At 34.9% G+C, this 57238-nt stretch overlaps 1 protein-coding gene across 1 annotated transcript; it reads left to right on the forward strand.

Moving 5' to 3' along the window:
- The first annotated feature begins 20368 nt into the window (after positions 1-20368).
- On the forward strand, positions 20369-46118 carry LOC105033073 (uncharacterized). The gene is made up of 3 exons (XM_010907727.3): positions 20369-20839; positions 45381-45488; positions 45579-46118. The coding sequence occupies exons 1-3, from the start codon at positions 20519-20521 to the stop codon at positions 45894-45896; spliced, it is 747 nt and encodes a 248-aa protein (XP_010906029.1). The 5' UTR covers positions 20369-20518; the 3' UTR covers positions 45897-46118.
- Positions 46119-57238: the final 11120 nt, after the last annotated feature.

Consider the following 57238-nt stretch of genomic DNA (forward strand, 5'->3'; position numbering starts at 1 on the left):
TCAGAATTTCATATCGATGGTCTCTGATGCCTGATTGCCTATCGGATTTGGACTCAATATTTATGAAAGATTTAATTAGTGATTTGATCACTAATTAACTCAATTTGATTGAGTAATTATTTTTGGATCAAGTCCAATTGAATTGGATTCAGTTTGGATTGATCCGATTAGGTTAAATGTTGACCTAATCGCTAAGGTGGTTTAGTCCCTGATTTGATCAGGGGTTAGATTTAGTTAATTTCTGATTTGATTAAGATTTTATTAAGCTTAATTAAGTCTAATTAAGTTGGATTTAATTTATTCTAATTGTGCTTAACCTATTTAGATTAGGTTGGCTCAATTAGGTTCAAACCACCTTGACTTTTCTCCCTGCGCCACCTCACTTCTTCTGTGCATATTTAAATTCACGAGAAGCAACTTCTCGTAAATTTTCTCTACACAGAAGCCATCCCACACCCACCCTTGTGTGCCAAATATCTAGATAAAAATAAGTTGGTTGGCCATTCAAATTCAAAAGAAAGTTTGAATTTGAATGAGCAACCAACTAATCCATGCGCCATGGTCTTATCTTGTGCGCCCCATATTTTACACGAGAAAATATTTCTCGCTTAAACTCTCCATGCACAAATCAACTCACGCCCCTTCTCTTCTCATGCACAAGTGGATAGGGATGAGTTGGTTTTGCATTTAAATTCAAATTTGATTTGAATTCAAATGTGCAACCACTTATCTTTATCCTCTCATGCGGATAAGACACGTTCGATATTGTTTTAAAAAGAGGAGAAAGGTGGGATGTGCGTAAAAATTTTAGGAGAGAAACTTTGGGGCATGAGGAAAGTTTGTGCATAAGGTGAAGGTTCAAAACCTTCCAAGAGAAAAAGAAAGAAAAGAAAGAAAATTGAGCGCAGGGTTTCTAGTGTGTACCCTAGGGTTTCTACCTAGGGTTTGGGAAGTGAGATTGGTGTGCCACGAGTGTCGTGAGTCTACCAAATTTTAGAAAGAGATCCATCAGCCTCTCAAGCAATCGTGCAAATGATCCAGAGCATCCGAGAAGTCGGCACACATTGATCGAAGGAGTTCGATCAACATCTACCATCAAAAGAGTGAAATCACGAACTAGCATTCGTGAGGAGCTGATCAGATGGGAGCTTCGTGTGGATGATCCACAGAGACCAGATATTTGTGTGACTACGATATGATGATCAGAGCCCTCCGATGATAATCAGATTGCGGTGATCGACTACCCGCAAAAGGTGATGTGTTCTGAACACAGTACTGTAAAAGGTTTACTGATTTAAATTTGAATTTTAAATTTAAATGCATGCTGTTGTATCATATTTAGATTCTAGTGTAGGGTTAATTAGTATTAATTAATGAGATTAATTAATAATTCTACTGTAAAATAATAATTTTAAAAAAGTTTTAAAATTATCATTTTGCCCCTGCACTAAATTTTTGCTACACATAAGAAGTCACATGGATGTCTGCTCACTCGTTAGTAACTTTCTCGATACTGCAGTTGTATGACTGGTCCTTTGATCTGAGATAACACTACTGTTCACAGTGAGACTGCTGGAGTTTGACTGACACATCAACATGTGTCTCAAAGAGTCCTTATAGTGAATATTGACAACAGTTGATCTACTATAGGAGTGGGGTGTGCATCAAGATAGGATCTATCGATTCTAACAGAAAGGAGTAGTCTTATGAGATTTAAGAGGCTGAATCCTTAAGTCTATGGCCATAGCAGTGTGATTGATGAAAAAGAGTTTTCATAGAATCACATATGGACTTAAGCAGATTGAATCTATCATATGATCGATGTTGAGGTTTGACGATTTATCCATGATCTGCCATCTAATCGGGACTCACGATTGAAGGACTAAATCACATGTTAACTACATCTAGAGGTTCATTCTAGTTCTACTGGATTGCCACTATATACTACTAGGTGTCGCTAGTAGATTGTGAGAACTCACTAGGATTGTTCTAGATCGACAATTCTTATTCAGTTAGAGTGAAATTATTCCGATCCATTGAAAAGAGTTTCAATGATACGATGATAGAGATCATTGTATATCTTACTACTATATAAAATTAAACCTATTAGATCACACAATAAAAAGATTAGGCCTGGAATAAGTAATTGAGCTTATGAAGTATCAATTGGGTTTAGAGAAATCCATTGGGTTCATCGTAACCTTGCTAGCACATGGTTGAACCCAATTTCTTTTTTTGTTGAGATTACTTATTTGATAAGTTAATTCTAACTTAATTACCAACTAATAACCTACATGAATAAAATTCATGAGACTTCAATTATTGGGTGTCTAAGGTTATGGATCACATAAATTAAAGGTGCAAGTCCTTTATGAATCTCCTTGATAGTTGTTATGGGGCACCACCTTGATTTGATCAATTTGGGTGTGTCCATTGATTAGAGGGCCTTTTATTTTCATATGAAGAATCTCTTGAGTGTGTTTTGGGGTGTCTAATTATGGGTGCAAGGGCTCCAATTGTTGGTGCCTAATGGGCTTCCTAATGTAAGTTGGATAACTTAAGTTAATAAGAATCTTAATGCAAGTGAGACTTGTATTATGAGATTGAATAGGATTCAATTCTTATGCCAATTTAAAAGGACCTCCCTTAAGATCCTTAGAGCATCCAAACCAACAGCCCTTCACACCCAAAGGCTCTCCCCATACCCTCTTTTTCTCTCTTTTTCTCTTCTCTTGGGCGTTCTACACGCCCTTCCCTTGGGACACGGGTCCTAAGGTGTTCCATGCCCAAAAGAGTTTGGATGCCTTTTTCTTACTAATTTTTAATATCTGATAGTAGCACATAGTAAGAAGAAACTCTAGAGAAGAGGAGAAGAAGAAGATCAAGGAGAAAGATCAAGTGTTGATCGCGATCCAGACTTTATTCAGATTCAGCAGGCTGAATTTTGGAGAACCAAAATTCAGATTAAAGAGGACTGTTCCAGGCTGATCCTGAATGGATACTCATAGAGATCGGCCACTTGTGTGGCTAAGAGAGAGTCTCTTCTCTTTTAGATCCAATTTTGAAGAAAGGGATTGCGAAACAGGTATGTGATTTAATCACAATCCAAATTTCAGCATATATCAATTTTAGTATATGAAATAGATCCATGTGGTTTTATATTTTTATATATATAAAATTTAGATTAAAATTATTTTAATCTTATTCTCCACTGTGGTGTTTAGAAAATTAAATTTTGAAACATATATGCATGCTTCAAACCCCAAATTCCAACAGTGGTATCAGAGCCATGGGTTTTCATATGCTGAATTTTAATATATATATTTTTGAAAAAATTTTAAAATCAATTTTTTCTTGATACATGAGATGTATGGATGGATCTTCAAATCTAAAATTTAATTTTAAATTTAATTCTAAAATATATAGTTGATATATTGATGCATGCATAGATTTGAAAATTGATCTAGAAAGAGTTCTAGTTTATGTGAAATAGATACATGCATGAAACCTGAATTTTTTTGTGATCTGAATTTTGATTCATATGTATGATATATGATTACATATTTAGATCATAAATTTGATTTTAATCTGATCTATGATTAGTATATGAGATATATGATATCATGTTTAGATCTAAAATTTTGTTTAAGATCCGATTTTGCATATATATGTGTGATATATGTTTATATGTTAGAACTTGAAAATTATTTTTATATTTTAATACTTACTTTCATGTAAAGTATTTAGATCTAAAATATAATTTTAGAATCTAAAATTTGTGTTTGTGTATGAGAGTTTTGATCATGAAAAAATCAAAAATTAGGTCATATAATAGGATTACATCTAAAGTTTTTGATTTGGGATATATGGATCTAATTTGATTAAGTAATTGGTTAAACCGAGTCAAGTATTGAATTGAGTTAGATCAATTAAGTTAATGATTATACAATTATTGTTGATCAAATCGATTGAGTCCCATATGTAGAATCGATTAATCTAAAGACCTAATTTGACTTGTTGATTTGAGCCCAATTCACTTGAGCTAACCAATTCTAATCAATTATCTAATTGGTGTCTAAGATAAGTAATTGAAAGGTGGCTATTTAATTAGTTCTATTCGCTTATCTGGCTAATTTATTGGTGTCTAAAAAAAGTAATGGGAGGACCCCCACCAATCTCTATTTACCTAACCAATTTGAAAGATTGAGTCACAAATATGATTGCTTGATGGTTTGATTTAGCCCATATCAATTACATCAGTCATATGATGACTGATTGATAAGACCTAAACTCAAATCTCTCTACAAAATATTAAGTCCAAGGTCTTCCACCATTGTAGATGTACGGGTATGCTACCGACGTTGATTGTTCTCGGTTGGTCACAGTGATTCAGTTACATCGGAAACACGCAACCACACTATTAGTAAAGAGTTGCTGTGGGGTAAAAATGAGGTTGGACCCAATAACTATTAGATTAGGGACCCAATGACGGTTTTACATCTGCTTGTGAATGGTGGGTCTGACTTAACTAAGAAGTACGGACAATAACTATTAAGTGAGCCCACATGACTTAGAGACCAAGTGGCTACAATATACTTAAAGAAACATCTGGATAAAGAGTTGTCCACGCATCGATGTTTATTCATGTTACCAATAACTGTTAGGTGAGGTGCACGGCATCGGTGGGACCGCAGCACCCACTAGAAACTCAATTATCGCATTAGGATTTTCATATCTCCACCCAGAGAGTGTGGGAGTTCTGATAAAATAGTGAGAGTCTCTTTTTGCATCTAAAAATTTTTAGAATAAAATTATAAAATAAATACAAACATCTAATTGAAATCTTTACTCTCTGCTGTTCATTGTGTCAGCTTCCAACCCTCTAGTTTGAATCCTAGATATCAACCGATTAACTAAAATCGAGTACATAGACTGACTTACAAACTTAAGAATTGTTCTTAATTTTAAAAAATTAAGCTATATTCTCTATCATGTTATTCTAATGTTAACAATCCATCCAACTCATAGTCAACGAGTTATACATGATGAGTGGATGGACAATGATAATAAAGATAGGTACTATGCATGAGTACATCTACACTGCCAACGACATGATGATTCATCCACAAGTATTGTGAGGTGATCAGAGTCACACAGCGCATGTGATGCATGATGGCCAGTCAGTTTATGATCATTATTTGATAATGATCGAGGACATTAAAGAGCTTAAAAAGCTCGACATGACCATGCATAAGGAATTGCTTATGAATTTGATCTTGCGATCTCTGATTAGTTTATATGGATAGTTTATGGTAAACTACCATATAAAAGACCATCATGGCACTTTATCTGAATTAGTCAAAGTGTTGATAACAAAAAAATCTTGAAAGAGTTTAGAGGTAAATATCTGAAGAGCCTAAAGAAATAAAGACACACTTAGAGTAGGTATGTCGAAATTGCTAAATACTGTCCTTACGATTTTTTCTTCTTCTAGTTAAGCTACAGACTCTAGTGTAGAGTCGATGGAAAGGTAGAGGGCTGAGGAAGTAACCCTTGAATTGGCTATAGAGCAATAGTTGCTGCTGCGGCTATGGGTATCTGTCTTTTGCAATCATCATTTAGATTTAGTTCTTAGAGACAGTCTCTATCATTTGTATGTTGATGTATATGTGAACTTAATTAAGCAATCAGTGAATGTCATTGGATCTGAGAGATCTAAAATTGAGATAAAATTTAAAGTATATGTGGAACCATAGCTAAGTCATATTGGAGAAAAAATGATTAATAAACTGAAAAATATGGGTTTGGACTCATTGACTGTTGAATCAAATCTAGTTTGTGTATCATTTCTTTGAGAAAATATGACCAAGCTACTCTTGTGGGACAAGAAAAAAAGAACCACTGCGATACTTATTCTTGTACACATTTGATGTGTGTAGCCCATGTGATATGCTAACCAAGAAATTATCTCTACTTTGTATATGAGATACAAATCTAAAATTTTTGAAATGTTCAAAAAATTTAGATGTAAGTAAAGAAACAAATCAAAAAAACTTTTGAAGATATTTTGATCGGATCGAAGATGCAATACTATTGAAAGAAATTTCTCAATTATCTCATAAAATGGTATTGTTTCATATTGGATTTCTCTTAGTAAATCTCAGCTCAATGAGATAAGAAGAGTCATGGGCCTATATGAGATATGATCTTGTCTATAATGAAATTCACTGATTTATTTATATTTCTTTAGAGACATGCTTTATTTCTATGAAATAGGGTTCTCTCTAAATCTGTTCCTACCACACCATATAAAATATGATATTGTGAGAACTGAATCTTGATTATTTTGAGATTCAAGGATGTCTAGCCTGTGTCTAGGATAACAGGTGGATATGTTAGAGGATAGGTCTATAAAGTATTTCTTAAAAGAGTTTGGAATATTACTTTTTGATGGGATTACAATGTGATTGTGACTCAATGCTATCTTCTTGGAAAACTGTTTAACCAAGATGAAGTAGTGGGAGGAAAGTTAAGCTCTAAGAGAGTGTCTCTGAAGAGCAGGGAGCCTTGAGACTTTAAGAACATATTAATCATAAGCTAGTAGACGTGTATTTCTCCTCCACCTCGTACACATAGTAGGATCTCCAATCTTCTCGAAAAGTACTTGAGTATGCTTAATAGAGGATGTAGAGAAAATCATTTCTTATGGGAGATAAGGAACATAGAGATGATCCCAGAACCTACAACGAGGTGATGTGAGATATCAACTCCAAGAAAGGATATGAAATAGCTTTTCTAAGTAGAAATTTTTTGAAGATTTCTATATGGAATAGCCTATGGATTTCACTTCTTATGATAGGTGATCACAAAGACCACAATATTCTAGAAATTGAAACATTCATTTTAATGATATGATCAAATTATTTGATTAGATATGAGAAATTATGGATTTTAAAAGGATCAGTGGGAGTATCCAATACTAACATCGATTAAAATATGGTTGAATATAGATTTCTCCATGAAAAATATAAAGTGATCATCCTAAAGATCTATAGAGATAGATGTAATTGGATGCTGTGTTTTCACAGATAAAGTACAGAGATCGGATGCTGAAAGCGTTCCGCATAAAAATCTTGGAGAGGGGTCTGCTATCCTCTCGGGCAAGTCGTATGTGATAAAGTACTTGAACTGATTATACCATGATTGTCACAAGTAGATATCAGTTGTATCTAGACTGTGAACGCTGGATTGTTATGAAAACATCCTTAAGCTCTTAAGAAGAACTGAGGACATATTCAGAGAAGGATCAAAGTTAGGAGTGAGAGGATACACCAATTCAAACTTTATGTCTGATATTGATGGTAGAATGTCTACATCATGGATATGTTCCTATGTCGATATCTTAGAAGAATTCCAAATAATCGATTAATGGAAGCTGAGTATATAGTAGATGTGTAGGATGCATTCTGATTGTAATGTTAGTTGCAGAATTAGTTATCATACCATCAAATGCCGTGACACTATACTGCAAAGACAATGACACCATAGCCCTTCCTAAGAAGCCTAGGTCTCACCAGATATCCAAGCACATAGAACGACAGAACACATGACAATCTCGAGTAGAAATATATAGAGGTATAGAGAGCAAACTCCACATGTGATGTAGATGATCCACTGGTAAGTCACTTGGCTAGCCTAAGACTATAGCCTGTCTTATGAAGATAGGGCTTGGTACATGACAGAACGACTTTAGTACAAGTGAGAGATTGTTGGATGTATGTCCTAGAAGCTAATCTTGACTGATACATTTCATATTTTTAGGATATGATTTTATACTTATTGGACAGTTATATTATCATTCATGTCTATGTGTCCATGAATTAACAAGATGATGACACATATTCTCAAAGAGTTGAGAATTTGAGGCATATGTCATTAATGGTTGATTTCTAAATTGCTCCTGGTCATAAGATCATCATGGAGATGGTGATTGATCTAGATAGATCAGTGCATAGATCACTTTCTTCAGATAGATGGGTCTCAAGTCTGCAGTGTAGAGATACTGGAGCGAGAGTGCAGGTGGTTGTTAGAGAACAACCAGCACTAAGCATGACCAACATGAGAAGTCGCATGGATGTCTGCTCACTCGTTAGTAATTTTCTCGATGCTGCAGTTGTATGACTGATCTTTTGACCTGAGATGACACTACTGCTCACAGTGAGACTACTAGAATTTGACTGACACATCAACATGGGTCTCAAAGAGCTCTTGTAGTAGATGTTGGTGATAGTTGATCCACTGTAGGAGTGGGGTGTGCATCAAGATGGGATCTATCGACTCTAGCAAAAAGGAATAGTCTTATGGGATTTAAGAGGCTGAGTCCTTAAGTTTATAGCCATAGTAGTGTGATTGATGGAAAAGAGTTTTCATAGAATTACATATGGACTTAAGCTGATTGAATCTATCATATGACCGGTGTTGAGGTTTGATGATTTATCCATGACCTGCCATCTAGTCGGAACTCATGATAGAGGGACTGAATCATACATTAACTACATCTAGAGGTTCATTTCAATTCTACTGGGTTACCACTACATACTGCTAGGTGTCACTAATGGATTGTAAGAACTCACTAGGATTATTCTGGATCAACAATTCTTGTTCAGTTAGAGTAGAATTATTCTGATCCATTGAAAAGAGTTTCAATGATACAATGATAGAGATCATTGTATATCTCACTATCAGATAGAATTGAACCTATGAAGTCATACAATAAAGAGATTAGGCCTAGAATAAGTAATTAAGCTTATGAAGTGTCAATTGGGTTTAGAAAAATCCATTGGGTTCATGGTAACCTTGCTAGCACATAGTTGGGCCTAATTTCTCTTTCCATTGGGATTACTTATTTGATAAGTTAATTCTAACTTAATTATCAGCTAATAATCTACATGAATAAGATTCATGAGGCTTTAATTATTGAGTATCTAAGGTTATGGATCACATAAATTAAGGGTGCAAGTCCTTTATGAATCTCCTTGATAGTTATTATGGGGCGCCATCTTGATTTGATCAATTTGGGCATATCCATTAATTAGAGGACCTTTTGTTTTCATATGGAGCATCTCTTGGATGTATTTTAGAGTGTCTAATTATGGATGCAAGAGCTCCAATTGTTGGCGCCTAATGGACTTTCTAATGTAAGTTGGATAACTTAAGTTAATAGGAATCCTAATGCAAGTTGGACTTGTATTATGAGATTAAATAGGATTCAATCTTTATGTCTATTTAAAGGGATCTCTCCTAAGATCCCTAGAGCATCCAAACCAGCAGCCCCTCACACCCAAAGGCTCTCCCCACGCCCTCTCTTCCTCCCTTTTTCTTTTCTCTTGGACGTTCTACACTCCCTTCCCTTGGAATGCGGGTCCCAAGGTGTTCTATGCCCAAAGAAGTTTGGGTGCCTCTTTCTTGCTAGTTTCTAACATCTGACAGCAACACATAGCAAGAAGAAATTCTAGAGAAGAGGAGAAGAAGAAGATCAAAGAGAAAGATCAAGTGTTGATCGTAATCCAAGTTTCATTCAGATTCAGCAGGCTAAATTTTAGAGAACTAAAATTCAGATTAAAAAGGACTGTTCTAGACTTATCTCGAGTGGATACTCATAGAGGTCGGACACTTATGCAGCTAAGGGAGAGCCTCTTCTCTTTCAGATCCAATTTTTAAGAAAAAGATTGCGAAATAGGTATGTGATTTGATCACAATCTAAATTTCAGCATATATCAAATTTAGCATATAAAATAGATCCATGTGGATTTATATTTTTATGCATGCAAAATTCAGATTAAAATTATTTTAATCTTATTCTCTACTGCAGTATTTAGAAAATTAAGTTTTGAAACACATATGCATGCTTCAAACCCTGAATTCCAATACTCATCAGCCACTAATGCAGGGGTCGGCGCAGGAGGGGACTATAGAGCAGCAATTGGAGCAGGTGAGGAAGGGCCAGCAGCGGGTGCAGGGGATGGTGCTCAAGCAAAATCAGAGGGGGAAGATCACTCAGAAGACTCTGAATCTTTGGGCTGTTCTCCTTCTGCTTCAGACTGAACTCCCTCAACTTGCCTGACCCACTCATTTTTCACTTTCTCAAATTTCATACAATGGAGAGTTTGGACAGTATAATAGTCAGCGTGCTTGAGTGATTGATAATCTTCTCCATCCAAATCTCTATCAGCCTCTCTGAAAATCAAGGTGAACACCATCCCATATGGCAGACAGGCCTTAGTTTTTGATTTTCCTACTGCTGTCTTAATATGTTCAATCATGAAGAATGGTAGGTTGATTGCAGTACCTTCAACCATATGAGACATAAAGCCCAAATTTCTAAAGAAAACTCAGTCGAACCTCCTAATTCTTGAAAAAAAGATTTTGCCGACTATGCTTTGGAGGAGCTTTAGTTCAGCGGGCATAAGGTTGACGTTGTTAATGATAAATTTCCTCGAAAGTTTTCTACCCATAAGCTTCTCCATTGCCTCAAAGTCATTCAACATTTCAATATTTTGGAGACCAGAATGGGACATTTCCAGGAGGTGCCCCAAACTACATTGATCCAAAATAATCTATGTGCCTTTTACTGCTGATTCAATCGACTCGGTGCCCCACTTCAAATTCTCGAAAAATTCATGAACAAGGTGGGGATAAGTTGGTACCTCGAGTGAACATATCATTTTCTATCCTTGCTGATGAATCCACAATCCAATCCTAAATCCTTGCTGATCCAAAAATTCAAAATCAATTTTTCTGCCAGTTGTAACGGCTTGAGATGCCATAGAAATTCGAGCTAGAGCAGAGGTTGATGAGGATGGGGTGGATTGAGTAGAACCTCTACGTGGCCTCTTCGACGAATGAATTTTACTTGGTCCAGCTGTCAGTCATTTCTTTGCCTCAGTCGTACAAGATTTCGGAGCCATGGCTCAGAAATCCTAGTGGATGAGGATTGAACGAAGAGGGAAGAAGGGATTTTTGAAGAAAATGGGCTAAGAGCCGAGAAATGGAGGAATAGGGCAAGCTCGAGTGAACAAGGAACAGGATTTTTTGAAAAAGTTGGAAGTTCTTAAAGCTGGATCCTGATACGTCGAGTTAGCTCGAGCATGCATTCGAGACAGCTTGACAGTCGAGTCGGCTCGGTTGCACAGTCGAGCCGGCTTGACCCACCATTTTAGAAAATTTGAAATATTTTTAATTAATTCAATAAAATTTTAAAAAATAAGAATCAAGCCAAGAATTACAAGAGCAACAAATATACTGAAGTAAATTTATTGAAAAAGATCACAAATTCTTAATTCACCTCGAATCTCATTAAATCTATCTTCATTTAAAAGTTTAGTGAAAATATCGGCTCATTATTTTTCAATTGAAATAAATTTAAGTATAATATTATTATTTTGAGCATGATCTCTGATAAAATGATGTCTAATTTTAATATTTCTAGTTTCAGAGTATTGAATAAAATTTTTAGTTAGATTGATGGTACTAGTGTTATCATATCTTATAGATATTTTATTTTACTTAATTTCAAAATCTTCGAGTTGCTGCTTAATCTATAGTATTTGAGTACAGCAACATGTTCGACCTCAGTCATTGATAAAGCTATGGAGTTTTGCTTTTTGCTATACCATGAAATTAAGTTCAATCCTAAAAATTAGCATGTGCCACTAGTACTCTTTCTATCTATTTTATATTCTCCATAATCTGCATCTGAGTATCCTATTAAATCAATTGAAGATAGTTTTGAATACCATAATCTCAAGTTTGATATGTTAACAAGATATCTAAAAATTTTTTTCACAACTAACATGTGTGATTCTTTAGGATTAGATTGAAATTTTGCATACATGCAAATACTAAAAAGTATGTTAGGTCTACTTGCAGTTAGATAGAGTAGAGAATCAATCATATCTCTATAGAATTTTTTATTTATACTTTTACCATTTTTATCTTTGTCAAGTTTGCATGTGAGACTCATTGGTGTGCCGATCTCCTTTACATTCTTCATACCAAACTTCTTAAGCATCTCTTTTATGTACTTGGTTAGTTGATGAAGATGTCTTCTTTTGATTATTTGATTTGAAGTCCAAAGAAGAAGGTCAACTCCCCCATCATGCTTATCTCAAATTCTCTCTACATTAACTCAGTAAATTTTTGACAAAGATCTTCATTAGTAGTTCCAAATATGATGTCATCTACATATACTTGAACTACAAAAAGATCATCAATTTTTTTTTTAAAAATAATGTTGTGTCTACACTACCTCTAGTGAATTTATTTTTTAATAAGAATCTGCTTAATCTCTTATACCATACTCTAGGTGCTTGTTTTAATCCATATAATACTTTATTTAGTTTAAAAATATGATCAAGAAAAGTATGATTTTCAAATCCAGGAGGTTGTTTTACAAATACTTCTTCAGAGATATAACCATTTAAGAAGATACTTTTTACATCCATTTGAAATAATTTAAAGTTCATGTAGCAAGCAAAATCAAGTAATAGTTTAATAGCTTCTAATTTTGCTACAGGAGCATATGTTTCATCAAAGTCAATCTCTTCTTCTTGATTATATCTCTTTACTACAGTCTGACTTTATTTCTAATTATATTACCATGTTCATCTAATTTATTTTTAAAAATTTATTTTATTCTAATTATGGCATAATCAATAAATCTACTAACTAGGATCTAAACATTATTTCTTTCAAATTGATTAAGTTCTTCTTACATAGCAATCATCCAATTTGAGTCATTTGCAGTCTCTTCTATATTTTTAGGTTCAATTTATGAGATAAAAGTAAGATAATCAAAAGTATCTCTAAATGAAGCTCTAATTTTTATCCCTTGTGAAGGATCACATATGATAAGATCTTTTGGATGATTATGTGCATACTTTCACTCTTTGGATAGATTATTATGGTCCCTAGTTATCTTTTGTTCAGCGTTCTTCTCTTGTTCAACATCCTTTATTGCTTCATCTTCTCTTTGGGTTGATTTTTCTTCCATATTGAGTTCCTTCAATTTAGTTTCTAGGATACCTGTGTCATCATCAAGCAAATCTTTCTTTCTTGAGAAAGAGTTGTTAGTTTCATAAAAAATAATATGAATGGATTCTTCAACAATCAAGGTACTTTTGTTGATGATCCTATATGCTTTGTTGGATGTGAAGTATCCAAAAAAGATATCCTCATCCGACTTAACATTAAATTTACCTAGATTGTCTTTTCCATGATTATGAATAAAGTATTTACAATCAAAAATATGAAAGTAGTTAATATTGAATCTTTTTTCTTTCCAAAGCTCATAGAGAGTTTTCTTTAAAATCTATCAGATTGAAACTGTATTTATGATGTAACATGCTACATTTATGGCTTCAGCCCAAAAGTATTTGGATAAATTTTCTTCATATAATATGGTATGAGCTACATCTACTAGGGTTTTATTTTTTTTTTTCAATTATGCCATTTAGTTATGGGGTCATTGGTGCAGAAAAATTATGTTCAATTCTATTTTATTGTAAAAATTTTTAAAATTTTGATTTTCAAATTTTATTCTATGATCACTATAAATATAAACTATTGTAGTGTTCTTTTTATTTAAAATTTTTCTATAAAATTTAAAAAAAAAAAATATATTTTTATGTGCTAAAAATAAAATCTATGTAAATCTTGAAAAGTCATCTATAATCATAAGTTCATATTTCTTACCACTTAGGCTTGTGGTCTTAGTTGGTCCAAATAAATCCATGCGAATTAATTCAAGTGGCCTAAAAGTTGAAACTATATTTTTAGATTTGAAACTCTTCGTAGTTTATTTTTCTAGTTGACAAGCATTATAAATATGATCATATTCAAAACTTAACTTAGATAGTTCTTTAACTAAGCTATTTGAAGCCAATTTAGATAAAGTATGCATGCTAGCACATCCTAATCTACGATGCCACAACCAACTAGTTTTTTTTATCTTAGCATCCTTAACAACAAAGTATTGGCCACTTTTTATGGTTTTTTTATCGAGATCAACCAAATAAATGTTGCCTCGCCTATGTCCCATAAATTTGATGCTATCATTAAAGGGACTAGTGACTATGCAAGAAGATAGCTTAAATATTACTTCAAATCCTTTATCGCATAATTAACTTATGCTAAGTAAGTTATGTTTTAAATTATCAACTAACAAAACAATATCAATGAAGGTAGTGGGGGTAATCTAAATTTTATCAATACCGATTATTTTACCTTTGCCATTATCATCAAAGGTGACTACTCTCCCTTCTTTCATTTTAAGGGTGAAGAACTGCTCCTTATCACTCATCATATACCTTGAACAGCCGCTATCCAAATATCTTTTTTTTTTTGATCTATTGGCTGCAAGGCATTTTTACAAGAAAATCAAGTAATTTTCTTAGGTATCCAAGTTTTCTTAGATCCTTTAGGATTAACAGTTATGGTTCTTTTTGAAATCCAAATTTTCTTAATTATTTTTTTACTAAACTTTATTATATTACAAATATAAGTCTTATATCCTACACTACCACAGCTAATAGATGGTGATGCAGTGAAGAAATTTTTGCTTATTGTTTGGTTTATAACCTAGATCAACTCTATCGTATACTCTTCTTTGATTATTTAATAGCATTTATAATTTTTCAGGGCTGCATATGAATTTTTCAACCAATGATTTTAGTCTATCTACTTCTTTCTTTAAGGTCTCATTTTCTCCCTTCAATTTATTATAGTTTTCAAGAATTTTTTTCTTCTCTTTAATTAGCATCTCATTCTTAGTTTTCAGATTTTTGTTTTTCATGCTAATCTTCTTAAAGTCTTTTATCAAATCATAGAAGATATTCTGTAGCTCATCGAATGTAAACTCTAGAGAAGATTCTGAATTTACCTCATCCTCTTGTGCCATGAAGCATAAGTTGGTTTTATTTTGGGTCTCTTCATCTAAACTCGACTCTTCGCTGTCGCTTCATGTCACGATCATTGCCTTCTTCTTGCTCCTTTTGAAGATCTTCTTCAATGTTAGACAATCGATTTTGAAGTGGCTGGATCTTTTGCACTCGTAGTACATGAGTGGCTTCTTTTTCTTTTTCTTTTTCTTTTTTTTTTTCTGTTTGACTCACCCTTAGATAGATTTTTCTTTCTAAAACTTTGTCTTCTCCTTCCCATAAATTTCTTAAATTTTCTGATCACTAGGGCTATATCTTCATCATCTTCATCTTTGGTGGACTACCCTTCAACTTCTTCAGTTGCAGTGGACTTCAAAACTATTGTTTTCTTCTTTCGGCTCTCCTCTTCCATGTGCTGTCCCATCATCAACTCGTATGTCATCAGTGATCTAATAAGCTCCTCAAGTGGCAGCTTGTTCAAGTCTTTCGCCTCTTGGATAGCTGTGACTTTTGCCTCCCACATCCTAGATAAAGATCTGATAATTTTTCTTACTAATTCACTATTAGTATAAACTTTTTCTAAGCTCTTAAGTCCATTAATAATGTCAGTAAATCTAGTAAACATGCTAGTAATAAACTCACTAGGATTCAACTTAAATAAACTCATATTAGTGAACAAGCATATTAATCTTAAGTTCTTTCACTTGATTTGTCCCTTCATGCGTAACCTCGAGCCTATTTCAATTTTTCTTTACTGAATTGCATGTAAAAATTTGGTTGAACTCATTTACATCAAGGGCACAGTAGAGGATATTCATTACCTTGGCATTCAATTGAGCATTTTTCTTATCCTTTCATCTCAATCCTTTTCAAGCTTGGATGAAGGAATGCCGTCTATAGTGATTGTCGGTGTGTATGAGCCATTAATGATTATATTCCATATGTTATAATCTCATGCTTATATGAAAATATGCATGCGAGCTTTTCAATAGATATAATTCGATCCATTGAAAAGTGATGACCTATTTGTGGATTACCCCTTGGTAAGTGATCCTCCTAGTTAGGTTACCATAAACTTTAGCTCTTGACGGTTAGATCAACAATTAATATTAGAATACCTGCTCTGATACCAATTGTTGCCCAGCCAAACAACTCAAAAGGAGGGAATGAATTGGATTTTTAAAACTTAAAATAGGTATGTACTGAATTATCTACTTTGCCTTTAATGTAATTATGCGGTGAATGCAATGTATGAATGAAAGTATGAAGAAAGCAAGTACACACACAAAGATAAGAAGATTTTTATAGTGGTTCGGTGCACATCCAGCACTTACATCTACTCTCAAAGTAAGACTCTTGAAAATCTCACTATAATCCCTCAAGATTACAGCTGGATAATTTTAACTGGACTCACTATCCACTAACCCAGTTAGTTTTTTCTTAGGTTTACCAACCACAATCTTTACACACCTTAACTAAGGTCACACAATCCAATTACAGGGGTAGATTAAACATTTTTCCTAGTTTCAACCTCTAGTAAAACTAATTACAGCAGACAAAAAAAAAAAAGTTTACAACAAATATAGCTCCTTGGTTGAGCAAATTTTGTTGTCGATGTAACTCAGTTATTGTCCTCTTGAATACTTGGAGTTAATTCTCTTCAATGCTCTCAAAGAATTAAGAAATATTTGGATGGGAGTAGGTGACTTTTCTTGAATACTTGAAAGTTTAGAAAATCTTCTTTTTTGAATGGAACAATTACTTTTTAAATGCTCCTCTTGCTTTTTTTTTATATATCTTGAGCATTTTCACTAAGTTTAAAGTGATTGGAGCTCAAAACTAGCCATTTCTGATCGTTGGAGGCGAAATATAGCCATTGAGAGCTTTGACAGGCTGAAAAAAATACATCTAGAAACTAGCTGTTAAGGCTGTCAGACATCTTTGAATTGGTTTAGATTGACTTCGAGTCGGCTCAATCAGTAATTTTCAAGAATCAGGCCTTCTGTTCCACTGACAAAGCTAGCTCGAATTGATCTTCGAGCTGACTGGATAGTATCCATCAGAAATTAACTATCTATTTTTCTGACAGAGCTGGCTCGGGTCTATCCTCGGACTGGCTCGGCTTTCAGAATCCAAAAAATAGTCTTTCTGTCACCCTGAGAGAGCTGACTCGAATCCACCTCGAGCTGGCTCGATGATGTGCCAATTCTAATTATTGAACCCATGCCGTGCCAGAGTTAGCTTGATTGCTGACAGAGCTAGCTCGACTTGCCCAACCTAATTTTTTTTGAGCCAAATCTCATCGTACCATATCAGAGTCGGCTCAACTTGTTCAAACTGATTTTTCTTGAGCCAAATCTCTTCAAACTTGATTTCTTTTTCATTTTGTTCAAATAGCTCTCTTTCTTCCAATCTTTACAACACTTAAAAAAATATTAATAATTATGTGTTCCAATATTTTGTCATTATCAAAATTACTTGGGGGTCAACATATATTAATATTTATTTTATTTATTTTAATTTAATAAATAATTATATAAATTAATTATATATGAATAAATTTATTTATATATTAATTATATAAATTAATTAATTCTATATAAATAGTTAGCTAAAAAATAGTGAATATAAATAAAACAGAGAACATAATTCTAGTTATTTACTTACAATTATGGAAATCATGCATTAAAGTTAAATAATTAATAATAAAATTTAATAGTATATTGTAAATAGTATAGGTAAAATAAAAAATATATAAATAAAATGAATGAAAAAGTAAAGAAGTTTTAAGATTTTGTCCAAAAATTACTAAGGGATAATTTTGACAACTTAGAAATTACATATTGTATGCCCCATTCATCCTTTCTTATATCTTTTCAATTTGTGAATAAATTAGTGAGATTGGATGAATGGGTAATCTCTTTTTTTCATCTATTATTTATAATATTTTTTAAATTAAATGATGGATGAAGATCATCAATTCTTTCAATCTCATCCATCTTTTTTCTTACGATCCTAACCAAAAATATGTTAGGGATGGTGTATAAAAATAGACCCAATAAACTATTGGGTTGTGTTTGGGCCTCCAAACTAGGCCCGAAGTCTTATTGAGTTGAGTTTTGATCGTCATGATGCTGTATTTAAAATGCTAAAATCCAATGCAATGCATACAAATATGTGAACATATATACAAACATGTATCCGTAAAATAATTTTTCTTTTTTATCAATTAAAATTTAAATATACAGCCGTTGACTGTAACCACTTTCTTTCACTCAATGTCTATATTCATGGCTAGTTTGACTACTTCAAACTAGAGTTGATTAATGAAAAAATAAAAGACTCATGCCTCATATAAATTTTTTTGTCATTTCTCTATTTCATTGTTTTCCAAGTTTCAAGGCTGCGGAGTGGTATCTTGGATGCATCAAATAAATTATAAAATTTTACTATTGTAAACTAATGTATTAAACACCTGCTTGACACATGAAATCTGATGCAATGCGTTAATTCTTTTGGATCTAAAATTGGATATAGATAATTTTAGCCAAGCTTGTCCGTGTTTGGCATCTTAAACATGTTTTCGATCGAAAAATGGTTTAAAGAGGTGATTGGAGCAGTAAATGGATGGGCCATCTGGCCCATCCGTAGCGTTACTCTTTTAGGTTTGGTACTGGATATATCCAAACCACCGAACCTGACCACCTGACACCCTCCATGTAACACCGATTCCGGAGGATGCTTGGTTGAGGAGAGCGGGGTTTAGAATCAAAATTATAATAGATGAGTTCCATTCTAATTATTAGATTGAGAGGAGTTTCATTCCGATTCTAGTTTTGAAGTGGAATAAGAAAGACTCAATCTATATAGAACTCTATCCCTACTCTCTTCTATAGATTCCAATTTCTATTTCAATTCTGATTTTGATTTCGATTCGAATCATGAACCAAACACTTTGAGAAATTTAGTTATTCCGATTTTGATTCCGATTGTGAACCAAGCACCTTCCTAAAGTATTCGATAACAGATCCTTCTAGAAGGTATTTGGTTCGCAATTGAAATCGGAATCAAAATTGGAATGAAAATAGATTGGGATAGAAATCGATATGGCCAAATTATCCGAAATGTTTGGTTTGTGATCGAAATCGAAATTGGAATGGATAATTCCCATTGTTGTTGTTTGGTTCGTACAAAGATAGGAATTGGAGTCAACTTAAATTTTTTTTTTTATTCTTAACTAAAATTTTTAAAAATTAATTATTTTAAAAAATAATATTAAAAAAATTAAACATAATAATAATATCTTTAATTTTTTTTAAAAAAATTATCATTAAAAAAATATAGATAGTAAATATTATTTTATCAAGAAAATATTATTTTATAAAAATTTAAAAAAAAATCCAGTCCCGAACTAACACCCCACACACCCCCCCGCCCCCACGGTCCCTCCCCTCTCCCGGCACCGTGTCTGCCACCCTTCCACTCTTCTTTTCTCTGGTGTCTCTTTCCTCTCCTCTTCCTCCTCCTCCTTTGGTTGTTGAAACCCTTGCTCAATCTATCAATCGATGGAGGCAACGATGCTGTTGTGCAATGGGCTTGTCGGACTGGCGGTGAAGGGCCCAAATCTAGCCCTCAACATCATCGAGAAGGACTTTTTGATCTCCGTCTACAACCGCACTGCCTCCAAGGTCGACGAGACCATCGGCCGCACAACGACGGAGGGCAGCTCCCCCTCTCCGACCACCGCTCCCCCCGCGATTTTGTCCTCTCGATTGCTTGCCCTCACTCCATCATCATCTTCGTCAAGGTTAGCACCCCCGTTGACCAGACCATCGCCACCCTCTCCCAGTTCATGGACCCCGATGACTCCATCATTGACAGCGGCAATGAGTGGCATGAGACCACCGAGCGTCGTCTTCGCAATGTCGCCGTCCGTGCCTCCTCTACCGGCTTGGACATCTCTGGTGGGGAGATCACCGTCCCTACAATACCTTTTGAGAGCAAGAATCTTGAGGAGAAAAAAAATAAATTATTTTTATTTTTTTTTAAAATAAAAATAAAAATAAAATTCCTCTGAACTAAATAATTAAAATAGGGTCATCTATTCCAATTTTTATTCTAAATTTTAATTATTCTAACCAAATCCCCTCTACAATATTCGGGTTTGGTTTCGGCCTGCTAGCAGCCAAGCCGAATTCGATACGGCGCCAATCCAGTCATACCATCTCGGACAGGGGCTGTATCTTTCACGCAAAAGAAGTTCTTCCTTCGCGCGAATCCACCATTGGTCGCGCAATGGCCGCATCCAGATCTGTGCAACAAAGGTATTCGAGATGCTTTGAGAGATGTGCAGATCGAGATCCAACGGTTGAAGTCGCGAAAGAAGGCGCAAACCGAACCCAATCGTTTCAAACCGTGTACTACCTACCACAAAGGAGGGCCTCTTTCGGGGTCCCCATGGTGTGTCCAGAACGCAACGCGAAGAGCCAGGTCTCCTTCTCTCTTCCCGTTTTCTCCGATCTCTCAAGCCAATTAATCCAAGCCGAGGCGGTCGCTCGGGAGAGAGAGACAGCGAGAGCGCGATGAGGGTGGCGATGGAGATGGCCATGGCCGTGGCCATGGCGGTGGTGGTGGCGCTAGGGATGGTGGCGACGCCGGCGGAGGCCGGGGACAATAACCGGGTGTTCCAGCCTTGCGCGGACACCAAGATCCAGAGGGGTGATGGCTTCACCTTCGGCATCGCCTTCTCGACCCGGGATTCCTTCTTCTTTAACCAGACCCAGCTCTCCCCGTGCGACAGCCGCCTCGCCCTCGCCTCCAACGCCAACGCCCAGCTCGCCCTCTTCCGCCCCAAGGTCGATGAGATCTCCCTGCTCACCGTGAACACCACCGTCTACCCGGCTGTAAGATATCTCTCTCTCTCTCTCTCTCTCTCTCTCTATTATCTCCCTCTATCCTTATGTCCATCAGGTTCAAATCTGGCTAGGGTTTCGTCTGTCTAAGCCATTCTAGGTTTCCAATTTGCCTGGTGATTGCTGTTTTATTGTTTGATTGTTAAGTTTTTTCGAATCTCCCTCCTCTTTTTTCTCACAGTAATGGATGGGATTCTTGAACATTTGTTGTTATATTTGGTGATTTAGATGCTTCTTTGTGATGTAATGTTCATTTTAAAAGATAACTAGTTCCAAAACCGACAACAAATTGTTTTCCAAAACTTCGGTTGGAAATGACAATAAAAATTGCAAACGATAAGCTTTTTGTTTGGTACCATCGCTGCCATCTTTTAATGCAGTGTCACATCAGTAACATGCCAGCATATCAATAATAGAGGAGGAATTTTAACGACGAAAAGTGTTAGCAAAAAAAAAAAAAAAAAGATGAAAAATGACAAAACATCAAAGCGGATGTATAAGGAAGCATAAGATACGTGGTATATGATGGTATTGGTGGCATAAGAAAAATGAAAGTAAGAAAAGCTATGTCATGCGGCACAGTTATATCAGATATTTATACTAAATTCTGTTTGATTTTCAAAAATTTCAAAATAAGCTAAAAATTTTCGCTTTGCAGTATGATAATACTATATAATATTAATACTAAAGAATAACATTATATATTGTATGCTACAATAATATAGTGTTACAATATAGTTTATATGATTGTTTTAACATTTTATTTAATTAACATAATATAAGTTATGATTGTTTATATGATTGTTTATAGTTTATATGATTGTTTTATATATACCCAAAAACATGACAAAAATATTAATAACTATTTAATTTTATGTATAAACAAAGATAAGTAAAAAATATTATCTTATGTCATCTGTAAAATGATTTTGATTGTGTAAAAATCTTAATAATCTCTTCCACATTGATGCTTATGCTACCGACAATAAATAAAAATTTTATTTTAGTATCTACATAGACAAAGGAAAAGTAAAAAAAACATCTTTATCTGAATTGTACGGTATGTTTTTTTTAGATCCACAAAGTAATCAAGTATTGAATCTGAGCTCAAAGTTTCAGTAATTTTTTTTTTCTATATAAATAACTAAGTTATCTACAAGAAATTCATCTTTCATTTTATTATGAAGTCTTGTTTTAATGATCTTTATAGCCAAAAATGCTCTTTCACTTCTTGCTGTAGACACTGGAAGAGTTAAAATAAGACGAACTAATCTATTAATAAGATAAAAAGTCTTCAACTTTTTTATTTTTGCTAATCTTTGACATAACTCTGAGAGAGATGATAAATTTTGAAGCTGTGGATGATTTGCTTTATCAAAATTAAAATATTTCAATTGGAATCTCAAACTTATTTTTTCTTGATCTGTAAAATCAAGAGGATAATATTTTTTTGCAAGATTGCAAATATCATTAATATTAAAGAATTTATAACCATCCTTTTGATTCAAAGCAGAACTGAGAGTCAAAAGTTTAATAGTCTGCTCACTAAATCTATCATTCAATTCCTGCAATTGAAAATCACAAGTAGCATTGAATATATTAAAATAATGGTGCTCTACGATGATATGATTTCATTGGCGATGATCTCTACCTTCAATATATTGAGTATCTAAATTAGGAATATCAACATCATACATTTTAGAAAATAATATGACACTATCAAAAAAATTATTCCAACCATCTTCTCTAAGTTTTTGAATGACTTTTGTGCTTGAAACTAAATGCATAGCATTCAAAATATCTTGGGATTTTTGTTGTAAAGCATAACAAAGAATATCAGTAATGCCCATAATTTCTTTCATCATATGTAAAATAAAAATAAATTCAAAAGATGTAATCATTTTAAGAGCTGCATTAGCATCCCCCTGTTGAGCATAAGTAGATCCATATTGTTTTAAAATTTTAAGAACAGAATAAGTTGCACCAAATATATTTAGAAGACTACAAATAGAATAAAAATGAGATCCCCAATGAGTATCGCTAGCTCATTTTAAAGTGCCAATGTGATTAGTACCTCTTTCAATTTTAAGTTCATTAATAGCCAATATATGTGCAATTTCAGCTGCTTGAGAAGCTTGTAATTCATTAGGTCACTTACATGAAGAGCCAGCAACATTGATAATAAAAGTTAAATGTGAAAAGAACTCATGGACAGAAATTACCTCTCTAGATGTTGCAACCAAAGCCAACTGTAGCTTACGAGCAAAACAATGCACATAAGATGCATAAGGACAATCATTAAGAAATAAAGCTTGTAATCCTTTTAATTCACCATGCATGTTACTTGCTTCATCATATCCTTGACCACATATATTTTGAATATCAAGATAATGATGAGAAAGAATAGAAGATATTTTGTTCTTAAGAGTCAATGCAGATATGTCAGTGATATGAGCAATATCATCAAAACATTTTCTTATCAAGTCATCATTTTTAACAAATCTTAAAATTAGAGTCATTTGCTTTTTTTTAGACTCATCGCGTGCCTTATCAATAATAATACAAAATTTAGAATCTCCAATATCCTCATGAATCTTATTTTGCACTTTACTTGCAAGAATATGCAAAATCTCTTTTTGAATTTCATGTGAAGTATCCTTAGCTACAATAGGTGTATTTTCTAAAACAACATTTGCAACTTTATCATTGTATGAAGCTAAAAGACTAATTATCTCAAGAAAGTTTTTTTGATTTTTTGAGCTAATGGACAACCTTGAAATGCAAGCAAACGAACAACATCAATAGAAGTTTTGACTCGCAATCTATTATTTTGAATTTGTTTAAAACACTGAGCATGCATAACTTTATCTATATGTCTAGATTGATTTATTAAATCAGCACAAGATTTTATAGCATTATTATGTGGTGAGCAAGGATCCTCTCCAATGTGATTAAGAAAAGCACATCTTTTTCCATCATTTATTTTTTTCAATTTTTTAAAATTTTTAGCTATAAATACATCCCAACTAGATCGTCCACTAGGTTTTATGTTAAAAAGATAACAAGGAAGATAAAATGCAGCATCTTTACTTGGAGAATATTTAAGCTAAGAGGAAAATTGTGTAAAACAAAAAGCATGAAAACGACGGTGTTGCTTTTTAGATAATGGATAATTGGATAGTCGAGGTCGGTATGGTCGAGCTCTAAGATAAACTCGTCGAATTTCATCACATTGATTTATTGGATATTCCCACATTTGTGGATGTAATTCAGGATCACGTTCTAAACAAGCAATGTCAAATTGTTTAAAAGATTGATCATGACTATGTTCAATTCTAGGAGATTTGGAAGGATGTCCTTCAGGTTCTAAAATTTTAAGAATCTAATAATCTATCATCTTCATTTAACTGAATATCTTTCTTTTTAAAGAAAGAATCAAGACTTTTTTGTTTTCCCATGAAACTTACAATACTTAAAATTAATCTACCAATTAGAAAATTAAAAAAAAATCACAGTGTAGAGAATGTAAGCAATAGTCACCGGTGGCTTCTCCTCTCTTGCTGTGGGTTTTCAAAGCAACAGTCAACCTTTACCACAAAAAAAAAGCAACTGTCACCGGTATCTTGCTGTGGTGTATGGGTTTTCTAAGCAATAGTCAATCTTTACCAAAAAAAGCAACAGTCACCTGTCATCGCCTCACCGGTAGTTTGCTGTGGTCTATGGGTTTTCAAAGCTTTCTTCTGAAGTTGATGGGTTGGACTTTCGGAGGAAGCACGAGGAGGGGCTCGGAGACAGTGCCGGTGTCGGAGATGGAGCAGTGGAGTAGGAGAAGAGGCGACGGAGAGGCCGAGTGGGGCGTTGAAAGGTTTTAGCGAGGGGTTTGGGCGGGGTCCACGCATTCGCAGGGATGAAGCTTCGACTGGCCTTTTCCCAAAGTTTATTGTTTTCCCAAATATAAAATGGTTCTTTTATTTAAAAGTTTATTGTTTTCAATAAAAAATGAATATATAAATTAATTATATGGTTTTTTTTCAAATTGATGGAGTCGTAATGTGTGTAAGACTAAAATATTGGGGGGGCCACCGCATATATAAATATATAGATTATAATTTTTTTTTTTTTTGAGGGGGGCAGTGGCCCCGCCGGTCCCTCTTACCTTCCACCATTTATCATGTTGTTCTTATGTTGTTGCTGAATGAGGTCATCTTTCAAGTACCTAATTGTTGATAAGCTTGAAAGCAAATCATGTTTAGGTATCTCATTATTGGTTTAATAAATGAAAATACATGTTTGTTAATGATTGATTGATTAAAGTTGACACTTTTGGAAAGAGAAACAAGGAATGCAAGATACCATAGGATTTTGGACAAGCATGGTAACAACTTGGTTTTCTAGTAATTCTTATTATTAATGACATTAAATGCCATGTGATTGGATTTTTGTGGTCCCCTTCATTGCCTGTAGAATGATATTTTTGGATGCTGATTATTGTTATCTAGTTTCATGCTTTCTCCCTTTTGTTGGTACTTGGTACCAATGATTAGGGGCGGCAATTTTTGATACGACACGCGAATACGATATGAAATCGACATGAAAAATGCAGGTTCGGGTCGAAAATGGGTCGACACGATTACAATCCATAAAATTCGTGTGGGTTCGTGGTTTGACCCGTGAACCCGAATCCAACCTGCCTAATCCGTTTAATATTTTTATAAAATTTTTAAAAGACAAGGTTATTTTTGAAAAACTTTAAGGTAACATGGTGTTTGATGTGTTTTTGAAGAAATCATATGCAATTTTAATGTTATGTAAGAACTGTTTATGGATTTTTCATGGTTATGTTAGTATGGATGGATGGATTTTTCATGTTATTTTGTTGCCAGTTATATGTATTATTATATTGTTTGCATTGTTATTAAATTTATTGAAATAGAACTTTTTTTTTTATAATTTCACAATCGTGTCATAAATGGATCGTGTTCGTGTCAACCGACATGACTCGTTTAATAATCGCATTTATGCGGACGACCCATTTATTAAGCAGGTTGTGTGCGGGTTGCAAATCTTGACCCGTTTAACAAATGGGTCGTGTTCAGATTTAGCTTATGTGGCTGGTTTGTGTCGAAAATGGGTTGATCCACTTATGACCCGTGAACATGAATTGCCAGCCTTACCAATGATTGAGTGGAGAAGATTTTTTATTGTCTGAAAATAGGAGCCGATCATGGTGGTGGAATATATTTCAAGAGTCCCATTGGTTTGTAGGATAGACAATTCTATTTGGCTGGAGCAAAGGAGCTTATGTGTAGTTCAAGCTTGTCAATGGCCTCCATAGGCACCCAAGGTGTCTTACTATGGCCATTGGGCAACCCCCTTGCCTAGGTGGTTGCTACTTTTATGGGTCTTATTATATGGGTCAGTTGCCCTGGTGCTTAGATTAGCATGTAAGCAAGCATCCAAACAGCTAGGGCTGCCTTATACTTAGGCAAGTAGAACATTGCCTGCTCCTTTTTCTAGGAGATGGAAACATTAAATAAATTTTTTTGGCATGTCCCCACATGGACACGATATGACATGTGTGAAACACATGCCAAATGCCATCCACGTGGCTCTTTTCCTATCTTGTTGGTTAAGGTGTTCATGGAACCCTTATCTCGTGCTGGTTAATGAAGGAAAACAAAAAGCAATAGAAGAGAAAGAGGGACAATGGAGGGGCAAGCAAGGGCGTAACTATTTCTTGTTCACCTTCAAGCCGTCCTTCTAAAGCTATGGTTCCAACATTCTAAACTCTTGTTCCGATCTTGAGGGTGGAGGAAATGAAGAATGGAGCAAATTGGCAACCTATCTTCTTCTTCTTCAAAAATCTAGGTTTTGGGGTAAAATGGGATCTAGAGAGGGCAGAGAAAGAATGAGGTAGTAGGTTTTCCATCTCAATCAGATTGGTGAGCCCAAATAGAGGTATGCCTAAACCTTTTGCTTATGGTGGACCTGCCACCAGGTCATGTTTGATGTGGTTAAGAAGATGGGCTAAGCCAGATGGGCCCGAAAAAAGTTCTCAAGCCATATAAATAATTTGAAAATTAAGATGATTCCAGATAAAGCCCTAGATTATGCATGAAAACATACATAGATATATCTATATGTATATGTCTATGCATGTGTATACACGTATTATGTTTATACACACACACACACACATATATATGTATGTATGTATGTATGTACATACGTACGTATTATGTGCAAATGTGTATATGTACATATATGTACATGTATGTGTATACAATTATATACACACTTGTAACCATTTCCTTGTGTCCTAATTATATATGTATGTATGTACATATTATGTGCACATATGTGTATATGTACATGTATATACATGTATGTGTATACAATTATATACACACTTGTAGCCATTTTCTTGTGTCCAAATTTTCTAAGGTTGTCCTGCTGGATTTGCTGGGGACTTCGGCATTTGACACCTGTGTGCTATGTCCAGGTAACACTATTGCCCTCCATGTAAGGGCAATCAATAATTTTGATATATTTGCTACAATTATACACCTTATCATTCTAACATGAAGATAAATAGAAGAAGAGTACCATAATAAAAGTTTTGTTTGAAGGGCATATAACAATTTGTCTCCTCTAATGATAATCTTTTGCATTGATTGCACCCCTTGAGACTCTTGAGATCATGACTTTAGAGAATGAGAAAGAAGTATATCCAGTAAAGTCGTGAGTGCTTATGTTGAACATCTCAACTACTTTGAGCTTCAAATACTCTTTCCGTTGTAAATCTCATGCAAGCATCAGCTGCACCTTTTGCATGCCCCCATTAGTAAAGAGGAAAGAAAAGAGATGAGAGATGGCACAAGACATTGAACAATAGAGAGGGATGGGTAACTACTGACCATGACCATTCAACTCTAGTGGCGTAGTTGAATGACTCCTCTAAGCAGATCATTTTTCTTCTCTTTTCCTCTTGAAATTCAAGCACCCAAGGTTTTTTGTCCTATTTGTTTAGGTGGCTACCTAACTGAAGAGGCATTCTACCTTGGCATTTGAAGAGTTCATCGCCAAGGTAGTTTACCAAGCATGGTGTGGTTGTTCCCTCTTGATGGATTACTTTTAGGAATTATGAGATTTTACAGAAAGAAGGGGAAAAGTGAGGATGCATAAGATCTCATTCCTCGAGAAGAAGAAGAAAAAGCAATAGAGAACATTTAATATGCCTCCAAATGCCTTTGGTTCTGACATTAGCAAGAACGATGAAGAAATATTCCATTGTAGATTGTTCATTTTAAGGATGTTGGTGTGAGAGTTTGAACTACAAGCTTGTTCTATTAGAAGAGCTGAAAATATAAAAACTTAGGGTTTTCAATCATTATTTTAATGGATGAATGCTATAGGTGTTACATAGCTTATTCTTCATAGCTTGATGAAGTCACAAACTCTTTTGAGGTTATTCTGGTCCTTTGCGAATTAGTTTGGATTGACTTAAGTTTCTTTAGGTCTGGGATCATCAATCATGTATTAAACTGAGTTTCTTTAGATTCTTTTACTACAAGGTGTACTGGTAAGAATAGGGATGGTATTAACTTTAAGGGTCTGTTTCCATAACCACCTTTATACTTCAAAGGGATGTATTTGAGATCCATGATTATGTTGTTGCATTTCAGTACATGTTTTTGGGATGTTCAATGAGATGAATCTGTGGATATATTAAATTTCTAAAACATACCTTTTTAATGGGATTTTTGAAGTTTGACCGGTCTTAGATGGTATATGAACTCTTCTTTTTTAATTTTTTAAGAACCAAGAAAGGACAAATTATCACTGAAAAGTGGAGTGAGGGTGCAAATAAATCCAGGTCTTTTGTGTCAACACAAGAGACTTTACCAACTTGGCTAGTTAAGCGTATTAATCTTTCATTTTTCTAATCCCAACTTTATATTTTGATGATTGTGATTTGTTACATATCAGTTATTGCTTTAAGATTGAACCCTTCATAAGTCTCTATGAAATCAAAGTTTTTATGTGAAAAAAGATAGCTCTAAACCATTGAAGGAAGATTATTTTTCACAAGAGTTCTCTCTTGTTTCCAAGGTTTAAAATACTGGTTGGATGTCGGGGTGTCCTGTTATCCTAAGTGTCAGGATGAGACGGGATCGATGGGATGGGAAGGAATATCCACTGCTCCGAGTGTCAAGACGTGGGGCATCTTGTTCTATGGAAGAATACTAGGACCTTGTCCCACGAGGTTTAAAACCTTATTTGTTCTATTGTTACAAGTTGCAACTAGCACTCAACCCCCGCATTATAGGGATTTAATTGATAATAATAACAACATTTTACATTAAAGGTTGCTCTTACCAATTAGTCCCATGATGAGATCAAAAGAGTCTCTGAGAGTTCTTCTTTCCAAAGATGGCTTACCAAATCAGTAAAGGTTGCTGCATTTGGTAAATGTTTGTGTATCGCTTTACTATTATTATGTAGATAGATAAATAATAATTTAAAATATTCTTTATTTTTTATCATACTATTTGTGGTTTTATTTCTTATTTAAAAAATCAAAAAAAAACTTTATATGTGGCGTTGCTGGAGATTATCCTATAATCTTACATGTCAACACGGAATGCCACCCTTATTATTATATAGATAGATTTAAAATATTTTTTATTTTTTTATCATACTATTTATGCTTTTATTTTTTATTTAAAAAATATAAAAAATAAAAAAATAAAACTTGACATGCGGCATTGCGGGAGATTATCCTATAGTCTTATGTGTCAACACGGAATGCTATCCCTAATACCAGTGTATCGCTTTACTATTATTATATAGATTATGGAATTTCATTCACACTCGGTGGTGCAAAGCCAAACTCGACTTTTCTTGCGCAAAACCTGGTATTTAGACTAATTAGTTACATGCGGATCCCGAACCTCAACCTCAATCCTTATTGAAGTTGCAAAATGATCTTGTAAAATTGAATAAATGCTACTTATACTAAGTCTAAATAAATGTCACTAATAGGTTTGGTTATAACTTGGGAACAGTGATTTAAATGTTAGCACAAATGTAGAAAATCTAGACCAGTAATGATTAATTTTTTCCAAGTGAATATTTGAAGCAATGTCTGATTCCAAAACTTAAATTTCTTTTGGTCTAGTTCGCAGCGACAGTTGGATCTTGTTAGTCATTCCACACCTTTTTTATTATCCATGTTATTCACCTCCTACAGCATGTGATTACCAAGCACTAAATATATGAAGTATGTTCTTTTGTCTTTTTTAAATGCTTATTAAAAAGGGTTTCTATTGAAGCAGAAGCATTGCCAAACACACCCTACATTCTGTGGTATTTATTGCATTAGATGGATAACAAATTTTGACTACTTTGTATTTGAAAGAGATTTATAACCCATAAAAGTCTTTTTAAAGTTTTATCTTTTCAAAATCATATAAAAAATCCAATACAAAAATTCTGACACTCGTTAGTTATTTTTAACTTTTTATACCTTTCATTAGTTACAAGGATAATATTAATGCTGGCAAAATATTATCCAATCCACCAATCCCCCCGTGTTCGACCTACCATTAGCATGGTTGGGTTTAGGCTAAAGGGGTTTAGGTCATAAACAGGTCGATCTGCTTAATCTATTTAGGATTTGGGTCGGATTTAGATTTTAAACATTTGATCCATTTAATCCATTTAATATTTAGGTTGGATTGAGTCAGTTAACTCGTTTAATCCATTTAACCCATATAATCCATTCAAAATTTGTTTAACTTGTTTAAAATCTGCTTAATATGTTTCTATCCTATTTAATCGGATCCATTTAACCTATTTAATCTGTTAAAAACTCACTTAACCTATTTAACCTATTCAACCTAGTTGGTTATGTGGGTGGATCAGGTTTACCTATTTCATAAACAGGTCGAGTTTTGATCTAAACTTTCGACCTGTTTAATAAATAGGTTGGATTCGGATTGATAATTTTTTGACCCAATCCAATCCAACCTGACTTGCATCTGACCCAACCCGATTGCCACCCCTAGATAATATGCTCCTTGATTAAATGATGAGACCATCTATTTTAGTTCTGGGGACAGGAATTCATGAAATATGGTGTTTTCTAGTAATTTATTATGTCGGTTGGCATGGTTTGTAGTGTGACAATAATATATCGTGTTGGTTTAGAGTTGCAATATAGGATGTCATGATTAGTTACAACACATGGTCAACATGAATGATAATACTTTTAGGATGGTGAAGATCCATGCAAAAGGATGAGTGATTGTTGCGCTTCATTGAACTTTATATTTCATCTCTTTAGCATTATGTGGAGACTGATATCTTGAGACCTAGTATGAAGGTAGAAAAGAGCTGATGTCATGTTCAAAATGTTTTATTTTACAAGTGATTGGATAATTTCATGTTTCATACATGCATCCAAATAAGTGTTAGGTTTACTTAAGTTTTAAGATCTTGGGTTCAGAAGTTATTGTTTTTAAGCCATTATTGAAAATTGGATCTCTGCATGTGCAACAGACATTGTTTTTTGTGAAGGAATATTTCATAAATGGCTGTGATAAAGTAAATGTGGCAGTGAGACTTGGATAAAAGAGGTATCTTGCACAACTATTGTTGTTGTTATAAACTCATCAGATGCATAGAATTTTGTTTCCAATTCAGTACTTGATGGGTCCCATCATATTAGATAAAGGCTTGTCTTGATAGAAGCATTGCCATTGTGACTGCAAGAATACAATTTATCAATACAAATTGCAGAAAGCTCTTGGAGTCCAGCCTGGCAAGCTGGACTCTGATGCTTTCACATTGTATATGGGTAGATATTTTGGCTGAAATCGATGATGGCATGCCTCAGTACTGTATCTGATGGCTTTCACATTATGTATAGGTAGATATTTTGGTTATAACTGATTGGAAGCGGCTCCTCAATATGGAGCCTAATTTTGTATGTATGTGTGTGTACCATTTTTTCAGTCAAATCTTTAAACCATGATACAAAAATTGTCAGGGGTTGATAGGAGCGGTTAACTTGAGATCTTAGGATGGTGTTTGGTGATGCAGATGGGATCATTGGTGATTCTTATCCTTGGATAATTTGATCTTAATGATCTAAGATCACTACGTTTGTTGTGCCATGTTCCAGTGATTAAAGATTTCGATATATCTGCGAGTAATTTGTTTGGTATTCCATAGGAATCTAAGATCATTGACCATATAATACCAAAACTATCCCTGATATATTTCATAAAAATATATTTATTAATCATATAAAATATATTATAATAAAATATCAATATATTAGTTTTTAATATATTCTATAAAAATATATTTATTAGTTTTATAAATTGTTAATCCTATAAAGATATATTAATTGCTATGACAAAATTAATAATTTTTGTTTATACTTATAATATATTATTTTTTAATAATAATATTTATTTTGATTAGGAAAATAATGCAAATAGAAGTAATATGTTAAATAATTTAACGATATGAATATAAAGTACAATAATATGTTTCTACTATAATTTAGAATTATCATTGAATAATAATATGATAATAATATGATTAATAAGATATTAAAATATTGTGTATATATTATAAATATAATACATCCAATATCAATATAATATAATATCATTATGTAATTTTGATATAATATATTAATGGTATATTGATATACCATTTTTTTTTTGTTGGATTGAGGGATAATTTTGTCCTCAAATTTCAGCCTAAGATCAGTCCCTTGGGGTGATCGTGGATTGCCGACCTCAAGGATGGGTATCTTATCGTTAGATTGGGTGGTGATTTGAGAGGACAGATGATTTGGGATCACTGTTACGTAGAATCATCATGGTGTGCCAATGCGGTGATTTGATTGCCTCCATCTACATCTCCCTTGACATTGGGATGGTCAGCCCATACCAAATGGCCCCTAGATGTGGTAGGTATTAAAGATGTTGTGATGTTATTTGTGAATTATATAAGACATGTTTAGAAGTAGGAGCATATTATTTGTCATGATTGAGACAGAAATACCATACTTATTTACCAAAATTCCTTGTCTCAGGAAGACATTCACCCTTGTTGCTGATGATTTGAGTACAAACAACCTTGCTTTCAACTGTATGGTTTTCATGGATGTGTAAAACCTCAATATGAAGTACCAAATATGCCCTTGCTTATTTAAATGATTAGGGGGGGTTGCTTGTTGATGTTTCATTGACACATTTGCTAGTAGATATGAGCTATGTTTTCGTATTGTCGGCTGCCCATATTTTGGCTGGATAGTGCTCGTTGTGAGGAAGTGCTGTCGTAGTAATCTTGCTACAAATATGCCTTCATTCAAGGGCATAAGAAACTGTTTTTACATTAGGAATCGAGCCAAGATGGCAACCATTTTAAATTGTTTTAGTCGGCAAGAATGTTTCATTGACATATTTGCAAGTAGATGTGAGCAGTGTGTTCCCTTTTGTCAGCTGCCCATATCTTGGGTGGATAGTGCTCATTGTGAGGAAGTGTTATCATAATAATCTTGCCACACATATGCCTTCATTCAAGGGTATAAGAAGCTGGCATTGCAATTGAGGAGTCCAGCCAAGGTGGTTGCCACTTTAAATTGTTTGAGTTTGGCAAGAATGATGTTTCCATGTGCTTCAGATTTTTTAAAAAAGGAATTTTTGATTTTAACTTCAATTCGTGTCATGTCATAAGGATCACAATAAAAACAAGGACAAGTTTCACCAAGTATTTCTAGCTGAAATTCTAGTAAGAATGTTGTAGGTGGGCATTGGTGAGAGCTATGAAGGATTTAGAGTATGCAAACATGGGCTTACTGTTTGTTTTTTTTTTTTTTTAAATTTTTATAAGAAACATGATTAGTGGGACAAGATGGGAAGTTTCTGGCATTTTAAGTGAAAAAGCCTTAGTGCATCAGAACTGACCACTTACTGGAGGGTTTTGCAATATAATTCTCCACCTATGAGGATGCATGCTTCTTGAGCAGCTGTTATAGAATACATCTTGGATACAGCTGCAAAGATCTTTTCAGTTTGTTTCCTTCTGTGTCAACAATTTAGTTATGACTTATCTAGCTATTAAATTAGGACTGTTCCATTTAGTTAAAGGGTAGATTATATTATTGTTATTTTATCTTGTTAGAACAAGTCTTTTTCTTAACTGACCCAATTCTTCTCTTTCTGTTTTCTCCTTTCCTTTTCTTAATACTATATTCGGTATGTTTTAAACCTGATTTGGTTACAGGCATGCCAGGCCACCACTGTAGTTCTCCATGCCATTTATTTAAAGGCATACACTATTTTTCCTGTTAATCCTCAAATCTTACTTGATACTATAAGTTCTATTTTCCCCAGCTTTCCCGCTGATCATAGTGAACAGTTTGAGCTCTTATCATAGTGATATTCTATAGCTTATTGTGACCTCTTTAAAGGCCTTTAGTTGTAATCTCTCTTGCTTTGGGTTATATTGATGAGTATTATCCTCACTCTGGTTTTTGACATGCTCATAGAAAAATGTTTGCAATATTGATGGGTTAAAACTTTCAGTTTTGGTAGGAATATCATACAAACTACTTAATCATGTTAAACGACAGCCAGTCATGTTCTGCGATCCATAACAAAAAATTGTCATTGGATCTTGTAGGTATTGGATTTCCATATGTGAAAGAAAAGGAATCTAATCCTGCTTCATTGGAATCATCACAATCAATTTAGCATCACTGATAATACACACGTCCATAATGCTACTTCCCACTTTCTTGCTTTTGCTGCCAGTCATTTGTCCTGGATTTTGTTAAATATGTGTCTGCAGTTCTTGTGATGTAGATGCTCCCGTATGATCCATAAATACTGTTTTATGGCAAATCGCTTCAAATGCCCATGTTTGGTTGAGGTAATTCCATCTTTTGACCACTAGACATCTTTAGATACTTCTAGGTTTTAGATTTTCCTGTGTTGATGTCAGCTCAGGACATGAATGTGTATCATCATATCCTGCATATTGAGAGTATCAACCAATGTCGACCCATATTGACTTGCATTGTTTGGTACCAGTTGACGGGGCTTGATGTCATGCACTACTGAACCAAAAAAACCCATTTTATTTATTTATTTGTTTATTTTATTTCGACACATCATGACACGTATTAGTGCTAAATGACAATACATAGCATGTGCCTTGCCATCCATGGGTCGGCATGCCTCATGCCAGCAACACTTGAATCTTAGGTACTTTCTATCACCACTCGTAAAGTGTATGTGCAAATGCAGGTAGAGCCCATCATAATGAAAAGGACAATTTGCAAGCATGATTATGTTAATATCTGCAAAAGGTTCTCATTTAATTTGTTTCCTACTTAAACTCAGAAAAGTTTGAACCTTTCCCATTAGCAATGAAATTGCTGGGAAAGTTGGCTTTAAGTAATATAAACAAATGCAGATGCTGTGAAGATGATAGAGGAAAATAACTCAAGTTTTCAAGGAATTTGGATTTATAAGTTATATTGTGCTACTAAGGCTAATAATTTCTCACATGGATTTTATGGGGTGTGTAAGGCACTAATAATTATCCATATGATTAGATGAAGTACAGACTGAAGTTTGCTAGCATCCTGTTTTGGTTGAGCCATCTTCCACTGGAATCTCGAATTTGAGACAAGATTAAATTGAATATTCTATAAGAGACTGAATGGATAAAACTCATTGTGGCCTAAGCAATAAATACAATTCAAAGAAATTACTATAATTGTATAATAAAGCACTTTAGATAGGCTATAGGGTAACCATATTTCTATTTCGTAGCTATTTTATCTGAAAAGGTACACATGTAAATGGGCTTATCTAGTCATTACCTTGACTCAATGGGCTAAGTAGCTAGATTTGGTGGATGCACATAGGCATAGTAACATGTTTCTCTATTTTTCTTTTCTTAATATCATGGTATTTTTTGAATTTATGCAAAATTGTATATACTCAAGAATCATAGGACATTTTGTATTTTAAGGAAATACTATGTTTGCACTATGAACATTAAATTTTGGTGCAATTAACTTTGTCAAAATCACAGAATGATTGAGGACCTAGTGGGATGCCCTCTCATCCCACTGGGTCTGTGTTTTTTTCCTATGTGAGTTAAAATCCATGCATCCTCAATTAAATCTCTGTGAAAAAGTAAAGACTTAAGTTCGAGATTATCCTCAATAATAGAAACTCAAAAATGTGGTTTCTTACTACTTCCTTTCGCCACTGCACCCATACTATATGAACCCCAAGGTGCAAATCTAGGCATAGTAGATCATACCCTTTTATAGTAGTGCCAAACCTACAAGCAATGTGCTCCATATCCTTCGCCCCCTTAACAAGAGACTACTCAATCATATTTAGGGTATCCTCTGAGATGAGAGATGTGTGTGGCCTTTGCCTGCATTGCATGTCTGTCTAGAACTTTTTCCATTGGCTTGTACAGCTTTTCCAAGCCCAACCTACTTATAAAATAGAGATGTCTGTTACTTGAAGAAGCAATATCAATGTTCTACCCAAAGACATAATACTACTGGAGAAATAGTTTCTAGATCTCAAATTAGTCACTGTTGGTCTCAGAGAATAGGATTTTGGCACCTTGAGTGAAACCTAAGGTGGCCCAAAACACAATCGATCCATAAATCTTACCAACTGCCTTCCAAGCAAGAAGATGATATGCCTGATCAGAAAATAAATTCACTTCTGAAAGGGATAAAAAATTTTATAACTCTACAATACATCATTGTAGCTAGCTATTTTTTTGAAGCTCTTACTCTTTATCTGAGACCCACCATGGCTAGGTAAGAGTAACATCTCCATTTTTTGTTGTACCACATATTAGATATTAAGCATATGAAATTCTTAAGTATATCTAAGGCCCATTGTTTCATTTAGATCATGGGAAATAGTTGAATCCAGTTCTTGGATTCATGCTCATTTACAACCCACTAACCTGGAGAAGAAGAGAGAGCCTCTGTTCAATGGATCAAAATAATTATAGAAGGTGGCCTTGCCCATGGACTTGTTTAGAAAGAATGCAGGGGTTAGGTACATGGGTTGTAGCCAACATAGAGGGCAAAGATTGATGCAGCCATGGACTCACTAAAACAAAGTTGGAGGCAGGTACTGGTAGAGTACATGGTGGAACAAGAGAAAGGAGAGGGACTGGGCCATGTATCAGCCTACAATTATTGAGAGGAGGAAAGGATTGGAGAAGTTGGGGACATTTTGGTGCTATTTAGGTCACTAGATAGTCAATGGGTTTGTAATGTTGTTGGATGCAGCATGAATGAACTTGGATTTAAGTTCAATAAATGATTGTTTTAGCATGTGCCAGCCTGCAACCTGCATCCTATCTTCAATTGCCAGTGGAGTAAACACGTCTTATGGACTTCGATCCGTGTTTGGTAGGTGATTGCTTTAGAATGGAACAAACAACAGCTTAACTTGCATCGTATTTGTGCTTGCCAATAGTGTGAATACATGGCCTATTGGAAAGTGGCTATATGGATATGACATTAAGGTGAATAAAGGAATCATTAGTTGGATGGTGAGGAGATTTTCTGTGGAACCTAGAGAAGAGAGGAACCAAGTGATATGCTGTTGTAGATTGTTGTACCGGTTTCGTTTAGAAGTTTGGCCCAAGGGAACAATTGGAGTGAGAGAATTTATGTCCAAGTTGTTTTGTATGGGAACTAGTGCAGAGAACAAAGACTATATGCAGGCAATTATCTACCAAAATGACATAATGGTCCCAGCAACATCAAGGGCATGCAACCTTCTCAACCAAAATGCTTTTTCATGCTTTTATATTGTAGTAAAAATCTAGTGTATGGTTTTCAATATACATGATTAAATTAAGCTTCTTACACTATCTCTTTAAAATAGTTCCTCGAAAGGCAATTAGCCCCAAAATACCGTCATTGCATGGTAGGGCAGTGCACAGATGTCCTCTCCGAGTCTTCAATTGAACGTCGTCATAGATCTGCAGATAATTCAAGTATCAAAGGGATCACATATTGTTTCAACATACATTATATAATAGCATCTAGTGGTGTGGTATTAATTTAGTGAGTCATACTAAAAGTGGCATCATTATCATGTGGACCTCCGGTTATACATGTATTGGATCAAAAAATAGCTTAACAGGTTATGTAGGAGAATTGATTGATGGAATAATTCCATTTTCTTGCAAGCTTGTCATGACACCTAAAGGTCATTTAAGTGATTCCCTTTATGGAGGTATGCAGAAACATCCTGGGGCTATAGCTTTAGATGCAATGTAAGAGATTCAGGGATGGAAATTTTTGTAGCTGTTGGATCTCCTGTATTGGTTTTCTCCTTGAAGGTTGGAGAATATGACTGATAGCAGAGGGAAGGATTCAATGTTGTCAGGTCCATTTTATTACACAAATTTTTGTGTGGTTCGTGTATATTAGGAATGCTTCAAAGTGAGAATCTAAGAAAAAGAGGCTTCAATTTGAATATGGCAACATCAAAATTCTTTTCACTTAGTTATGGCTTATTTGAATTTTGTATAGACAATATGCTTTTTTTATTAACTGCTCGCATGTAAGATTTTAATATTCTGTATAAAAGGGCTTCTACTTTTTTGAACTTACTCCATCTGGACTTGTGTTTTGGAAAGAATGTACACCTAATCGACAAGCTAATCAGAAAATTATAATTTTGGAAATAATTTCTTTTTGCTCAATGATGGGTGTAATTAGAGGTAAAAAAATGATCTAGAGCCTACAATGTGAAAACATATTCCGAATATACAAGGCAATATTCATATTATTTGTTTATTATGAAATTTCTTTGTTTGTTTGTGAGTTTGACAAGGGTCATCTATTTAATTATATCTAAGTACCACCTTGATTAATAACAAAATGGGTGATAACATTGGGAGTTTTGGGAGGCCAACTCTATTCCTTGTATGGTTCTTATTACTTCTTTTTTCTTATTGCTACAACATGATCTGGTTGGAGTGACAAATGAGCAACGATTAGTTTGGTTGTTGCCCGTAAAACGACCCATTACAACATAACCTGGTTCTAGCATTGAATGACCAAGGGTTATTTAAGATTAGAAAGTATTTTAGTGGTAATTTAGTACAATAGAAGTCAGTTGGAGTAGGAAGGAGATGAGAAATTGAATCGTGTATAGAAGATACTACTTGGAATGTTGGAAGTTTGGCCAGAAAGAGTAGAGACTAGTGGATACAATGGCATGTAGGAAAACCAATATTGTTTACTTTCAAAAAATTAAATAAGAAGGGTAGTAAATCTAAGGATATAGGGGATGGTTATAAACTATTGTTTGTAGGTTAGGATAAAAATAGAAAAAGTAAATTACAACCCCCTCCCCCACCTGAGGGTATGTATAAATGACACTTGCACGTAGTAGTTTGAAAACCCTATATTTACACCCTTGAGTTTTTTTTTAGCATACACTTTAACCTATGTAGTTAGTTAGACTGTTAATCTTAAATGGGACCCAAATGGCATGTTAGAATAAATTTATAAAATGATGAAAATAACCTTAAATAACCAAATGGCCAAAACAAAGTTGGAAACCCTCTCCATTTATCCCCCTCTCTAATAACCAGTCTCTTCTCCATTTATTAGGCATTTCAATGGATGGCTATAAGAATACCCACCCAAGTTGAAGTAAGTATGCATAAAAAGATTTTCGCCGTCACACTATCTACTCGTTCGAAATTCATGGAACAATAAGAAGCATTAATTGGATGTGTAATTATGCTTCATCACTGCTTACTAGTGGCATGAACTCCATATCAAACATTATCTTCTTCACAACATCATATTTTCTCTCCAAGTAAAGATTCAGGTCCCAGCGGGATGTCCCATGGGATATCGGGATGAGGTACCATCCTATATGTCGGGACAGGGCCATCCCGCTATCATCCTAATATTCTGATTGAGATGTTTTGAAACATCTTTGGTCTCAAGTGTCGGGGTGGGGCGGGATGGTGGTGCATCTCATTCCATGAAAAAATCGAGATAGTCTCGTCTCATAGGATTTAAAACCTTGCCTCCAAGCTCGATTTTTCCATCAATAAAGCATAGGTAATCGCATTCAGTTGCATCCCCTTCCTACTCAACTCTTTCTTTTTTTCCTTTTCGAAGGAAAGGGAGGCAAAGAATGCCATTCTGAATTTATTAGAAAGGAGAAATTGTTTACAAGGGTAGAGATGTAGGCGTTAAAATCAAATAATAGAAGAATAGCAGAACCTCCCACCGAACAACCCACTGTGGGACTTTAACAAGAGCCTATACCATTTTTAGTCCCCAATAATTGCTCTGTTTCAACAAGGCACAAGATCCTAGCCATGGTTGCTCTATTTCAAATGTGCTAAAGCTCAAACAAAATTTTGATCAGGGAGGTGAATGATAGGACAAAGATCCAAGTTTCCACTGATCTCTTTCAACCTCAAACCCTAGTTCACATCCCCATTCTTACTTAAAAACCCAATGAATATATTATGTCACAATCGAGGGCCTCATCACTCTCTAGACCATTTCGTTGAATACTCGATAGGCTTCTTCAAGTCCATTCTTTTCACAACAGCTGCCTTTGAGAATTATGTTATAAGAGAGCATTCGGGCATATGTGGTAGTTGGAGCACCAATTGAGCAACACTCGAGCATTGTCGAGGTAGCCATTGTCAATGAGAGGATTGAATAGAAAATTGAAGGCTTGGACTTTGGAGGGAGGGGGCGGAGGGGCAGTTGAAGGAGGGGAGGTTGAGGAAAAAGGTGGAGGGCTCCGTTGGGAAGGTGGGCTTTGCCGAAATGGTGGATGAGGGAGTTGATGAGGGATTTTTTGCTGGGTATTTGTTGGGATTGGAGGAAATGGAGGACGTCGAGTGGGGGAAGAGGTGAATGCACGTGGGTAGTCATGGAAGAGGGGGGAGGTGGAGAGGTGGGAGAGGGTAGAGGGTGGTGATAGGGTCGAAAATGGATTTAAGCTCGGTGAGGAGGGGGATGGTGAGCCTTTAAGGTCTGCATCATTTTGTGGTTTGAAAGAGAAGCATCATTAAAAAGATTTAAAAATGAGAGAAACCTCAGGGGGTACTTTCATCTTTTTATATTATATAAACAGTTTGATTGATGCCATTAATTTACACGGATGGAGTGTAGGTTTTACAAAATATCGGGTGTAAGTATAATAAATGAAAACTTTAGGGAGGATTTTGTAATTTACTCGAATAGAAATGGTTTAGAAAAATAGTGTATAAGGAAATGAATGATATAATTGTAGATATAAAAATAATAATGATGAATAGACTTGTTCATGGGTTGGGCCGAGCCAGGCTCGGTCAGTCCTTGCCCTAATGTTAACTTAATATACTTAGGCTCGGGCTTGATCCGGTTCAGTCTTCGAGCCTACTTTCTGGGCTGAAGCTTGGCTTGTACTAGGGCTTTAGGCTCCAGGCTGGGCCTCGGGCTTCTTGACCATTTTCTCCAATTTTTAAAAATACTAAAATTGCTTCAAAATGCTAAATATGAATAACTGAATATTGCTAGGAGCAATTTCGATACTCAATGACTAAAATAAGGTACTCTAAGATTTGAGGTCTTCTTCCATTAAATTTACCTATCAACAAAAACCTAGGGTTAAAAAAAAAATTGGCTCAGGTCGAGCTTTAGTCTCCCAAGTTTGATTTGTTTAATAAACGGGCTTATTTTCAGGCCCGACTCAGCCCACTGAGCCTAAATTCTTGCTCCTAGCTTGCCTAAAGGGCTTCAGCTTAAGCTAGCTGCGTTAATTGGTTGGTCCATAAACGGGTCTAGTAATGAAGTAATAGCTATCAAATTAGTTTTAGATGAGGAGATTATTAATGTAGTTAGTGCTTATCCACCACAAGTGGGCTTAAAGAGAGAGGATTATGCAACAATTTTGGAAAGAAATGGATAGATTGATGCAAAATGTTCTGGAAAGAGAAAGGATACTTGTACGTGGTGACTCAAATGAACGTGTAGATAGCCCAATGGGGAAAGTACATAAAGAATTCGGTATTTTGGGGATAGATATTTAATGGAAGATTAAACTCTTGAACTTGTAGTAGCTTATAACCAAGCAATTTCCAACATGACCAGCATTGAATAACATTTAAGAGTAAATCATTGTTCACACAAATAGATTACTTTTTTATTAAGAGAAGAGAAAGATCAACATATGAGAACTGTAACATGATACAAAGGGAGAGTTTAGCTACACAATATAGGTTACTAGTCTTAATTTTGTAAACTAGGTGCAAGAAGAAAAGAGAAGAAATTAATAAAAATCCAAAGATGTGATGGTGGAACTTAAAAGGAGAAAGTGTTATATCTTTTAGGGATATATTATCAAGGAAAAAAAATTGAAATGTAACGACTAAATTAAATAAAATATGGGACCATATGATTAGTTGTACTAACAGGGTAGCTAAAGATATTCTAGGAGAGTCAAAAGGGAAAAGATATAGAGCAAAAGGAAAAATTCTGTACATTGATCTTTGTTGACTCAAGAAAAGCTTATGATTGGGTACTAAGAAAAGTAATTTGGTGGGCTTTAAGAAGGAAGGGTGTACATAAATGATATATATTAAGGTAATTGAGGATTTATGCTGTGTATTGACAATTGTTAGAAGTTTCTCTAGTATAACAAGTGTATTTCCAGTTACTACAAGCTTGCATCAAGGACCAATACTAAGTCCATATATTTTTGCTCTTATTATGAATGAATTTCCTGCTATTATTTAGGGAGTTATACCATGGTGTATATTATTTGTGGAAGATGCAGTATTGAATGATGAAAAGAGAACTAAATTAAATGCTAAATAAGACTTATGGAGGAAAATATTAGAGTAGAAGATTAGTGGAACAAAGATAGAGTATATAGAATGTAAATTTAATGTGATTGAAAACAAAGATGTAATACTAATTAAGATTGATGATCAAGAGATAAAACAAAATGATAATTTTCGTTTACTTAAGATTTATTATACAAGATAAAAATGGGGAGAATAGATGAAGATATGTATAATAGAATTAGAGCTAGTTAGAAGAAGTGGAGAGGTCCTTCTGGAAATTATATGACAAGCATATATACCTTGGAGACTTAAAAGAAAATTTTATAGAACAGTAGTAAGACCTACTACATAGTATGTTCAAAGTGTTGCGCAATAAAAAATGTACAGGAAAATAAGTTGAGAATAACAGAAGTAAGAATGTTGAGGTGGATATAGGTGAAACTTGAAAAAAAATAAAATAAGAAATGAAAATACTAGAGGAGCTGTAGGAGTTGCACAAATTGAGGATAAAGTAATGGAAAGTCGATCGAGATTGTATGGATATGTACAATAAAGATACGAGAAGGTTCCAATAAGGAGAGGTGCTTTGATTTCTGTTGAAGGTGCTAAGAAAATGAAGGGAAGATCTATGGTGACACGGATGGCTGGAAGGAAGGATATGGAGAAACTTGGAACAACATCGGAATACTCGGCGAATGAAGATCCATAAAGCCAACCCCAAATAGTTGGGAAGAAGTTGGATGGTTATGGTTATCGCTTCTTATCTGTCATTATGGTTATGGCTTCTTAATCTATCATTAATTCTTCCAATTCTTTCTTTCAAATGCATACACATATTTGTCAAGAAGAATCTGGAAGTCTACCATTATGAGGGCTGTTGGCATCATGTATCAACCCATGTATGGACTTGATTTTACCACTGAACTCTAGTAAATGTATCATATGTGTTCCAACTATGTGGTTCGTTTTTATCTTTATATTATGTAGCATAAGATTTATGACTTCTAGTTTCCACTTTCTCTACCTTTTGATGATTTTGTTGAATTACGATATAAGCACATATAATTAATGTTTTATATCTTTCTAAGTGATGAAGTAGGTAGAGTATATCGAGGCATCACTTCATGTGCTATATTTTTTTGTTTTATATTGATTATATTAATAACATCCACAAAAGTGAGCCTGCAATATAAATCTTCAAATGAAAGTATATTTCCAAGGTCATGGTTATCAAGTTGTGATGCAAAAAGAAATAGTCGACTGCTTGATTGTGGCTCCATATGCTTGTGGAGTAAATATGGTCTCTATATAGTTGGGGTACTGGACAAGAAAGTATCTACTTCGCTTTATCTTATTTTGCTCTTGCATACCTCATAAGTAGTTAACAATATGCCAAAAATGTGGCTTTAGTTGTTCACTTGATTTTATTTCTTACTGCCTGACTAACACAATTGCAGAGCATTCTCTTATATATGATGGCATTATGACATTTGAGATGCATCTTTTACTTTGAAATTTTGTTTATCATTATTTTTCTTAATTGATCATCAACCCTTGCATTTGTCTCCTTTCTGGAGTGAAAGAGATATGGGGAGGCTGGAAATGGATTGTATGATGGTTACATATGTTCTTGAGCCTTGTTTTGGTTTCTTTTTTTGGAGGGCTCGTTGCTTCCTGTATCTTGTGGTTTCTAGTGGTGTTTGAGCCCATTCCTTCTTGTTGCCATTGTTTTAATTGAGTGGTAAAGTTAGAGGTGGTGGATGTACATTTTCTCCTTTCCTTTTGGGAAAAGTCTTTTTGAAATTGTGTGTCACAGACTTCAAAGGAACTTTCGATTGTAAAGAACTTAAGTTGAACCATAGAAATCCAAACATGCTATTCGGAGAACTGTTAGATGCAGATTGATATGGATTATTACCTTGTCTTGATCATATGAACTGTTAAAAGAGGATAGATTCTTGCCCATCAGCATTATCTTTAGGATTGAATCGAAATTCCTATCTTGTTCTGAAGGATCTCAAATTTACACTGCCAGGCTTTGAGCTTTGCTGCTCCAGTCTCTTGCTGGAGTTAGTCTGCTCTTCATTTGTTTGGGTCCACGCACCAATCTTGTGTGGTGTAAACAATTTGTGTTGTGGATCATGCTGCTTTCCTATTCTTTTTTTCTGTTTTAATTTATTTGCTGATGATGGTTTGTTCATGCTTCCTTTCTATCATTTTTTCTCTTTCTTTTTTTCCTGTATGCGAGTGGCGTTTTGGCAAGTCACAATTGTGCATTTTGTTTTGATAGCATGTAGGATTTGGTCTTTTGTCACTTAATCTACCAGGCATGAACATCTGCATGGGTATTTATTGAACTGTATTATAATCCATAATCATTTCAATGACAAAACTTCATACTTACACCTGTTAGTTCTGGTTTATAAATGAATGCCATGCTTACAGAGTTCAAACCTTGCTCTCCAGAATGCAGTTTCTCGTGTTGGCCTTCTTATCTAATACATTAATAAATAGCTAGACAACTAGATATCCAGTTGTCCAAGTGCATGGTTTCTTTGTATTGTTCAAATATATGGATTGTTAATTGGAACATGCAGCCCTTAATGGAGAAGTTTCATGTCATTACTAGGTCACTAATGGTGGATTCATGGTGGCCTTTGCCGGTAGGAAGTATGCAGCAAGATCCCTTCCAGCATTTGTTGGCAACAGCTCGTATATTGTTACCAGCTTTACCCTGGTATGTTGGTAATATATGATCCTGGAAATAAAGAAATTTAGGTCAGAAAACTCTGCTTGTAACTGATTGTCAACTTGAATGCTTAATTAGGTACTTGAATTCCAAAAAGGCAGACTTCAGAACTTGTATTGGAAGCGAGATGGTTGTGCTTCATGTTCCGGGAAGTCAAACTTTGTCTGTCTGAACAAGCTAGAGTGTGCAATCAAAACATCCAGCTGCAAGAACGCGAACCAGGGCGGCTCAGTTGATTGCAGCATTGGAATACAGTTAGCCTTCTCAGGTACAGATGAGCATGATGCAGTTCTCAATTCGTGGTACGAGGTTTCCAACCTCCAGCAATACTCGCTCTATGGACTGTATTCCAACCTTAGAGATTCTCTCACCAGCCAGTACAACAAAATCTTCTAGCCTGTTTGCTAAACTCCTGAGGCACTGCTGTTGTATTTTTCTTTTATCGTATCTCTTATTACCTTTCCATATATTTTTCTTTTTGTATTGGAAGTTGCTGTAAAGTTGCTTGATCCTTGGAGTCAAGACTCTCCTATCCTGTAATCCACATGTATTAGCTGGTGCTTAACTATGTGCATTTTATTTGCTATTGCAAATTCCATTTAATCATTTCCTGTTTCATTTTGGCTTCTGAACGTCTGGATTATTTTATTCTTTTCCTTCTGAGAAATGGTTGTTGTACCTGGGGGTCATTGTCCTAAGTGAGTCATATATGGTATAATTGCTTGACCAAGTTGATCTTGGATGCTTAACCTTCCAATCACGCAGTAAATACTAGCATGCTTCTTAAATTTAACCGTAGCAGAAATGTCACCGTTGTGTTCGGTGTTTGTTCTGAAACAATGACATAATACTATCAGCTTTGCGTGGCGGGGAACAAATGTCAGACTCATTCAAAAGTCAGATGGGCGTGCGTGGGTATAATTTTGTCAGGTCAACTGTGTTAAGCTTTTAGTTACCCAAAAAAGGATGTATGAAGTTTTTGAGACGGGAACTAAGAATCTACTGACACTTTTCTATGTTAGCTGATAAAAAATCATTCTTATTTGAACATTGTATTCTTATGGCCTTCCATTGACGGGACCGAGGATGTGGATACTTACCCTCTGTTTGGTGTGAAGGATAGATTGAAAGAAAAATAGATGAAAGAATGATGGATAAAAGAAATGATGGATGAAAAATCCATCCATCCTCTTATATGTTTGGTGAAACATGAAAGAATGGGTAGAAATATTTTTTTCTCTGTTTGATATGGAAAAAACAGAAGGAAGGATAGATGATATTTTTATAATATTTTATTAAACTATTATTTGATAAAAATATTATTATTATCAATTTATAATACTTATTTATATTAAAGAAGTAAATAATCTATAAACTTATAAGTTTTATAATCTATAATTATATTAAAAATTATATAAATATTTAATTTAATACATGATTTCATAAATTAATTATATAAATAACTAACTAATTTATAAGTTAGTTTAAATAGTTAATTAATATTATACAAATAGTTAATTAAAAAATAATAAATATAAATAAAGAAATAGAATAATTATTTAATTATAATTATGAAAATTATATACTAAAATTAAAACAATGACTAATAAATTTAATGGTATATGATTAATAGTATAAATAAAAATATATATAAATAATATCAATGAAAAAGTAGAGAAGTATTATATTTTTATCAAAAAAATTAAGAGGGATAATTTTGTCAATGTTAAAGTCCATCCTTCAATGCTCCATCTATCTTTCCTTCATCCTCCCAATTTGAGAGGATGCAAAATGATGGGCTAAGGTGGATGGACAATCCACTTTTTTCATCTATCTTTTCTGTAACTTTTTTAACCAAATGGTAGATGGAGGCCATCCATCCTTTCAATTTTATCCATCCACCCTCTCATGACCTCAATCAAACACAGCATTACAGCTGGTCTTCCTGGTAGTGTTAACTTGTTTCATTTGCATGGTCTATCCTACAATTACCGTGCATAGGGAACTGGCATCGATGATATGGACGTGAAGTTCTTAGAGGCGTCCTATTTGTTATTTTCTTACAGATCATTGTCCGTCTCTGATGTTCAACCATAGTCTCTACGTAGTGTAGAGAAAAATGCTTTTCAGCACTACTGCAAATATCCAATAATATTGGTGTATGGGATGGTAATGTCCTTTCGCTGTCCGAGTAAAAAAGTCACAATTAACCAGTCAGATTGGAATAGATCAAACAATGGCAAGATCTGGCCGCCTGTGAGTATTTTATATTTCCCATCTGAATCAATTCAGTTAGCTTTCATTGCTATGATTATTTTTATTCGATTTTGGTAAGCAACCTAGGGTACTTAAATGACTATAATACCTGCTATTGGACCTAATCCATGGGTCAATGATCGGCTCTAAGTCATCTTTATGTAAAAATCATATGGGGCGAGCATCATAGGAGCCATGCCATGTTTCATCTAGTGTCCTTACAGAACAAACTCAAAAGTTAGAAACTTCTTACATTAACATAGACATCAGTCCCATAATTAAAAAAAAAAAAGAAGAATGAAAGAAAGGACGTCATCATTTTTTCTCTCAAGTCTCTCCATCCATCCTCTTCCTCGTCAAGCTATATTTTTTGTTTATGAGATTTTGCTTCTTTTCAAGTCCTTTTCTCCTCCACTAAATCTTTATATCCTTTTCAAGATATTTTGTACTTAAGAGTATAAAATCTAAGGAATGGTATGTATATAATTTCCTATGTTAAATAAAGCTAGAAAACTATGCATTAGTGTTGATTAATATCATGTTTAGAAATTATACATCGATTTATCTAAAGGTATATATTGGCTTGCTAAAAAATATATTCTGAAAATTATGTATCAATTTATCTACAGATATATATTAAATCACTACTGAGTATGTATCAAAGATATTTATGGTATATTTTAGAAAGCCGACAACTGTGTATCACTTGGCCATATAATATGTACAAATAAATATGATGTTTTAAAAATTATATATTAATTTATTTGGAGGTATATATTGGCTTGGTTGATAACTAGTTTGCTATGTATATATTATCTGATTATATACTATGTATTGATGAACATCACATTTTAGAAGTATGTATCAATTTGTTTGAAAGTATATATTAACTTACTAGATTTGTTTAGTATGTATCATTTGATTATATAATATATATCAATAAAAAATATATTTTGAAAATAAAGAAGAAAAATAATACTGCATATAATTTTTTTCTTTTTGGTTTATTCTAATCATAGGACTAATGACTTCGTTAGTACGAATTCCTAACTTTTAGGTTTCTTGTTTAAGGCAAACATGATAAAATAAGAAGTCCATCCCATATGTTCTTCCCTAATGCCCACCCTATATGATTTTGTTTGCCATTATGGCCATTTTGGTTTGGTCTAAGCTGGTCATTTATATTATATATCCATACAAAGCCACTAAAGCATATTTCACATTCTTGAGATCTCTACTATTCACTTTTTTGTTTCCATTCTTATCCTTATTTATTTCTTCTTTTTCCACATTCAATCCCAGACCACTCTCTTTTCTATTTTTCTGTGTATGTCAGAGGGTTCGTTTGAATAGAATTAAAATATAGCTAGTACACATTCGATCAACACATAACTAACAAAAATAGATAGTTTTACTGTCTGGCACAATGATGGCTGACCCATTTCATTCACCAATGCCCATGCCCATGTGATGGATGGCTTCTCATCTTTCTCCAATGCCCACAAACCTATGTCCTTCTCAAAATGCCCACATCTCTCTCTCATGCTCAAGCCCACATCCTTGCTCAAGTCCACTCTTCGATGCTCGAATTTATTCTAGTTAAAAGGCAGCACGCACCTTGCGCGCGCGTGTGTGTGGGGGGGGGGGGGCGGTGCGGGCGGAGGCCATCAAAAAAAGAGAGATCATGAAGGGAAGAGGTGGGAGAAGATTGGAAGAATAGTGTGGCATTGGATTTCTCGAAAAGCAGCAAGAGGGTGCTGAAATGTACCATCGACAACCTTCTAGATCACGGCGATATCATTACAGTCCTCTATATCATACAGCCCAAGGGCGACAAGGCCAAGCACTCCCTTTGGCCCCAATCCAGTTCCCCTCTGATTCCTTTGACGAAGTCGAGGCAACCGAAGGTGATGAAGAACTATGATCTAGAAGTTGACATTGAGGCCCTCAACTCAAGTTTTGCCAATATCCAGGCTGCCACCGCTTCTCATGATTGTGCCTGACCTCATCACTCTTGACATCGCCATCCTTGATGTCGCTATCCTCGATGTCACTTTTTGCCTAGGTTGCTTCATCACTATCAGTACCGATGCCAACTACATTGACCTTACTGCCAACACCTACTATGACATCACTATCACTAGATCAAACTATCTTTAGATCAACCAGATGCATCTCCAGATCGGTCATACACTGATTAGATCTGATCATCTTCAGATCAGTCAGATGTCGATCAGATCCGACCATCTGTAGATCGGTCAAGTATCGATAAGATCTGACCATCTTCAAATCGATCAGATGTAAACCAGATCTAACCAACTCCAGATCGATCAGATACTAATCAGATCTGACCATCTTTAGATTAGATAGAGGCTAATGAAATCTGACCATCTGTAGATCAGCCAGATGTCAACCTGATCTAACCATATCCAGATCAGCCAAATATAGACTAGATTTGACCATCTCCAGTTCAACTAGATGTCAACCAAATTTGATCCAAGCTGACTATCTCCAACTTAACCATACATCGGCTAAAATTATTCTAGGCCAACCATCTCCAGCTCGATCAAATATTGACCAGAATAAGTTAACACAACTTTGATTATCTAATATTTTTTTATGATTATTTCAAAGTCGATCTGCCTTAGGCATCGGAGGGTTCGATCAAAACCAATCCGGCTAGCTTTTTCGTTCTTATTGTGTATAGATCCGCGACTTCAAGACAGATCGTATTCTACTATTGCGGATCAAACAGCACCTTCTAGATGATCCTCACCAGGTCGGATTGTACCAATAATAAATTGGTATTAGAGAAAGGGCCCAAACCTTCAGCCATTGAGCTTTTAATATCTTTTTACTTTTCTTGTGTCTTCTTATTATGGATCGAAATTCAATGTAAAGCACCAAAAGATCTACCTTGGACCACATCAAGCTGCAAAAAATTCAGAGTAATATAGCTAAAGCCAACCTCAACCAATCGAGAGGGGAGGATAACCCATAAAGGGCCCCTAATGTTCCTCATACCAGATACGAGTCGAGTAGATGATAATGCACTCTCGTATCGGATATGAGTTGAGTAGATGCCGACCACAGCCAATCAAAGAAGACCGCTACTAATTGCTCTTTGTATCAAAAATGAGTTGAGCTAAAAACCCAAAGAGCCAAATGATTGATCTTTTCAGGAGTAGGGAACCAGGCATCGGAGGGAAGGAGAGTGGAAAATTGATAAGGATCTAGATCCATCAAGCGGCTAAGGAATATCCACTGAGGTCGGGATCATATTGACCTTTCAAAGAGACACTCTAGCATCGGCCTCAGCTCAGGTTAGTTGATAAGTTTTAGCTTAGGATGATTTGACTTGATTGGGTAAGAATCGACCTAACGACAAGTATAAGTGCTGGCTCGGGATAATTGGACTTAGTCGGATGAGACCTAATGAAAAGTATGAGCTCCAGCTTGAGATGATTTGACTTGATCGAGTGAGAATCGACCTAATAAAAAGTACGAGCTTCAGCTCGGGATGATTCAACTTGATCAGATGAGAACCAACCTAATGAAAAGTATGAGCTTCGACTTAGGATGATTTGACTTGGTCAGGTGAGAACCGGCCTAACAAAAAATATGAGCTCTGGCTTGGGATGATTCGACTTGGTCGGATGAAAACTGACCTAACAAAAGGTATGAGCTCTAGTTCGGGATGATTTGACTTGGTTGGATGAGAACTAACTTAATGAAAGGTACGAGCTCTAGCTTTAGATCTAGCCAACTAATTACGAGAAGACACCTCGATCCAAGTTAAGACCTTCAAACCAATGAGGATGATTAACTAGAGACACCTCAACTCCAACTAAGACTTCTAAAATATTAACCCTCCGGTCGATAAGACTTAGCAAAAAGTTGGATCCAGATAAGAACACGTGATCATCCAAGCAGAAGATCAAATATGGACCCATTCGACTGATAAGTAGGGTGCAAAAATCTGCGCTGACCTCAAATATAAGCATAGCAAAAGAAATAAGGTACGAGCACTATCAAAATTATTATCAATAATATTGAAAGAACTTTTATTATAAAATAGGTCAGTCTTGATACTTTCTTCACCTTGCTGAGCCAGAAAAATGGCTCGAGCTTGAAAGTGGAGGGCATATAATATGGTCTAATGGCAGATCCCTCTCATTCTCCAATGCACATGCCCATGCGATGGCTGACTTCTTGTCTTTCTCTAACGCCCACAATCCTGCATCTTTCTCTAAATGCCCACCTCCCTCTCCAATGCTCATGCCCATACCCTTGCTCAAGTCCTTTCTACTCTTCAATGCTCAAATCTATTCTATTTAAAGGACAACACGCACCTCATATGGAGGGGGAATAGGCCATCAAGAAAAGAGAGGCCAGGAGGGGATGAGATGGGAGGAGATTGAAAGATCGACGTGGCACTGGACTTCTTGAAGAGCAGCAAGAGGGCATTGGGGGGGACCATTGACAACCTTCTAGATCACGGCGGTGCCCTCATTGTCCTCCATATCATGCACCCAAGGGTAATGAGGCCAAGCACTCCTTTTGGTCCAAATCCAATTCCCCTCTAATTCCTCTGAGAAAGCTGAGGCCACTGGATGTAATAAAGGACTACGATCTAAAAGTTGACATCAAGGCCCTCAACTCCAATTCCATCGATATCCAAACCGACACTGCCACCGCCACCCATGATTGTGCCCAATCTCGTCGCCCTTGATGTCACCATCCTTGACGTTATCTTTTGTCCAGGTTACTTCATCGCTATCAGTAACGATACCAACTATATTGATCTTGCTACCAACACGCGTTACAACATCAACATCATCAGATCAGACCATCTCTATATCAATCAAATGCCCATCAGATCCGATCATCTCCAGATCAATCAGATACCAATCAGATCCGACCATCTCCAGATCGGCCAGATACTAATCAAATCTTACCATCGATAAATCAGCCAGATATCGATCAGATTCGACCATCTCTTGATCGGTCAGATACAAACCAAATCTAACCATCTCCAACTCAGCTAAATGTTGACCAAATTTGATCCAAGCTAACTATTTCCTGATCGATAATACATCGATCAAAGCCGTTCCAGACTGATCGTCTCTAGATCGACCATACATCGATCAAAGCCATTCCAGACTGACCATCTCCAGCTCGATCAAACATTGACCAAAATATAGTAACACTATTCTAATCATCTAGTATTTTCTTTACTGTTATTCCAAAATCCGAATTGACTTCGGCATTGGAGGGTTCGATCAGAGCTAATTCAATGAGCTTTTTCATTTTTGTTGTGTATAGATCCGTGACTCCAATACAGATCATATTCTATCACTTGGATCAAACAATACCTTTCAGATGATCAGGCCGGATTGTGGCTACAATACTGTTTAACATAATCTCATCTAGCAAAATTAGCAAGTAAGATCAACACCGAGGAAGAGTGGATTGGATGACCTCGATGAAGTACAAAATTCTCAGCAAAAGTTCTGCATTTGATGCGTGTACAATTTAAAGCTTCCACCCCATCCTGGACCAGGAATGTATCATTCGCGCCAGAGAAGGATTCAGTTTCCTTCATATAAATCATCTAAACATTTTTATTTATTAAAACATGCATTGATAATTATTCAGCTTTCCACGATTGTTTCTTTTGTTCCTTTTTAAACTTAAAATTGCTAAAATCATTCATCTAAAAAGTTATTTATCTTTTATAGATAGATTTAGGCAAAGATCAGCTAAAAATAGAAAATTAGGGAAAAAAATAAAGATTATCAATCAATTATGATTCTTTGCATGTAAAGATGGTGAGAGCCATTGTGGCAGCCCTGTACGCCATTTGTGTTTGCGCTTAGTTAAGATCCCACTCCCTCTTGCTCATGTCAGCATTGTGCAACCCGTTGGTGATGTGGATCCCAACGGCAATAGAACCCATAGGAACCACACCACCATTAGACCCTTTTGTTCGATGGCCGAGCATTCCACTTGGACACGTCTCAAGGGCGTGTCGATGCATTAACTCATCACGTAACGACACTTGGGACAGATCATCCTCAATTAGCCATGCATGAACAAGCTTATATTTTTAATGAAACTCTCACGCACTTTATAGGTACAACCTTATCTCCTAACTTTTAAAGTTTTGTATGCACACCAACCGTAACAAAATCTAGATTTTACTTACAAAAGCTGGGTTTTTTTTTTGAAAGAAATATTGCTGGAATCCGTATCAAAGCAGAATCTATCCATATCATACTTTATTTTCCACTATGTCATGTTATTTACACCAATTTCAAAAGTTACAAATCTACTGTTGGAAAGCTAATGCACGGGTGAGAAAGTATTTGATGGCTATGATTCCCATTAGAATACAACTTTTCTTCTTTTATATATGTAAATGAACATATTCTCATTTTAACTAGTATTCTTCTCTCTCTCTAAGAGGCCAAAACCAAGCAAAGAGGGGTTCATTAATTCAAGATGGAAGTATATGTGGATACGTGATAGTGGAGACACAAAAAGGTGAGCTTTTTTTTTTTTGGCCAAGGAGCCTCCATTATAAACTTACAGCGGTAGACACCCATAATCTTTAAATAAAATAAATTTGGATAAGTGAGTGTTATAAACCACTAGTTATCTTTATGTGAAAAGGAAAGTTATAAAATTCCATAGGTGCTTGTATGCGAAAAGATTATAATATTCCAAGACTTTGTAAAGCAGCCATTACAACAACAACATCAACAAAAAAAAAGAAAAAAAAAGAAAAAAAAAATGAAAGAAATAAGAAGGGAAACTGCAAGGTGGACCATGTGAGGATGCTTCAACAGTACGAGGCAGAGTGGGGCTCACCATCAAGTGGTCACCACTGACCACCAGTACTGTTTGCATTGAAGTCTGGATGGGAGGAACCATGCTCTTGTACCACTGCCTCCACTCCTCGCATCTCAACAGGGTTAGATCCACAGGGGTAAAGCATTTCAACTGGTCTCATGATCCTCGTTGAGTACGGTACTTCATGCATGTGAATCTGTGAACAAACAAATTTATACAAAAAAATTTAGGACTTCAGGTGAGTGGATCCCAAAGCCAGAAACTGAAAGGGAGCAATCAAGGGCATGCAGACATGTCAATGAAATCATTCTGAGCTCTTAAAGTGTCTTGTTTTGTCTTCCATGGCACCTGAGAGCGGTTTATTGCCCGCATTGCTTCATTCAGGGTAACACATGTGAAATGTTTGCCTGGTCCCTTCTCCACAACAAATGTAGATGTCTCCTCAAGTGCACCAACTGCTTGGATCATCGATAGAATACTCCAAATTCGAAGGGAGAAAGTCATTGAGCACGGTTAAGACTAAAAGCTGGATCCTTATTGGATCGAAAGTTGAAAAAGAATGAGTTTGTTTTTAGCAACTTTTGAATTAGTTTGTGCACTTAATTTAATGGTCCAAAAATTGCTCAATTTATTTTTGTACCTTGTAAAAATTTCCGAAAAATATTTTATAAAATTACTAAGTGAAAAATTTTGAAATCAGTTTTATACAAATTTGGAACAATGATCTTAAAAATTTCTACTTCTATTACAAAATTATGCAGGTTTGCTAAAGGAAGTTAAACCACCAATGCAAGGGCAACAGCATATCTATGATAATGTTACATAGTTTTGTAGCAAAGGTTTCATTGGTTGTGAAGATCAATAATACATTTATTAAAAATCTAACTTTAGAATATTTAGCAAGTAATCTTGCTTCGCACAACTTTTGGCATTGTTCATACAAAGTTAAATGCAAGTTGCACCATTTTTTTACACTGCTATTGCAATAGCATGTCAAGCATTCTAACATGACCAAGATCTAAGACAAATTTTATCCCATTTTGAAAAACGTTTAATCCTTCATTCTTTTTTTGAGATTTAGAATAGGTGAAATATTGGCCAATGTGGAATTGAGGTAGGTTGAACCCAAATATCTGGTATGAATGGAAGAAACTTTACCAACTTAGGTAACTGGTAGCGTTAAGAGAAAAATGCATTAAAGTTGTGAGTAATAAGACTAGCTAGTTTTCCTATGATTAGTATATTTTCTATTGGATTTAATAGAATAAGGATATTTTGAGAAGATGAACAAAACCAATTAAAATAATAAAAATCTTGTCAAATAGTTTTGTTATGTGTCATTTCTTGACAAATTTTACTTTCAATGTTTAGTTGAGGTCTCAATGAAGGTTTAGTGCAAGAATGACCCCACTCACTCCACTTTAACATGCTGAACACTAAAAAGGCAATCAGTCTATATCAAGGGTGAAATAAAATATTTAAAAGTTTTTAAAGTTACCCCTTCACGGATGCAATGAATTATTCCATAAAGTATGAGATAAAGTAGTTAATTCCCAGTAAATAGGGTTAGAAATAAGTTAATCCATTTACTCCAACTTACCTTATTCCACAACCATACATAGCTTTAACAATTGAAAGCTTAAATATGACTTTCCAACCCACCCAACCACACTCATGCTTGTATGCAAATCCAATCTTCAATATTTTGTTGATAGTAGTGTATTTTGAGGGGTGTTAGGGACCCAACCCGAACATCCTATGCCCGGTTATCTCATCCAATGATTGACAGTAGATAATTGAGTTTTAATTACAACTATCATAGCACACGCAATGCATGGGTAGGGGTGATCAGCATGGTTCGGTTTGAGCCAGTTTCATGCTCAAATCTAAGATGAATAAGTTCTAAACGGTTTGTCATTTTTAGAAACTAAATCGGACCAATAGAAGATTGAAACCAAATCAAACCAACATGATTTAAATGGTCTGGTTTGGTTTGGTTTACTAGTTTATATTGTTATTGTTATTATTTTTTTTGTAAATCATGAAGACTTGTTTTTTTTCATATAAGAGTACCATCAAGAGAATTTATCAAGTAAAATGATTTAAATTGATAAGATATTATCGCTCCATAAAATAAAATTCTTAAACAAATACTATCATTAAGTATTAAAATAAATATCTCCAACACATTACAAAAAAAATAAATAATCCAGTAAGTAAGTCACTTAGAGTTTAAGGTTAATCAACACAAAACCAAATAGACAAACAACATCATAAATCCAAAATTATTTTCTAATACATTAATACTCCAACATAAACAATACCGAAATCAAAATAATATTATTTTATTAAAGTCAGTCCGATTCGATTTGAGAGCAGTTTTATTTACCGACAAATCTGAACTAATCCAAACTTATTTTTTATATGTCAAAAATCAACCAAACCAAACCGAATAAAATTTTAAACCAAACCATGCATGAGGTATGATTTTTCTATTCTTTTTTTTTTCAAATATTCTTAAAATGTAGTGTAGTAATATAACAAATAATGATAAAAAAAAAATTTTAATAGCCAAATTTTTATTATATATTAATTAATAAATTTTAATGGCTGTGAAACAAAAACTT

Source organism: Elaeis guineensis, chromosome 6, assembly GCF_000442705.2.
Source record: "Elaeis guineensis isolate ETL-2024a chromosome 6, EG11, whole genome shotgun sequence".
In the NCBI taxonomy this organism is placed as follows: Eukaryota; Viridiplantae; Streptophyta; class Magnoliopsida; order Arecales; family Arecaceae; genus Elaeis; species Elaeis guineensis.

What these genes read in the sequence shown, in the direction of transcription:
- LOC105033073 (XM_010907727.3), top strand. Translation starts at nt 20,519, where the DNA reads ATGAGGGTGGCGATGGAGATGGCCATGGCCGTGGCCATGGCGGTGGTG. An exon ending in ACACCACCGTCTACCCGGCT is followed by an intron (nt 20,840 to 45,380) that starts GTAAGATATCTC and finishes TGTCATTACTAG; the next exon opens with GTCACTAATGGTGGATTCAT. An exon ending in TTGTTACCAGCTTTACCCTG is followed by an intron (nt 45,489 to 45,578) that starts GTATGTTGGTAA and finishes ATGCTTAATTAG; the next exon opens with GTACTTGAATTCCAAAAAGG.